We start from the raw sequence: 72089 nt of genomic DNA, 5'->3' as shown, positions 1-72089 counted from the left end.
GGCCCATTTGCCGTTCAGCGGTGCAGTTATATGTTCTAAAGCCTTCTTTGGTGCGTATTAGTTGAAAAAAAGGGTTTATTAGTAAGGTTGAGCAAACCTGAACTGTAAAGTTCGGGTTCGTACCGAACTTTAGGATTTTTGGACTCCGGACCCGAACCCGATTTCAGTAAAAGTTTGGGTTCGGGTTCGGTGTTCGGCGATTTCTTGGAGCTTTTTGAAAACGCCAATCAACAAGCGTTTAACACTGTGCTCTTAGAAGCCATCACAGCAATGCCTACTAATGGCATGGCTGTGATTGGCCAGTGCAGCATGTGACCCAGCCTCTATATAAGCTGGAGTCACGTAGCGCTGCACGTCACTCTGCTGTTACTAGTGTAGGGAGAGGATGCTGCTGCTGTGAGGGAGAGAATAGGAAAGAATCTTTAATCTGAAGTGCTTGTGAATTCAGCGATCTACATAGATTTAGTTCTGTGGGTGCAGTGCACAATCTTTTTACCCTGCCCTGAGCCCAGTGACACAGAAAAATAACTTTTATCTGTCTGTTAGTTAGGTGGGCGGCGGCAATTTTATGCAAGCTCAGTGCACCAGAACTGCAAATGTGCTTTTGTGACATTAAAATCCAAGCTTGAAATACTGCAATAATAAACTGGGTTTAAAAAAAACACCCATTTTTGGCAATATCCTGCATCTGGTGCTTTTGCAGAATTAGTCAGTTTGCAATTTAAGCTAGAAATACAGCTATAATTTTCTGGGTTTTAAAAAATACCCTTTTTTGGCAAAATACTAAATTTTACAGCCCTTGCTGCATTTGTACGTGTGAAATTCAAGCGTTATATACTGCTGTCATATTCTGTTAGCAAAAAAACACCCATTTTGGGCAAAATACTTAATATTGCAGCCTTTGCTGCATCTGTGATTGTTAAAACAAGCTTGAAATACTTCAATAATTTTATGGCTTTTAAAAAACACCCATTTTGGCAATAACCTCCATCTTGGGCCTCTGCCGCATTAGTCAGTGTGCAATTTAAGCTAGAAATACAGCTATAATTTTCTGGGTTTAAAAAAATACCCTTTTTGGGCAAAATACTCAATTTTACAGCCCTTGTTGCATCTGTACGTGTGAAATTCAAGCGTTATATACTGCTGTCATATTCTGTTAGTAAAAAAAAACACCCATTTTGGGCAAAATACTTAATTTGCGGCCTTGTCTTCATCTGTCAGTGAGAATTTCAAGCGTTATATACTGCTGTCATATTCTGTTATTAAAAAAACACCCTTTTTGGGCAAAGTACTTAATATTGCTGCCTTTGCTGCATCTGTTATTGCTAAAACAAGCTTTAAATACTTCAATCATTTTCTGGGTTTTAAAAAACACCATTTTTTTTGCAATATCCTCTGTCTGGGGCCTCTGCCGCATTCTTGGGTTGACATTTTACAATTTTTGCCGTGATTAAACCCCTGCTCTGCATAGGTGACAGGGACTTAAATTTCTAAAATTCGTCTTTAATTGGCCCTTTCATTCGAACCTTCTGCTTTAATAACTTGTCCCACATTTCTGCTTCATCCCAGTGCAGCCATTGACCTCCCTTGGATAAGGTCTCCCTTTCTCATGCTCCCTCTCCGGCGTGGAACCCTGACTCGCCGATAACCGTGATCAACATGGTAGGCTCAGAAAAGAACATCGAAAGTTGATAGAGAAGATATCCAAATGGATCGTGGACGTCACAGGGATCAGGACAGAAGTTATCTAGAGTCAACAAAGCGGCAACAGGGCCTCTCCTGGCTAATGTTTCCAAATCCAAAATAACCCAGTGATATTCCCTATAACTTTTTATAAATCAATAACAGGGCATCTTAAGAGTCCTATATCATTATTTATCATCACTACCTGCCTGAGTCGGGAGTGTGTAATTGCCGCGCGCCCCCTCCTTAACTTGGAAGCTTATGCTTCAATACTTTGTCCCACATTTCCACTCGATTGCATTTAATTTAATCCATTGACCTCCCTTGGATGTGGTATCCCTTTCTCAGGCTCCCTCTCCGGACTGGAACCCTGATTCCCCGCCACCCGTGATCACCATGTTAGGCGCATAAAAGAACATTGAAAGTTGATAGAGAAGATATCTAATTGGATCGTGGACATCACAGGGACATGCAACATGGTGGAGCAGTATGTGTGCACACTCCTACACGTACTGAATGATGGGTCTGCCGCCTTCAACTTCTTGGTCTCCAAATTGGGCACATGGCCTGAGCTTGCCCTTTACGCCTTGGAGGTGCTGGCCTGCCCTGCAGCCAGTGTATTTTCTGAATGTATTTTCTGAATGTGGAGGGGGTTATCACAGGTAATATTTCCCAATCTTTTTGGTTGTACCCCAATTTAAAAAAATTAAAAATAGATTTAAAACCAAAAAAACAGTGTAGGCTACCTCCTCCTCCTCCACCACCACTTCCACCTACACTGCCACATCCACCGCCTCCTCAACCTCCTACTCCATATGGACCTCGTCCTCCTAGATCAAGATTATTATCTTTTATTTTTATGTATCTTATGTTATTTAAAGTCATTTCCCTATCCACATTTGTTTGCAGAGCACTTTGCTGGCATTTGCAGCCCTCTAGCCGTTTCCTTGAAATTTTTACAGCCATTTTAGTGCTCAAAAGTTCTGGTCCCCTTTGACTTCAATGGGGTTCGGGGTCAATTTCGTGTCAAGTTCGGATCCCGAACTCAAACTTTTTTGTGAAGCTCGGCCGAACCCGTCAAACCCGAACATCCAGGTGTCTGCTCAACTCTACTTATTAGCCATTGTGTGGTGAAGTGAGAAAATTACAGCCCTTTTTGGCGTGTTTTAGTGGCAAAACAATATTTATTTGCCATTCAGTGGTGTAGCTATATGCTCTAAAGCACTTTATTGCATGTATTAGTGGCACAAAAATGTGATGTATTGAGAAAATGACTGCCCTTTTTGGCGTGTATTAGCAGTAAAAAAATCTATGTTATTTGCCGTTCAGTGGTGCAGTTATGGGTTCTAAAGCCTTTTGTGGCATGTATAAATGGAAAAAAAAAAAAGCCTATTTGCCGTTCAGCAGTGCAGTTATCCGTTTTAAAGCCCTTTTTGGAGTGTATTAGGGGCAAAAAATATATATATTATTTGCCATTCAGCGGTGCAGTTATATGTTTTAAAGCCTTTTGTGGACTGTATAAGTGGAAAAAAGTAAGGGCCTATTTGCCGTTTAGCGGTGCAGTTATATGTTCTAAAGCCCTTCTTGGCGTGTATTAGTGCCAAAAAAAATATAAATTTGCCGTTCAGCGGTGCAGTTATATGTTCTAAAGCCCTTTTTGGCATGTATTAGTGGCACAAAAAAAGTATTTGCCGTTGTGTGGTGAAGTGAGGAAATTACAGCTCTTTTTGGCGTGTATTAGTGGCAAAATAAATATATATTTGCCATTCAGCGGTGCAGTTATATGTTCTAAAGCCTTTGTGGAGTGTATAAGTGGAAAAAAGTAAGGGCCTATTTGCCCTTCAGCAGTGCAGTTATATGTTCTAAAGCTTTCTTTGGTGTGTATTAGTGGGAAAAAAAGGCTTATTAGCAGTTGTGAGGTGAAGTGAGAAAACAGACTTTTTTGGGGTGTTTCAATTTCCTTTTTATTTATTTATTTGATCAGGCCCAGGCCCTGCACAGGGGAGTGGCAGAGGCCTAAATGTTTCTGGCACAGGTACAGGTCGCAGCAGAGTAAGGGGGCTTGGCAGCAGGAGTCGCATCGAGAGGCCTGAGCTCCATGTGTCATCAAGCAGTTGTGTCTTGACCAGCAACCCAGCGGTTCTTGAATGGTTGACTTGGTCATCCACTTCGTCCCAAGTGACATCAAACACCCCCAGCCAAGAGTCGGTGGGTTCGTCAGACACAACTCTTAGTTGGTATGGCCCGGAAGTAGGCCCTGTGCTCTCACCTGTCCTCAACCTGCCTCTGTCCTTTGCTGTTCCCTCAGCCAGAGAAGTATTATATGCTTTTGGCTCAGCTCCACTATACAGCGAGGACAAGCTACTATACGACAGTCAGCAACTCTTGGCCAGCCAAGATGTGGAGGAGACATCCGCCTCTGCCTCCGGTAGGCGGGCAAGTAGTGATGAGGAGAGTGGAGTGGCAGTTGGTGTAGCGAGCTGACAGACTACTGACCCAGAGACCGTTGAGGAGGATATCAGTGACGTGCAGACAGTACTCGATAATGATGATGTAGCTGATCGCACTTGGGAGCCGGGTGAATTAGAGGCTTCATTAGCATCGGGAGAAGAGAGTTGCAGCTTGCCCATGAGGCAGCAAGTCGCTAGCATGGCTGGGAGTCAGCAGAGTGGCAGCCAGTGGCGTACCACCAAATAGGCAGTTACGCCACTGCTATGGGGCCCGCAGCACAGGGGGGCCCGGAGCACACAGAAGGTCCCGCCCCCTGCAACTTCACTCACTGTAGGCTCAGCTTGAAGGCCCCCCCCCGAACTCTCACTGACTGCGTGCTCCCTAGGACCCAGCCTGGCTGAGCGCTTCCTCCCACCACACATTGGGCCAATAAGCATTTGGAGTGTGCAAAGATCCTGTTGCAGATTTGTTTCAAAAGGCCTCAGTCTTGGTTCAGCCTAATCCAGAGGAACCTTTTGTGGTGGAGGTGGATGCCTCAGAGGATGGCGTGGGGGCCATCCTCTCCCAGGGGTCTTCCAACTTCACAAATCTAAGACTGTGTGCCTTCTTTTCTCGCAAGTCCTCTCCCTCGGAGAAAAATTACGATATTGGAAACCGTGAGTTACTGGCCATTAAGTGGGCATTCGAGGAATAGAGACATTTTTTAGAATGGGCTAAACACCGTGTTACTGTTCCCACAAATCATAAGAATTTTGTGTTTCTTGAGGCGGCCAAACGCCTTAATCCTAGACAAGTTAGGTGGGCCCTGTTTTTTACTCGTTTTAACTTCTCTGTTACTTTCAGACCAGGAAGGAAAAATATTAAATCAGATGCCTTGTCCCGAAGTTTTAATGCCGCCCAACCTCCTGACACCCCTCCTGAACCCATCTTGCCAGCAAGCATCTTTGTGTCAGCGATTTCTTCGGATCTTTCCTCGGAGATTCAACTTGTTCCTCCTTAAAAACCTTCAAATAAGTTGTTCGTTCCCGAGCATTTTAGTTTTCGACTATTGGGTGAGTGTCATGACTCCGTTCTGTGTGGTCACCCAGGCATCGCTGCCACTAAAGAATTACTATTGAGGTCTTTCTGGTGGCCCACTTTATCTAAGGATGTGCGATCTTATGTTTTGGCTTGTGAGGTATGTTCCAGATCTAAAACCCCGAGGTCACATCCCACTGGTGAACTACAACCAATACCCATTCCCTGCAGGCCATGGTCACACATTTCCATGGATCTTTATCTCTGACCTTCCCCCCTCTGAGGGGAGGTCAGTGGTTTGGGTGGTGGTTGACCGTTTTAGCAAGATGGTGCACTTTGTTCCCTTAAGTAAGCTCCCTGATGCGAAAACCTTAGCATCCTTGTTTATTGAACACGTGGTACGCCTGCATGGTGTTCCTGAAATCGTTTCTTATAGGGGCGTTCAGTTTGTTTCTGAATTTTGGAGAGCCTTTTGCCAAAGATGCAACATCACTTTATCCTTTTCATCTGCCTTCCATCCAGAGACTAATGGGCAGACGGAACTGGCAGTGGAGCTTTTTCTAAGGTGTTATGTATCGCACAATCAGCTCTCGTGGGTGAGATACCTCCCGTTGGCAGCGTTTGCCATCAACAATCTGGTTAATTCATCCACAGGGGTATCTCCTTTTTTTTGTAATGGTGGTTTTCATCCTTGTTTTTGCTCTAATTCTTATGTGTTCTCACTCAACCCACAGGCAGATTATTTTACCTCTAGACTGTGCACAGTCTGAGCACAGGTTCAAGCGAACCTGGAAAAGGCCCAGGAGATTCAGCGCAGACAGGCCAACAAGAAACGCTCTAAGGGAGTAAATTTTGTACTCGGCGATAGTGTGGTTCACGACTAAGAATCTTTCTTTGAAACATTGCTCTAGGAAATCCTCTCTGCGTTTCATAGGACCAGATTATATTATTGAGGTTATTAATCCAGTGTCTTTTAGAGCAAAACTGCCTGACTCCCTTCGTATACATAATGTGTTCCATAAATCATTACTCAAGAAATATGTGTCACCAGTGGCTCCTTCCAAAAATCCTCCCCCGCCTGTGGAGTTTAAAGGTCCGGAGGAATTCATCATCTCCAGAATTATTGATGTTAGAAAGGTTAGGAACTCCTTTCAATACCTGGTCCACTGGAAAGGTTTTGGACCTGAAGAGAGGTCCTGGGTTCCTGTGTCTAGGATACATGCCTCCAATTTAATTGCTAACGTTCACCGGGAACACCCTGAGAATCCCTCTCCACGATTGTTGGGTCCAGAGGCCCCTCATGAAGGGGGGGGGGATTTTAACGGGGCGCCGAAGGCGCACTCGGTCTCCCATCAGCCGCAGACCTGCTGCTTAGCTTCAGGAGCGAGGATCTGTGTTTGGCCTCGTTCCCAGGGCGGCTTTGCTAGCTGGGAGGCTCCCTGCTCCTAGGTCTGCCTTGAGCGTCGAGCTGATCACTCGGTGCTCGACTTGTCTGTCTGTCGGTCATGTGACGCTGGCCGCGTCACATGACCCTCACTCCCCACTATAAATACAGGCGGCTTGCTGGCTACCGGTTGCCTGTGATTTTATTCTCTTAGGCTGTGTGTATTGGTAGCTACTCTATTAATTGACCTCTGGAATTTGACCTTGACTGTTTCCTGACCTCCTTTTGCCTGCTCCCTTGGTTTTGACGCTACATCTCGGCTCGTTCTCGGATCTGCCACCTGCCTCTTCCCTTTGTATTGACGTGATCTCCCGGACTGACCTCGGCTAGCTGACCCGCCTTTGCCTTTTCCTTCACAGGGTACCTCTCTCTTGTCCACTTCCTTGTCCATTTGTCTGCCTGCATCTTGCGTACCGTTCTCTGCCTATCTGTCTGGTACCCTCTCTGTTCCTTTCTCCCCTACCCGGCACTTACAGAGGTTAGGGACCGTCGCCCAGTTGCGCCCCGTCATGTAGGGCGGGTGGTGCAAGTAGGCAGGGACAGGGTTGAGGGTGGCAGTCTAGGGGATGCACTTCCTTCTACCTTCATTGTGCCCCCCTGCAGTCTCCTCCTTATGCTGCTGCTGCCACCACCTCCACATTCTGTCATTGTGCCACTCTGTGGCCTCCTAATGCTGCTGCCACCTCCACACTGTCATTGTGCCACCTTGTGGCCTCCTCCTGATGCTGCTGCTGTCACCTCCACACTCTGTCGTTGTGCCATTCTGTGGCCTCCTGATGCTTCTGCTGCCACCTCCACACTGTCATTGTGCTACTCTGTGGCCTCCTCCTGATGCTGCTGCCGCCAGCTCCACACTCTGTCGTTGTGCCACTCTGTGTCCTCTTCCCCTCCTTCTGATGCTGCTGCTGACACCACCTCCACACTCTGTCCTTGTGCCATTCTGTGGCCTCCTGATGCTTCTGCTGCCACCTCCACACTGTCATTGTGCTACTCTGTGGCCTCCTCCTGATGCTGCTGCCGCCAGCTCCACACTCTGTCGGTGTGCCACTCTGTGGCCTCCTGATGCTGCTTCCACCTCACCACTGTCATTGTGCTACTCTGTGGCCTCCTCCTGATGCTGCTGCCATCTCCAGACTCTGTCATTGGGCCACTCTGTGGTCTCCTCATGCTGCTTCCACCTCACCACTATGTCATAGGGACACTCTGTGGACTTCTCATGCTGTTCCCACCCTCCCCACTTCATGACTGGGCCACTATTTTGCCTTTCGGCCTGGCTGACATCATCATTTATTTGACCCTTCTTCTGATCTGTCAGAAGGAAGGAAAAATTAGATCCACAACGGATCCTGTCTATGTAACAGCTGTAAGGCCTGCATGACATGGTCCCTATTTTGCATCAGAATTAGCTTAAGATTTGGTAGCCAAAATCAGGAGTGGGTACAAAACACAGAAGAAATACAAATATTCCATTCACGTGTCATCTCTGTTTTGGATTCACTCCTGTTTTTTTTTGGCTTTAGCAATACTGTTGGATTACTGACCATCAGACTGACTTACAGACAGACAGGTTATAAGGAGTGCACTTCTTCTTGACGCTAACATTGACCTGTAAGGCTGAGTTCACATTTGAGTTATTTGGTCAGTTTTAGCCACGTAAATTCGGCAAACCGGTCCAATCGAATTTTTTAGAAATTCGGTCATCTCCAAATATCACCACTGATAAGACCCACCTCTCTTTTAGGAAAACCCTGATATTTAGGGGAAATATTTCTCGGTGCATTCAGAAATATGGCATAGGTTTAAAATTCCATCTATCTTTTGGGGCTTATTGCACTATTCTTCTATCATTCTGTTTGCAGTACAAGGCTACATAATATGTTGGCACTACAGTATGTAAATGACTTACAATCAGTAATAAATAGGAGAGCGGTGGACCTCAACAGTAGTGTTGAGCGCGAATATTCGAATAGCGGATTTTAATTGTGAATATCGCCACTTCGAGAATTCGTGAATATTTAGAATATAGAATATATATTTTTTTTTTAACACTGTACATATCAGGTGATCATCCCTCCCTTCTTCTAGCTTGTGGGCCAATGAGAAGGCTTTGTCACAGCTTAGCAATGCCCCTAGCAACCAATAGAAAAGTTGTGAATGCCTACCCCTTACTATATAAGAACCTCCCCAGCAGCAATTTTCTAAAGTTTATTGCAGTTATGAAAGAGACAGCAGTGTCATTGCTGTGCTCTATGTTTTGTTGTATTACATTAGACAGTTAACTTTTATATATATATATATATATATATATATATATATATATATATATATATATATATAGATATATAGATATATATATTTCAGATAGTGTAGCTGATGCTGTTCCAGTGCAGGGTGTTAGGCAGTGTGATAGGTTTGGTTGTCCATACATACATACTACAGACATAGTGCTGTGATGTCACAAGTTGCACGTATTGCGAAACAATTTGCACATCATTAATTGCCGAAAATTTGCAAGCGCAAATATATTGAAGCACTCTATCTGCATATAAAGCTATTCTAATATTCTGCCATGCCAACCATTTTCTCCAGTCTCAGGAAACTTATACCAGCTTAAAAAATGTGACCCACGCCTGTATCTCGTGCGCATTACGAGAATATTACATTGATGATTTTCGCAATAAAGAATATAATCTCGAATTCTCGAAAAAATGACAAATATTCTACAAAATATTTGCGAAATATTGCAAATTCGAATATTGCCCCTGCCGGTCATCACTACTGAACAGGTAGATTGGTCATCAATCAAGGTCTGCAAGAAAATTGCCTGTAAACCTTTGGCTCTACGGCCTGGGGATCAGTCAGCATTTAATAGAGACAATTTACATCTGTAGCACAGTGAAGGCTGCATGAGAGGTTCAATGCTTTCCGGATTCCCCTTTCACATTTATAGATTTTTCTGCAGTTATGATGATAATAAAATTGAATATCGCCTCAAGGGTCCTCAAAATAGAAACTATATTTTTTTTACAATTTCAGCAGTAACGGTGGAATAAAGGTAGAAGTGAAATATGTGATTGTGCTTTCCTCTGAGAATCCCAAACATCAAGAGATCTTTTGATCACTTCATATAAATATACAAGTGCAAAAGTATGTGCACCCCCTTGTAATTGTTTATAATTTCAACCAGACCTATTGCTATTGACTCACTAAAATCTACAACCAACTTTACTCCCAACACTTTTGCAAGGAGATTTCAGGGCTGTTTGATTTTACAAACTTATTAGCACTAAGTACTGTATGGTTGAAGTGACTTTGAGTGTAAAGTATCATTCACACGTCACTGTTTTGGTGATTTCCATCAGTGATTGGGAGCCAAAACCAAGATTGGAGCCTCCACAGACATAAGGTATAAGGCAGGGGCGTTGCTAGGGTCTCAAAAGATATGGGGCCCAAGCCCTAATCAATATGGCCCAGTTCTCTAAGTCGTCCACCCTCCTCCCACACACTGCATTTTGCTATACTTGCTATACAGCAGTAGTGATGAGTGGCAGGGGTCATATTCGAATTCGCGATATTTCGCAAATATTTTGTAGAATATTCGTTGAAAATTCGCAAATTCAAATATTTATTATATTCTACTTTTTTTTTTACTCGAAAAATCGGCAAGGTAATGATTGTGTAATATGCAAACTTCCAAAATTTGAATTTTCGGAATCCGAATTTTTTATTGGAAATTTTTCAACTTACAACTATTAGACAAAGAAGATTATAGCACTATAATAGATAAATTGCTCTATATTCGATTTTTTTTTTCGAATATTCGCTATATTGCTATAACTTAGTTTTTTCGAATATTCTTAATATTCTAAAAAGAATATATAGCAATATAGCGAATATTCAAAAAAAACGAATATAGAGCGATTTAGCTAATATATTGCTATAATCTTCTTTGTCTAATAGTTGTCATTTTTTTCTCATCTGAAGTTTAGATTGGAAAAAAATTACAACTGTAAAAAAAATTATAGCACTATATTAGCTAAGTTGCTCTATATTCGATTTTTTTTTTCGAATATTTGCTATATTGCTATAACTTCGTTTTTTCGAATATTCGTAATATTCTAAAACAAGAATATATAGCAATATAGCGAATATTCGAAAAAAAAAACTAATATAGAGCAATTTAGCTAATATAGTGCTATAATCTTTTTTTCTTTTTTTCCAATCTGAACTTCAGATGAGAAAAAAATGACAACTATTAGACAAAGAAGATTATAGCAATATATTAGCTAAATTGCTCTATATTCGTTTTTTTTGAATATTCGCTATATTGCTATATATTCTTGTTTTAGAATATTACGAATATTCGAAAAAATGAAGTTATAGCAATATAGCCGAATATTCGGAAAAAAAAAATCGAATATAGAGCAATTTAGCTAAGATTATAGTGCTATAATCTTCTTTGTCTAATAGTTGTAAGTTGAAAAATTCGCAATAAAAATGTGTATTACGAAAATTCGCATTACGAAAATTCGCAAACAACACTACTACTAAAGTCAAATATACTGCAGCCTTCTCATTGGCCCACAAGCTAGAAGCAGGGAGGGATCATGTGTACTGATTAAAAAAATAAATAAAAGAATATTCGAAATTACGAATATATATCACTATATTCTAAATATTCGCGAATTTTCGAAGTACCTATATTTGCGATAAAAATTTGAAATTCTAATATTCGTGATCAACACTATACAGCAGCACATACCTCTCACATCCAGGGCCTCCCAGGTGACATCTCCTCGGATGTAGATCTTCTCTGTCATAATCTTCTCCATTCGGTCCATACAACTTCTCTCAGCCGCCTTGTCTCTGCAGAGTGTGACAAACAGACATCTTAGCTCCCAACCTGGAGTCCCCACAGTGTTATCCTACTGCTCGCTGTGCCCCCCAATACCCCCAGATACTATCCTGAAGAAAAATGTGTGCCCCCCATAGCAATGCTGCCCCCTACAGTGCCCCCAACCATAATAATGCTTCCCAAGAGAGCCTACATTAGTAGAAGAGCCCTCCAGTATTAATAGTACCCTATTGATAATGCTCCGTGCCTCTCTGTGATCTTTTTACTACAAAATCACGGTGACAACATTATCTCAATGTAATTTTGTAGTAAAAAGGTTGCAGAGAAGCACAGAGCATTATCAATAATGTTAAAGCTCCATGCTTCTGCTGTCCACAGCGGGTCTTGTCTGTCATTCACGCAGCGGATTTCACACACGGCATTCGCTTGTGTGAAACAGCCCTTAGGGATAGATCTGCCCCTTTTCTATGTTTTGAGCCACACCTACTGTAGTTTTGGCTCACAATCATTGATGGAAATCACTGACCAAAACACTGATGTGTGAATGGGGCATAATACTTCCTTACAAACTAATCACTTTGACGATTTCCTTCCCTGCTGGAGCATCCTCAATCACCTGTAGCTGTGACAACAATTAAAGTCAAAATGTCCAAGAGCAACAACTGGCCAGTTATGAAGTTGTGGCCTCAGAGCACAGTGACCAAAACGCATAGGATGTGAAAATCATCTGACCTCAGATTTCCAAATCAGAAACAACCCAAACTCAAGAACTTCTCTGCAGTAGTTTCATGGAATGAGGCATCAATGAGCAGGTTGTTGCAAACAAGGATCATCATGCTCAATACCAAGTGTCAGCTGGAATAATGTAAAGTCATCTCAACTGTAACTGTTGAAACATTGTACGGCAGAGACAACTGTCTGTTCTTTATAGACAGAGCAGCTGGGTGTGTGCTCTTATGGTAGCTGCAATAAATAGGATTTAATTCAAGAGAGAAATGTCAGATTATTTGGTTTTCAGGAAGTGATAAAAACTGGGAGATCTGGGAGTAGCAGTGGGGCTGCATACGGATCCTTACTTGTGTGTATAGTATTTTCTTTTATAGATTTTCTTTTTTCAAAATTGCAAAAACTAATCAATAAGGTTTCAAACAAAAACACAATTACATTCAGCTATCTTAACTGACAGTCAAGAAAAAAGGAGTTTCTTAACATTAAGATGTTATTGAACCCGTACATTTCACCTTTATCCCGTAACCCTAGTGTTCTTAGATATAACTGATCACCACCAGTGACTGTCAGAAATTCACACACCACATTCACCCGGTCAGCAACCTGCATACACCAGAGTTCTTTCTATGAATTATTCTAATACCAAGCTGGCGCTCAACCAGAGACCCCAGATCTTTTCTAACCTAGCTGGTGTACCCATGGCTCCGAAGGTCAATTTGTACAAAGGTAGTGTTTAGTCATGATCGAGGACCCCGATGCTCAGGTGCTCGGGTGTTCTGCCCCGAGCCCTATAGAAGTAAATGGGAGGACCCGAGCATTAAACCAGGAACCCCCTGCTCTGAAGAGGGGAGGGTGTCTGGTTCAGAGGAAAAGGTCAGAAATTGATGGAAACACCACCGAAATGGGTCGGGGACAGCATGGGGAGGATGTCTGGATGCATCTTGGACTACAATGTCGCTGCTGGTAACAATGTTGTCCGAGTTGTACGACACTTTTACAGACTGACCATAAAACTCACAAAACCGAAGATAAAAGCGATTTTAGATGAAAAATTGTTAGGAAACATTCTTTCTTGTATATTTACTTTTGTATAAAGAGCAAGTTCAGACAAAAATGTTCGCGATTTTCAGAAATGGGGCCATGACTAAGAGGGACGACCGATGGTTTTGATTGTGTTGACCGGACTCTTGGACGATGAAACTGAACTCGTTGGAAGAGGAATGGCCGGTGGCATCCGTATTGTACCTGTGGAGGTGAAATTCTTGTACCGGCGCAAGCCGAACCACAGCTGAAACCTTTGTTGCCACAAACGTTTTCATTAATCAACAACTTAAGTTGGAGGTTCGAAGACGATCCCCGGCAGCGTGATTCCCATTTCCCGCCGAGCATTTTCTTGGAAACTAAAGTCTTTGGGTTCTGGGGGGGAGTATGGCTACAAAGCTGAAACTTAAACTAATTGATGGAAGGGCACCACCAGGAGTGGAGCCTGCAGCTTAATTTGACAATGCACGGGAAGCCTCACCCGGCCCGGACAAGGAAAGGATTGACAGATTGATACCTATTTCGCTATTATGTGAGTGGTGGTGCATGGCCGTTTTGAGCGTGTGGATCGAGTCGATTTGTGTGGTTCATTCCGATAACCAAAGACACTCCTCCGTGCTAATTAGTTACGTGACCCCCGGTGATTACGATTGTGTTGACCAGACTATCATCTGATGATAATGAACTTGGAAGAGGAACGGACATTGAGCTGACCGTGTAAAAATGTTTTATTATATATAGATGCTACAGTAACGCCCTTTTTTCCTGCCTAATGCTTATTTATAGTTAACTATGTCCGCTGGTACGTATTATACTTTCCTGTTGGGCCCTTTCTGCAGCAGAGTAGGACGGTGCTATCATGTGACGTGCGCGTCATATGCTTCATTTGCATGTGAATCTACACGCCCACTCTTTGCTCACCTAGTCCATCGTATTCCTCCTACTCTATTCTAATAGACCGGACGGTGCAATCACGTGATGCGCACATCACATATTAAGTTTTGCATACACCTTGCACGGCCTCCCTGCTTTCAATCCTCCCAGCATTCCAAGCCTCGTTTGGGAGTAGTGCTGCCCACCTAGGCTGACATGTGATGTTCAGCCACCAATAAGCATCCCTTGAGTGATATTTAACATGGCGCTCTGCAATACAAGTTAGTGGCGGCTATACTTAAGCTTTGGCCCTACTAGTGGTGAGTGTTTTGAGCCTCTTTGTAGCATCACTTCTCTGTATAGTTTTAATACTTTCCTCATTGCCTCCTTTATTGCTCTAGAGAAGCTTGTGCTCATTCTTCTCCACATGTGTCCTTTTTACCGAACTAGGTGAACTTCTTTTCAGCCTGTCTGCAGCGATGTAGCATGGTACTTGGATCAGATCTGTGCTGATTCCCACCGCATGTCTGGTCTGACTATCATGCTACATCCATCCATTTTTTGTATGGGTCGTTATTTGGATATATATCTTTATTCAGTCTGGCCCCATGTATATGTTTTGTCTATATGCCATGAAGCATGTCATTATGTTTATAGCTCATACAATCGAATTGTGTCTCGCTTTACCAATCATGTCCATTTGAACAGATTTTTGTTATGCTGTAAAATGAAGTTAAAAGAATATTCTATGAACAATATTATATTACTATTTCTTGTATTTTATGTTTTGTCAGCCTGATGAAGGGTGTATGTTAGCCCGAAACGTTGCAAGCAACTGATGTACCACTGTTTCCGGCTGAAATAATATGAAATTAATTACCACTTATTATCATCGTTATCACGGAGCGCTGTCTAAACATTTGTGTGACAACTACACAATAGAACAGGAACACCCCTAAGGGCCATGGCCTTCCCTCAAACCCCTGAAAAGAAAAAAGTTCACTTGAACTAGTTATATGTAGAACTGCATGTCACTCTTCATCTCGGATGTTGTCGATCGATCCAGTCTGAAAAACCAGTGGAAAAACCTGGCTCTATAGCCTTCTTGGATCCTCAGCTTGGATAGGTACAGCATCTCATATTTGATCCCCAATTCACGAAGTCGAGCTTGGACGTTGGTAAATTGCCTGTGTTGTTTCTGCACTTCAGTTGTGAAGTCTGGATAGAAGGAGAACTTGACATTTTCATATTATATGTCCTTTTTCCTGTCTGCTGCTAGAATGGCATTCCGATCTCTATAGTTTAAAATTTTTATAATGAAAGTTCTGGGAACAGAGCCAGGAGGAAGAGTTCTTGTAGGAATCATGTGGACTCTTTCCACGACAAAGCTTGACGATAGCTCTATGGGCCCTAGAAGGGTTTGAATCAGCTGTTCCTCATATAGCTCTGGGGTGGATCCTTCTTTCTTTTCATGTAGTCCCAGAATTCTGACATTATTTCTTCTATTGCGGTTTTCCGCATCTTCCACTCTGGCCTGTAGGGTTTTCACCTGTTGTTGCAAATGTCTGGTAGTTTCAGTGGTAGCAGATGCTGAATAGTGTTGAGTGCGAATATTGTCACTTAGAGAATTTGCAAATATTTAGAATATAGTGCTATATATTCGTAATGACGAATATTTGTTTTTTTTTTGCTTTTTTTTTAAACACAGTACACATCAGGTGATCATCCCTCCCTTCTACTAGCTTGTGAGCCAATGAGAAGGCTTTGTCACAGCTTAGCATCATCCCTAGCAACCAATAGAAAGTTGACTGCCCCTCACTATACAAGTTGCACGTATTGCAAAAATATATGAGCATCATTAATTGCCAAAAATTCTAATGTTCTGCCGTGTTAACCATTTTGTCCAGTCTCAGGAAACTTATACCAGCTTGAAAAATGTAGCATAACTGACCCACGTCGTTATTTTGCATGCATTGCGCGAATAATACATTGCAGATTTTTGCAATCAAGAGTATAATCTCGAATTCTCAAATATGACGAATATTCTACAAAATATTCTCGAAATATTGTGAATTCGAATATTGCCCCTGCCGTTCATCACTAATGCTGAATTCTCTACCTCACTCAGGTGACATATAACCTCATTTGTACGATCTCTCATTTTGTCTATGTCATGGTGTAGACACTTTTAATGTCAATTTGTAAATTATCAATTTTCACGTATAGTGCTGCCTGGCACGCTGCTATAGCGGACATGATCTTATCGGTTTGTGGCTCAGTGTCCATGTGGGCACTCTGTTCTGGGTCCATGTCAGTCTGACTCATATTATCTACCAGCGCTTTCGGTGATGTAGGGGCAGTAGAGGATGCGGTTTTGCGGCCCATAAGTATGTTTCAGATGCGGTATATATTGTAGATGCTTCTTAAAGGGAGTATACTTAGTGACTGCGATATCCTTTGGGGAGGAAGTGCAGGAAGCCCAGAGCAGAGAAAACTGTGATATATTAAGTTGCCCTCTGTGCGGGTTTGATAATTGAAGATCCCACTCTGTAGTTGTATTCAGCGTTTTGCAAGTGGTGCGACTTCAGGGGTAAAAAATATAGGTCTCCAGTGACCAGCAGTAATAAGCAAACAAAGATTCCAAAATGGCGGTACAAATTCCCAGCGGGAGAGGAGGCTGCATATAGTGGCCCAGTAGGGATATTGGTCAAGGCTATTACATTAGGATCTAAATTCCACTGCACCTTTATCAGGACCCGGGGAAACTGAGAACAGGGGGGTCCCCGACCTCCTCCCAGCTTGTCAGAGAGCTGTCACGGAAGGTGTACAGAAAACTAGAAGACACAAAATGAAGATCCGACTGACTGGATCCAAAACTAAGGAAAAAAAGGGAGAGCCCTGCAACAGACCTGGCTCTCTCCCTAACTGCTCAGCCTATGCGAAAATCTCAATGGTAGATGATCGCATATCCTCGTACCACGACTGTATAACACCTGAACACCCTATAATAGTGAGGGGACACGACCACCGGCTCCCTACACTTGATACGGAGAGAGTCAGGGTCACCTGGGATCCAGCAAATAGGAAAACACAAATGAATGAACAAAACGTATCTGTAGAAAACTCAGTAGTAGCATCAGCATGCACACACTCCAGGAAGTAATATAAACCGCAAAGTGATGCAGTATGGGAAGGGATTTAAAGGGATGCAATCAGTGCAACTACATGACAGCTGAGAGAGGCTAATGAGATGAGAAAATGAAAGCAAAACAAAAGGAACCTCAAGGAGGAGGTTCTGAAGGACATCTGTCAGAGCTTCTCAGATGTCTGGTGGTGACAGTACCCCTCCTTCTACGAGTGGACTCTAGACACTCAGAGCCCACCTTTTCAGGATGGGACCTATGGAAAGCCCTGATGAGACGAGTGGCCTTAATGTCCGTCACTGGGACCCACATCCTCTCCTCAGGACCATAACACTCCCAATGAACGAGGTACTGGAGAGAACCGCGGACAACACGAGAATCCACAATCCTAGAGACCTGAAATTCAAGATTACCATCAACCATAATCGGAGGAGGAGGCAAAGACGAGGGTATAATGGGTTAGACATAAGGTTTTAATAACGACTTATGAAAAACATTATGGATCTTCCAAGTCTGAGGAAGATCAAGACGGTAGGCAACAGGATTGATGACGGACAAGATTTTGTAAGGCCCAATAAACTTAGGACCCAACTTCCAGGAGGGAACCTTCAATTTGATATTCTTAGTAGACAACCACACCAGATCATCAACATTCAGGTCCGGACCAGGCACACGTCTCTTATCCGCCACACGCTTATATCTCTCACTCATGCTCTTTAGATTATCCTGAATCTTTTGCCAAATAGATGACAAAGACGAGGAGAATCTGTCCACATCAGGTAAATCAGAAGGCCCCTCTCCAGAGAATGTCCCAAACTGCGGATGAAACCCATATGCACCAAAAAATTGTGACTTATCAGAGAACTCCTGACGACGGTTATTTAAAGCAAACTCAGCAAGGGACAAAAAAGAACACCAATCCTCCTGATTCTCCGCCACAAAACAGCGCAGATATGTCTCCAGATTCTGATTGACGCGCTCTGTCTGACCATTCGACTGCGGGTGGAAAGCAGAAGAGAATGACAACCGAACCCCCAAGCGAGAACAGAAAGCCTTCCAGAATCTGGAAACAAACTGTGTGCCCCTATCAGAGACTATGTCTGAAGGAATACCATGCAATTTGACAATGTGATCAATAAATGCCTGCGCCAGCGTCTTAGCATTGGGCAAGCCAGGAAAAGGAATGAAATGCACCATTTTGCTAAAACGGTCCACCACCACCAGAATCACAGTCTTCCCCGAGGAACGAGGCAGGTCCGTAATGAAGTCCATGGACAGATGTGTCCAAGGATGGGAAGAAATGGGTAACGGAAGGAGAGGACCTGATGGCCATTGTGGCGAAACCAACCTCGCCACGGTGTTTTGGAGGGGGCTGTTTACCAGCCTCCTGCCCTGGGATTATGGTCCCTTAAGTTATTGGGTCTTAAGGCACTTGGGACGGAGCCCTCTGTCCCTGGATTGCATCCTTTGCCTTACTTGCTTGGATGAAGCACATGGTGAGAACAATAGATAGCGGCCATTTTAGCTCAGAGACACTGTTCTGACTTTCCCACACGGTGCTATCTTGCCTGTATTTGGTGCACAGAGACATCATTCAGTAGTTTGAAACTGCCAAACAGGGGACACATTTATTAGTGACTATTTTTGGTATAACTTGTATATTTTCAGTGTAACTGTATCTTCCAAACTACTGAACGGATGTGGGTGAATTTTGGACATGTGGTTCACCCAGATCCCCCAGTTCCGAGGATGTATTGGGTATGGGGTTATTGCATGTTTTGTGGTTCCTGTGATATGTGTGGGGGTGTGCCATTGTGTGTTTAAATGGTGATGTCTGTGCTGTTGTCTCCACATGTGTATTGGCGATCTCCCCTTTGTCCTGAGAGATAATTGGATTGTCTTCGGTCGTCTCCGGGACAGAGGGGAGGAAACCATGATGCATTGTGGGGATATGTTGTATCTGTTCTATATTTGCAAAACTGTAATAAAAACCAGGCTGGGTGTGCCAGCACATCAGATCACTGCTGACCCTCAAGACGGAGCCTTGTCTCGTTATTGGGGGGATTCCCTGTATGCTGTTGGAGACTGATTGCCAGGAGTGTAAGCCGACTGAATGCTTTTCCTGTTCGCCTGCTGACAGCTATTTGCGAGGTTCCAGTTTGGAGTGCTATTTTGTATCCAGTTCGGGAGGTTGGTGTTCTGCAGTAGCTGTGCCTGTCTCTCGGAAAGGGGCATATCGCCTAAACGGATTTTAACCCCTTGTCTGCTGAAACGGGTCCGTTACATTGGTGGCAGCAGTGGGATCGTTCCTACAGCCAGAAGGACAGCTACAGGAGACACCATTTCTTTGGATTCTACAATTTAAGGGCAACGCATGTCCCAGTACAGCGACCCTAAAAGCACCAGGATGGAACCAGCAGTGTTATACGAGGAGGAGGACCTGGATGGCCGGGATGCATTAAGGAAAGGCATCTGGTACCAGGCCCTGGATAATGTACAATACCAGCGAGGTGAGAGTCTCCCCAGTGAAGAGCAGCGGTTGCAGAAGCAAGTGGCCCTGCGGATGCCCTTCCTGGGAGAGCAGCCCCTGGAGGAATGGGTGATAGAACTACAGCACCGGGTATGGCAGGAGCTATGGCTGGAGGATGCCTACCAGGCGCTTTGGTGGTATGTGGCACAGTTTATACCCTGGACAGCTGAGCATGACAAGCCAGAGGGAGAGGAGTTTGATGGTCCTGGCTTGTTATGGGAATCCTTTGCAGAGCCTGACTTCGGGAGCCCTGCACAGTCCAGACTTCAGGACATTTTCTATGAGAGGGAGGCTAGGCATGAGTGGGATGACCCACATGAGGTAGAGCAAGACCTGGCTCACCTAGCAACCCTGGAGTGGGAACTGGAGCAGGACTACCGAGATCTCTTCCACTCCATTGGGAAGGCTCAGCAGGACAGCAAGAAGTCAGACCCAGGTCCAGAGCCCTTCAGCTGGGAGGATATTGTTGATGTTTACTGGGAAGAACCCCAGGTGGCCGGTGGAGATGGGACCGAGGTCTCTCCACCGATCCTGTAGGGAATTGGGAGCCTAGTCTCCATTCCCCAGCGGCAGGCTGAGTTACAGGGGGCAGAGGTAGTTGTTCCTGCCCCCCAGCAGCAGCATGATTTTTTGGGAATTGGGAGCCTAGTCTCCATTCCCCAGCGGCAGGCGGAGTTACAGGGGGCAGAGACAGTCGGTCCTGTCCCCCAGCGGCAGAGTGTCCTACAGGGAATAGAGAGCCCAGTCTCCTTTCCCCAGCAGCAGGACACTGTAGTGGGAGCGGAGGCGGTCGGTCGCCCTCCCCAGCGGCTGGAAGTATGTATGGGAGAGGAGCACGTTACCCCCTCTTCCCAGCGGCAGCTTAACGCACCAGGGGGAGACAGTAAGCCCCACAACTGTGCAGATGGGACCGTGATCTCTGCACTTACAGCACAGGGGGTAGGGACAGTCGGTCCTGTCCCCCAGACAGTCGGTTTCCCCCTCCAACAACCAGACTCCATCCAGGCTTCTTCCGTGGTAACGCTGGCACCAGGGCAGAGTACCGCTGATCCCTGCCCACAAAGCAACCTCCACTCCAAGCCAGGGAGCAACTCAGAGACCGGGAGTACCAGCTACAAATATAATCTTGGTGGATTCACTGGACAGAGACAGGCTACGAAATTCAGCAGGTCCAGTATTGGGTTGTGGGTGGGCTGCCAGACTAACTCAGGTACCGACCAGCGTGAGGTCAGGTATCTGGTTAGTCTTCCCTGGGGGGGGGAGATGTGTGGCGAAACCAACCTCGCCACGGTGTTTTGGAGGGGGCTGTTTACCAGCCTCCTGCCCTGGGATTATGGTCCCTTAAGTTATTGGGTCTTAAGGCACTTGGGACGGAGCCCTCTGTCCCTGGATTGCATCCTTTGCCTTACTTGCTTGGATGAAGCACATGGTGAGAACAATAGATAGCGGCCATTTTAGCTCAGAGACACTGTTCTGACTTTCCCACACGGTGCTATCTTGCCTGTATTTGGTGCACAGAGACATCATTCAGTAGTTTGAAACTGCCAAACAGGGGACACATTTATTAGTGACTATTTTTGGTATAACTTGTATATTTTCAGTGTAACTGTATCTTCCAAACTACTGAACGGATGTGGGTGAATTTTGGACATGTGGTTCACCCAGATCCCCCAGTTCCGAGGATGTATTGGTTATGGGGTTATTGCATGTTTTGTGGTTCCTGTGATATGTTTTATAAAATTGTATGTTATGTGAGGGCACCCAGATAGCTAATATTATTGTATTCGTGTATTCTGAGTGCCATTCACCTAATGATATGCACTCAGACTTGAGCTATCTGGGGATATGTTAAATGTCTGTGTTTGCTGTGGGGGTGTGCCATTGTGTGTTTAAATGGTGATGTCTGTGCTGTTGTCTCCACATGTGTATTGGCGATCCCCCCTTTGTCCTGAGAGATAATTGGATTGTCTTCGGTCGTCTCCGGGACAGAGGGGAGGAAACCATGATGCATTGTGGGGATATGTTGTATCTGTTCTATATTTGCAAAACTGTAATAAAAACCAGGCTGGGTGTGCCAGCACATCAGATCACTGCTGACCCTCAAGACGGAGCCTTGTCTCGTTATTGGGGGGATTCCCTGTATGCTGTTGGAGACTGATTGCCAGGAGTGTAAGCCGACTGAATGCTTTTCCTGTTCGCCTGCTGACAGCTATTTGCGAGGTTCCAGTTTGGAGTGCTATTTTGTATCCAGTTCGGGAGGTTGGTGTTCTGCAGTAGCTGTGCCTGTCTCTCGGAAAGGGGCATATCGCCTAAACGGATTTTAACCCCTTGTCTGCTGAAACGGGTCCATTACAGCCATGAATGAGGGACTTTGGCACGAGCGCAGGTCTCGCAGGCTGCCACAAAACCCTCAACCGACTTACGAAGCGCCGGCCACCAGAATCTCCGAGCGATGAGATCCACTGTGGCTCTTGCCCCCGGGTGCCCAGCAAGGACAGTATCGTGGTGTTCCTTAAAAATCTTGTGTCTTAAAGCGAGAGGCACAAACAACCTCCCAGGAGGACAAAGATCAGGAGCCTCTGACTGGGCTACCTGAACCTCTGCCTCCAATTTAGGATAAAGAGCAGAGACCACCAAACCTTCAGCCAAAATGGGACCCGGGTCTTCAAAATTCCAACCTCCCAGAAAACAACGTGACAGGGCATCCGCCTTCACATTCTTAACCCCAGGGCGGAACGTGACAACAAAATGAAACCTTGAAAAGAACAAAGACCATCTGGCCTGTCTCGGGTTCAGACGCTTGGCTGACTCCAAGTAGGCCAGATTCTTATGGTCAGTAAACACGGTAATAAGGTGTCTGGCTCCCTCTAGCCAATGGCGCCATTCCTCAAAAGCCAACTTGATGGCCAACAACTCCCTATCTCCCACATCGTAATTTCTCTCTGCGGAGGAGAGTTTCTTCGAGAAAAAGGCACATGGTCGCCATTTGCAGGAGAGGGACCCTGAGACAAGACCGCACCCACACCCACCTCAGAAGCATCAACCTCAACTATGAAGGGTAGAGAAATATCAGGTTGTACCAAGATGGGAGCGGAAGCAAAACTCTCCTTGATATTAGAAAAGGCCTTACGCGCCTCTACCGACCAGGAGGAAAAATCTACCCCCTTTCTAGTCATATCAGTGAGTGGTTTAACAACAGAGGAATAATTCAAAATAAACTTCCTGTAATAATTGGCAAAACCCAAAAAACGCATCAGCGCCTTCTGATTCTCAGGAAGCTCCCACTCAAGCACAGCACGGACCTTCTCGGGGTCGATGCGAAAACCAGAAGCGGAGAGAAGAAACCCCAGAAATTGAATTTCTGGAACCGCAAACACACATTTTTCCAGTTTAGCGTACAATTTATTCTCCCGCAGGATGAGCAAGACCTGACGTAAGTGTTCCTTATGAGTTTTGAAATCAGGAGAAAAAATCAAAATGTCATCTAGATACACTAAAACAAATTTACCCATTAAATGATAAAAAATGCTGTTCACAAAATGCTGAAAGACAGCTGGAGCATTCATCAAACCAAAAGGCATAACCAAATTCTCAAAATGGCCCTCAAGGGTATTCAAGGCCGTCTTCCATTTGTCTCCCTCTCTGACCCTGACCAGGTTGTATGCCCCTCTTAGATCCAACTTGGAAAAAACTTTAGCCCCAACAATCTGGTTAAACAGGTCCGGGATCAGAGGAAGCGGATAAGGGTCACGAATTGTGATACTGTTCAGCTCCCTGAAATCCAGACATGGTCTTAAAGAACCATCTTTTTTCTTAACAAAGAAAAAAACTGCGGCAACAGGTGACTTCGAGGGTCGTATGTGTCCCTTTCTCAGACTCTCAGAGATATAAGCACGCATAGCGACCCTTTCAGGTTGGGAGAGATTGTATAAACGAGATTTAGGCAGCTTGGCGCCTGGGGTGAGATTAATAGGGCAATCGTACTCCCTGTGAGGGGGCAAGTCCTGAACACCACTCTTAGAGAACACATCCATAAATTCAGAGAGAAAAGATGGTACAGTCTTAGTAGAAACCTCAGAAACAGATGTCGTGAGGCAATTCTCTCTGCAAAAGTCACTCCAACCATTTATTTGCCTCGCTTGCCAATCAATGGTGGGGTTATGTTTAGTGAGCCAGGGTAGCCCCAACACTAGAGGAGTAGGCAACCCGCTTAGGACAAAACATGACACATCCTCAACATGAGTATCACTCACAATCAAACGGATATTGTGAACTATGCCCTTTAACGATTTCTGAGAAAGTGGAACGGAATCAATAGCAAAAACAGGTATATCCTTTCCCAAAGTGCATACCTGGAAACCATGAATTGTAGCAAATTGATTATCAATGAGATTGAAAGCTGCTCCACTATCTACAAAAATCTCACAAAAAATGTTCTTGCTCTCTAGCGCCACCCTGGCAGGTAGGACAAAACGGGAACTACAAGCAAACAGAAAACCTTAAATTTCCGCATCAACCTTGCCAATAGTAACAGATGGAACGTTTTTAGAGGATTTCTTTCTTTTTGTTACTTTATTACTCTCAAAAAACTGCCTGAATCTCCTAGAGGGACAAACATTTGCCAAATGATTTATACCCCCACAACAGAAACAAACCTTTCTATGAGGGCTGAATCTTCTATTGTCAGAGGCAAGCAAACCCAGCTGCATGGGCTGCTGCTCAGAAGGGATTGAGAGCGACTGAGACCCCTGTGCACTGAATGAGACCGCTGCACTGTCCTGGGACTGCGTATGACAGGAAGGAGTGATCTCTCCTCTCTCTCTAAGACGCCTGTCAATACGAACGGCCCGAGACATGGCAGAGTCCAAGGAGGTAGGTCTCTCATGAAAGGCAAATGCATCTTTCAATCCCTCTGAAAGACCATGGCAAAATTGACTTCGGAGTGCAGCATCATTCCAACCAGTATCAGCTGCCCATCTCCGAAATTCTGAACAGTATATCTCTGCGGACTGTTTACCCTGGCATAAAAGACGTAGTCTAGACTCAGCCAGAGCAATACGATCCGGATCATCATATATCTGACCCCGGGCTAAAAAAAATTCATCCACTGAACGGAGGGGCCGTGCCCCCACCAGCAGCGAAAAGGCCCAGGACTGAGCGTTATCCCTGAGCAGCGAGATGGAGATCCCCACCCTCCGCTCCTCATCACCAGAGGAATGGGGAAGTAGGCGAAAATGGAGTTTGCAAGCCTATCTAAAACGAACAAAATTCTCACTACCCCCGGAGAACGTATCCGGGAGCGAGATCTTAGGCTCAGAACAAACTCCATGAACGCAAGCTGAACCGGTCACCTCAAACTGAGAAAGAGTCTTACGGAGATCTGCTACCTCCAATGAAAGACCCTGCAGGTTTTCAATCAAAAGTGAAACCGGATCTATGCTTGAGACGGTTTGGGCGGTTTATAATGTCACGGAAGGTGTACAGAAAACTAGAAGATCCGACTGACTGGATCCAAAACTAAGGAACAAAAGGGAGAGTCCTGTAACAGATCTGGCTCTCTCCCTAACTGCTCAGCCTATGCGAAAATCTCAATGGTAGATGATCGCATATCCTCGTACCTCGACTGCATAACACCTGAACACCCTATAATAGTGAGGGGACACGACCACCGGCTCCCTACACTTGATACGGAGGGAGTCAGGGTCACCTGGGATCCAGCAAATAGGAAAACACAACACAAATGAATGAACAAAACTTATCTGTAGAAGACTCAGTAGTAGCATCAGCATGCACACACTCCAGGAAGTAATATAAACCACAGTGATGCAGTATGGGAAGGGATTTAAAGGGATGCAATCAGTGCAACTACATGACAGCTGAGAGAGGCTAACGAGATGAGAAAATGAAAGCAAAACAAAAGGAACCTCAAGGAGGAGGTTCTGAAGGACGTCTGTCAGAGTTTCTCAGATGTCTGGTGGTGACAAGAGCTCTCCCTTCCCGGTCACCTGTGCAGGGAAGATGACTACCCGCTATCTCTGAATGCCATTGCAAGGTCTCTCTGTTTTTAAATAGAGCCACCCCTGCAGATGTGTTTCTTCCAGATCTCCAGTGGCGTGGGGGGGGGGACTCAGTGCTAGCAGTGGGGTGCACTCCGCAGTGTTCTAAAGTCTCGCAAGCTCACATCTCCCGGCAGGAAAGATGGCCACCCGCTCTGATGTAAGAGGAAGGAGCGTGGCTCACTGGAGCTGCCGGCGCAGGAGAAGAGCTGCTGGCAGCGTGGCACGGTTTCGGGGCGAGGGCTGAAGTCCTCCTGCTGGTAGTGTGGGTCTCTGTTGGGGTCTTTTTAGTCCGGGAAGCAGCATAATTAAAGGCTGGCAGGGGAGCTTAACTGTAGATGTCCTTACACCATGCTTGGCAGACCAGGCCCCTGTGTGTATAGTATTTAATGTTACTATTCAGCCTTAGCTTAGTCTCCAACAACTGTCATTATACCCCACTCTACTAATAATAATTAGATGACTGCAGATTTTGTCCCAGTCTACGCAAAGCAAAGCATGAAAAAAAACAGATTTAAATAATAGGCTATATTCTGATATGATGATACTTTCCCTTTAAACTGCATCCCATATCATCCATAGCTATAGTTTCATATGTCTTCAGAGTCTTCCCCTGTCTTGCATATTTCCAGACACAGGGAAAGACAGAGCTTCTAAGTGATGGGAAGATAAATTCTCTTTCTTCTCACAGATCTACACCAGAACATCTTAGCTTCTCTGGGGCAGCAGACATTTTACAGGCACCGACTCTTCTACTGAGGTTTATTGTCTTTCTCCCCCTTTATCTGGAGACGATGGAACATAATTGAATGGCAGGATGATGCCCCGAGGAGATCCTCTACTATTAGCAGAAAAATAAAGAACTAGAAAGAGTCGACCGGAGAGCATGAAGAGAAATATGTACTATCCGTAGGGATTTCAGATGAGAGATGCTATAGTATTATGTGCCATAGCTAAACCTATATGACTATCATGTCTTTGCCCCCGGGACACAGATGTTTGTGTTGCTGTAACTGAGCCATTAATGGCCAAATGATTTTGCTCTGAAATGACAAACATGAGAAGCTACTATACCAATATCCTCCAGCCACTGTAATATTTATTCCTTTTATAGAAATGACAAGAGGCTTGGATTGTACTGAGGAGATATAAGGGAGGGAAATGCATAAATACATTACTTAGTTTAATCTTATCAGAATCATTTTCACCCAGAAGAGGTGGATAGTTATTGTAAGGTGTAAATGTAACCAGCATAGTCTAGCCTTGTAAAACTATACTTTAGGAGGGGAGGGTTATCAATGTTTTTATGTCACAATAGTGGCGTAGAAATATCACAGATTATGGTGCATGCCATATTTAAATTTCAACTTTTTGAGCTTCTCAAAGCTTTTTTAAAAGTAATGAGAAAGAGGGCAAGGATTAGCAATATGACATGGCATAAGAAAGTGGTGTAAATTATAGATGAGATCTACTCCAGCTCATAGCTGGCAAAAATCTCCATGTCTGGGGGGGGGGAGCTTGCACCGGATGAAGATGGTCGCATAGCTCTCTGCTCTGTGAGGAGAACCGTCCCTAACGCCAGCTAAAATAAGCTAATAAAGGCAAGAATGGTCAAGATCGGGAACGCTAGACACGGTGACCCTCCTGCTCCCTCCAAGAACCAAGTCTCAAGCGGAGAGATGGAGAAATTTCTCAAAAAAGCTGCCAGCACGATCGCTGCTAAAGAACCTAAGATGGCGCCGACGCCGCAGCCCAAAACTCCGAAGCGCGCTCCTGCAGAGTCAGATGGTGAGAGCGACTCAGAGACCTGCCAACCCGGCACTGAGCTGCCGATCACAAGAAAGTACCTCGACCGTGCTCTAAACAGAGTAATGGAGCCGATTCTTGCGGAACTGTCGGCATGCAGACACGAGGTGAGACATATTGGGGAGCGTGTGGAGTCCTTAGAAACACATCAGGTGGAAATACTGAACCACCAGTCAGCGGTTTCAGATTCCTTTCGCCGCTGCGCCCTATATCTGAATGATCTCCATAACTCACTGGAAGACCAGTAAAACAGGGGGCGCAGAAACAATCTGAGATTTAGAGGAGTGCCGGAATCAGTCCCCCCGGGTGAAATCTCTGCTGCCATCATTGAAATCTGCAGATCCCTGTTGGGCCCTGATCACCCGCAAGAAATCGTCATAGAACGAGCGCACAGAGCCCTGAGACCCAAGCCCAAACCAACCGAACCTCCCAGGGACATCATCTGTAGGTTCCTCAATTTCCAAGTAAAAACTGCCATCCTGGAGTCTGCACGCACACATCGCGATCTGCTATACGAAGATTCCAAGGTCAACATATATCAGGACCTAGCCCCTTCAACTCTGAAGAAACGCAGAGCCCTCAAGCCCCTGACGGATTGGCTCCGGTCCAACAAGGTCCTGTATCGTTGGTCCTATCCCTTTGGCTTATCCTTTTCATATGCGGGCAAGAGGGTTAACATATTATCAATCACAGATCTCATAGCAGTATACGAGTTATTGAATGTGCCTTCTATGCCGATCGAAAATTGGGAACTTTTTCAAGATCTAAACACCCTGCCTGATGTCCCCAAGGTGGTCCCTTTTGAAGTGCTCCATACGCCGAAGTCCTCCCGTTCCAAGAAAAGAGGCCAACATCTTACCCCAAGAAGTCTCTTGCAAGAACATTAAATGGACTCATGTGACCTTCACCTGATCGTTATAGGCTATGATGGTACCTGAAGTCACAACCTTTGTTTCACCTAAAGTCAGGGTTCCATCACTACAATGACTTTAAGAGGTCTATTCTCTAAATGGGCTTCTCCCCCTTTCTTGCCTAATTACGGCCATTCTCGAGGCGTTATACGGTCTCCTAACCGCTCAACAGACCAAATAACCCCCTCCTGAGTATGACATATTCCATTATGTCTGTTTTTTCATTTACCGTTTGCTTAACTAGTTATGTTATGTTCCCCTTCCCTATTTCTATCCCAAGGTATCTGTTTCTTGCACTGACATGGAGTAGGCTCCTCCTCTACACAACTCCTATGACACACAGGACAGTGGACCCACACAAATTTGCTATGCTCTCTTGGGGAAGATCACACCGGCTACAAGGTAATTCCATGTACACCACACTCAATGGCTGACCTTTCGATAGCTTCTTATAATGTCAAGGGCTTTCACTCCCCTTCAAAAAGGAGCCAAATCTTTGCCATTCTAAGAAAAACCGGGGCCGGGGTGATATTCCTACAAGAGACACATTATAGTTTTAATCACTACCCCGACATGCGATTCTCTCACTACTCCAACTGGTATCACTGTGGGGGTAGTTCCTCAGCTTCTAGCGGGGTCAGTATAGGGCTACAAAGGAAGATTCCCTTTAAATTTGTCAGTCAAATCTTAGATCCAGATGGAAGGTATTTGTTACTTAAGGGTACTATAGGGCCACAGACTTACACCTTTATCAACCTATATGCCCCAAACTCCAATCAATCCCGTTGGTTCTCTGATATTTTCCCCTTAGTGGAATCCTTCAAAGAGGGTATAGTGATCGCAGGGGGCGATTTAAATGTGGCTCTCCTACCACAACTTGATGTTTCCACTCACAGGTCATCCCACTCTAACAAGTCCCTAAAAGCAATTAGGAACTCTCTTTGGGAACTACACCTGATTGATGTGTGGCGTTCTCATCACCCCAGTGATTTAGACTTTACGTTCTATTCACCCCTGCATGGTACATACCACAGAATAGATTACCTATTTATATCTAAGGAACACATACATTTATGTCGGGAGTCATCTATAGGCTCTATCCACTTGTCAGACCATTCCCCTGTTGTTATAACAGTTCTGGCCCCTATTGAAACCCCCTCGTGCTTCAACTGGCGCCTAAACGAATCCCTCTTGGGACACCAAGAGTCAATTGAGAAGATATCCAAACACATCACAGAATATTTTTCCCTAAACAAAAGCCCGGAACTCCAGATTAATACTATTTGGGACGCTCACAAACCAGTAATTAGGGGACAGTTCATCAGCATTGGCTCGCACCAAAAGAAAGCTAGAGAAAAAGAAATTGACGAAACTCTAAAAAATATTCAGAGGCTTGAGTCCCTACACAAAATTAGGCCCTCCGACCCTCAATTTTGTGAACTATCAAGATATAGAGCCAAACTCAGATCCCTCCTAACCGCTAGAGCAGCCAAGTATTACATGAGCTCCCAACATACATTTTTTGCGCACGGCGATAAGGCCACCAAATTTGTCATGAATAGGATCAAAGGGATGAGGTCTGCAAACTATGTCCATCAACTTTCCTCACAAGATGGGACTCCTATCTTCTCTGTCACCCAGATTGCTGCCCAATTTCGCTCCTTTTATAATGATCTCTATAATCTTCCCTCAAATATAGATTCGGAAACCCGCTCCTCTGCTATATCCTCCTTTTTGGAGGCTGCTAAACTCCCTAACATTTCTCCAAAACAGAAATTAAGTCTGGAAGTCCCTTTTTCCCTAAATGAGCTTAAAAAAGCAATGAACCAAATGCCGCCAGGAAAAAGTCCAGGCCCTGATGGTCTTCCGTTGGCCTATTACAAAACATTCCATGAACTTCTGCTACCTCACCTCTTAGAAGTCTGTAATCAGACTTTTCGGGGAATCCCTCTCTCAAGAGACATGACTGCGGCCAACATCACTCTCATCCCTAAAGAAGGGAAAGATACTAAATTATGTTCCAATTATAGGCCTATTTCCCTCCTAAACATAGACCTCAAACTCCTGGCCAAGATGTTGGCCAACAGGCTAGCTACCCTTCTCCCTCAACTGATTCATGGAGACCAGGTCGGCTTTATCCGTAATAGGGAAGGCAAAGATAACACCACAAGGGTGATCAATACTCTGTGCCATGCCAAACAAATTTCCTCCCCTTTGCTTTTACTCAGCACGGATGCCGAAAAAGCATTCGATAGGGTCAATTGGTCATATTTAAGGCACGTCTTACGGAATTTTGGCCTACCTGACTCCTTCGCTCAAGCAACCTTTGCGATGTATGAACACGCAACAGCTTCAGTCCTAGTTAATGGCACATTATCTTCTCCATTTTCTATTAGAAATGGAACACGCCAGGGTTGTCCCCTATCACCCCTCCTCTTTATTTTGGCCCTTGAGCCCCTACTTGCAACCATAAGATTGGACCAGGAGGTAGTAGGTCTATGTTTGGGAGGCAGGGAACAGAAATTAGCCGCCTTCGCAGATGACGTCCTGATGATGACGATCAACCCAAAGACTTCCCTACCCCGAATCCAGTCCCACCTAAACGCGTATAGCATCTTGTCAGATTTCAAAATCAATGCCAGTAAATCGTTAGTCCTCTGCCTAGGCGTTCCCCAAGCAACTAAACATCAACTAATGATGGACTCCCCTTTTAATTGGTCTTCTCCCACTATCACTTACCTAGGGGTCAAGATCAGTCCTGAAATATCTGAACTCTTTTCCCTCAATTATACCCCACTAAAACAATCACTTTTTGAAGCTATCGATAACCTAGCCCGAACCAACCCTACGTTGTCCTGGTTTGGTCGCAAAAACCTTCTCTCGTCCTTAATACTTCCCCGACTCACATATTTGCGACAAGTTCTCCCCATTCTGGTCCCCAAGCACTATTACGACTCAATCATGCAAAAGTTCAGATTTTTCATCTGGAGCGGAAGGAAAGCGAGACTATCTTGCGCCCTCCTCACCAAACCCAGACAAGCAGGGGGAATAGGTCTGCCAAACCCTGAAATATACGGGAGAGCCATCCAACTCTCACGTGCACTAGCCTGGTTACGCCCTTATCCACCACCCATAGTGGTACAGATGGAATTAGACATTTTGAACAGCCCAGCCAGAGCGCTCCTTTTAGGTCACAAACTAGTCTTTCCTGACCCCATGTCTCACTACCCAATCCTCAAAGCTACGTTGGAAGCTTGGAAGTGGCTATCTTCCACACATTGCTCTATTCCATTCCCCTCTCCAACTTTATCTGTAACAGATGTCCTAAACACGGCCCCCTCCACACTAAGAGGGGCTACCTCCCCAGGACTCTTGTCCTCCAAGATCCCTATAATCTCCCTAGCTCTCCCAACTGGAAAGTGGATGGATTTGAAAGACATAAATGTCTTGCTAAATCCTCACCCGCAAGATTTTCTCTCAGTTGCTTACATCAGAGCTAACCTGAAACAGCATATCAAAATAGGAGACCTTCTTCGCCCGTGGGTCTGGCTAGAATCTCTGATGTCTCTGTGCTCAATACCCAGAAAACTCATATCACAGATTTACAGCAAACTGTGGCTACCTCCTATGATAGCTAAGCCATCCTTTATCTCAGAATGGGAATTAGACCTAAATACCGTAATTCCGTTTGAATCCCTGCCTAATCTACTGGAATCTCCCCATGGGGCCTCCCGCTGCGTCAGAATTCAGGAAAATGGCTATAAAATCCTAACCAGGTGGTACAACACACCAGATAAAACATCAAGGTACACTAGGTCTGCTTCTGACGCCTGCTGGAGATGCCTTGGGGAGAGAGGGACTTTTCTCCATACCTGGTGGACCTGCCCCCTTATTCATAAATGGTGGAGTGAGGTCTTTTCAGTTGCCAATAAAGTTTGCGACACCTCAATTCTACCATCCCCTCAAATGGCCCTTCTGTCTTTTTCCCAATCTAAGGAGGACGCTAAACCCCCATTTGTATTTACACAGATGTTACTAGCAGCCCGCCTTCTAATCCCTAAATTCTGGCTACGTCCTGTAGTCCCAACCCTGGAACAATGGATCCAAAAAGTTGACCAGATCCATAGGTTTGAGGAACTGTAATCTTGGGAATCACGCACCCACATGTTATTTCTCAAAAAATGGTCCTTATGGTCTAAGTATAGATCTCCCAAACCGTAGTGTACCCTATTGATGACTACTTAGGTTGCAACACATGTCTGTAACTGTTTAGCAACACCAAATAACACGCTGCACACTCCTTACGGGAGGCATCCCAACCTCACATTACAGGCTCAAATGTCTCCACACCAGCTCTACCTGTCTTCTCAGTTCGGTTTCTGTCCTCTCCATATTATGTCTTGCTCTGGACTGATTGTGATGGTCCCATGCGCCAAATAACGGACGGTGCATCACTGCTGTGTTTTGATGTGTGCCTGCTCTGTACTTCATATTATTTTACATTAGCGCGGCCTGCGAGCCTATACCTTGGTATCCTGTTACCTCCTGTTATACTTTGAAATTTACAATAAAAAAAAATAAAAAAAATCTCCATGTCTGGTACATGGAAAGCCAGAAGATGTGCAAAATGTTTGTACCCTTAATGAACCTGTCCTTATCTTTCATACACTGGATTTATTTTTCTAGTCTAGTGAGTGTGAGATTGTGAAACAGCTATTTCTGCATAATGTCTTTACTTAAACTGTCATTTGGCATTCCGGGCACTAGTGGCCACTGTTTTGCAGCTACAGCAGCACACTCTGAGATTTAAATATGCATGATGACTCATGCTGATGACTCATGCTGCTGCCTATGAGTGAACCAGGAAGTGTGTGTTGATCTGGCATGGTGGAAGGATTGTCCTATGAGGGACTGAATCCGATTCCATCCTGGCTTGCAGAGGTCCGGAAGTTAATTGGCACTCAGAAGAAGGAGAGTAGCTGTAATATCCTTTCTGTATCCAGCTCTTTTGAAAGAGAGGTTGTCCCAGGAAGACCAGTCTAGTGTATGGACAGAAGGCCTCACTATCAAGCAAGGCCGCACGGTTGCTGAGAAGTTAGTGGCCATCTCTAGTAGGCTGCATCCTCGGGCCCAGAACAGACACAGGTCAGTACACCTGGTTACTGATTGCAATATATTGTGTGGCGCCTGAAGTTACAGAGACTAGCCTAGGCCTAGCATTAGTTAGTCAGTTAGGATTTTTATCGTTTTTGCTAGGCTGTACTGTACTGGACTGCAGCGCAGTTATTGACTTGCAGGCTCTGCTGCGTTTGCCACCGGCTAGGGGTGTTCTCTGTAGCGGCACAGCACGACTTGCAGGCTCTGCTGTGTCCGCCATCGAATAGGCCTGTCCCTTGGGCAGGGACACGTACTGTGGGTCCGGGATATAGCGTTTCTATGTATGTTTGTATTGCTTTGGTGATACTTATGTTATTACTTGTCGTTTAAGTAAAGTTTTCTGTTCTTGCATATTAAGCTGGTGTCAGTGTTGCTTTCCTTGTCTGTGACTTCGCTGTATTCTGGGGAGCCCACCCCAGTACACGGCTTACAGTAAGCACAAATATCCCTGTTTCTCTCTCTCCTTACTTCTCCTCAAAACAATCAACCAACCTCCCTTCCGGTCTTAAAGGGGTTGTCCGAGTTATGGAAAAAAAATATATATCTGATAGGCAGCAATATATAACTGAGCTAAGCAAGTTTTATGCCAAAAATATATATATTTCCTCATTTCCCTGGTTCTTTTCTGGCCCTTGTTTACATGCAATAAAAACAATCTCTGCCCCTCCCCCTGCTCTGCTAAGGGAGTGTATACAAGATCTGCCCTGAGTGATATGTCTGCCTGCTGGGAGACTCTGCAGCATGTTGTATGTGTAGGACTACAAGTCCCAGCTGTATAATGACACTGCTAAGGGAGTAGATACAAGATCTGCCCTGAGTGCTGGGAGAATCAACAGCAACTTGTAAGTGTAGAACTACAAGTCCCACCCGTATAATGACACTGCTAATACACACAGGATCTTCACCCTACATTCTTGTGCAATGCTCTCTCTAGTCTGTCAGCTCCTGTGCCCAGAATTGTCACTGCCTGCAGCTACCCAGTCTGTGCAGCTGAAGGGGTTAAGAATCTAAGAATCCTAGGAGAGAGCAGGCAGCCTGGCAGTGGGGGGGGGGGGGGGGGGGCGCGTGGCCAGCACAGTGAGGTCTCATTTACAGGCTTGTAAACTAACTTTATCAGAACAGGGAGAGAAGCTGACATCACAGGTCATGTGACCCTCAGTCAAATCTGATAAACCAGGCACTGTAGATAAAGGGAGTTAATTGTAAAGTTATATTTGCCTAGTTAGTAACATAGAAAGAACAAAAAAATTACTCGGACAACCCCTTTAAGTTTTTTTTAAATAGATCAATCATTGGGTCAATTATCATGGATTTAATTTTGTAGAAACGCTCACTCCTGATGATTGCCTATTGCGTTTTAGGCATTTTAGTTCTTCAAAGGGTTTTACATTAGGAGTTTGTCATAACACCTGAAAACAGTATTCAAGTGGATTTTAATGGGTCAAATTGAGTTCAAACAATTCAAATTTGGACTCCATTTGACCTAGTTTATGTTGCTTTTTCAAAGGATACAAGAACATAGTAGACTGTGTTATTCTGTCCAGAAAGGGACAAAGTGCAGTAGGCCCCTGGGGTGCTGATGCAATAGGTTAGGTGTAGTAGTAACCCTGATGAGATGTGTCACAGTGTACTCCCTCAGGCCGTTACTCCTTAGGGATCGGTGCAGTGAAAATGTGATTTAAAGACTCAGGCCAGACGTAAAAGAATAAAAGTCTCTCTTTACTCAGTGCAAAAGATAGCTTGTATTACATCCAGCAGTAGTTTGGACAAAGTGCACTTTCTGTCCCCACATGATAAGATATGGTGGCTGTATAAGTAGCAGTTAAAGGCACCTGATATGCTATTTTATGTTACCGATGACTCTCCCTTGAGCTTCTCGCTAACATCTGTAGGCTACTTGTGGCTATTGGTGTCCACTGTGTAATGCAGGCTTTGAATTGGTCTGGCCTGGTTGTAATCTTGTCGATGGATGTCTCAACCATAGTACCTCAAATACAGCAGGGTCTGTAAAACTGTGGTTTGCTGGTCACCCTGCTGACTATGAATGGTATAGCTTCTAGGAAAGCTGTATATTCGTGTTCTTACAATCTCTCTGGGGTAGTGGTCTCAGGAAAATTGGATCAAGACTAGTCACTAAGACCTTTGGAGTAGTTACAATTGCACGTGTTTCCTTCCACCTCACTGTTCTTGGGGAGTAACAGGGTTGTTAACACTGTCCCTGCCAACCATATCCCACCATGCTGGTGTATAGTACATAACAATGCAAAATATTAATTGCAGATATCCCCAGGTCTGTGGTTCTACAAAAGCAGGTCAAAGATGAATTGCTGAACCTCATTTCATTTTCACTTTATTAAAGTTAATGTACCCATCGTGGTATACGCTGGAATACTGTGTTTGGGTATTTAAACATACACCTCCTAGAGGTGCTAGCAATCACCCAACAAATGAGCAAATGCTCGTTCATCATGTGATCATATCTTCCGGCCATCATCCATACTCATTGTTTCTGGGCAGCAGATTGTCCTATTTGAACAAAGATCTGTGGCCCAGAAACAATCATTGGAGACAAGAGATTGCAGTATAGATCGCTCATCCTCATACAACAGAGATGATTGCTGCATGTAAATGCAGCTTCATCTATTCTGATTAGAGATGAGCGAATCGAAGTTGACGAAGTGGAATTCGATCCGAATTTCAGGAAAAATTCGATTTCCTGACACTTTGTGGTAACAAATTGCATTTTTTCCTAAAATGGCTGCTGCACACATTAGGACATGGAGCAAAGTACTCTGGGAACGAGGGATCACCCACAATGCCATGCATGCAGTCAATCAGCAGCCAGCCAGCCCTGTGATTTTACAGTCATATATATAGCCTCAGCCATTTTGGAATTAGCTATTTTCCAGTGTACTTAGTGCATGGAGAGACATCAGTAGGCGCTCGGGAAAGTGCTAGGAAAGACTTGAAAACTTTTATTTTGCTAAATAGAGTTCAGTAAAAGAGCATTAGAAGTGTAGGGAAATGATAGAAAGGAATTATTCCATAGTATTGAAGCAGAACAGGGCTCAATAGGGGAGTGTACAGCCTGGGTAAAAGGATCAATCCTATTACACCTTGCTGCACTGACTGGGGATCCAAACTGCAATTATACTGCTGCTTTTAGTTTTGCAATAGATTATACCTCTGCAATTTCAACAAACCTTGCTTGTTATTGGGGTGCAAGTGCTATGTGATACAGCCATTAACAGGGTCTTATTAGTCCTTGTGTGGTGCAGTTATATGTTCTAAAGCCTTTTTTGGCGTGTATTATTGGGGGGGGGGGGGAAAGGGCTTATTTGCTGTTGAGCAGTGCAGTTATATGTTCTAAAACCTTTTTTGCCGTGTATAAGTGGGGGGAAAAGTATTATTTGACATTCAGCTGTGCAGTTATATGTTCTAAAGTCCTTTTTGGCATGTATTAGTGACCCCAAAAATATTATTTGCCGTTCAGTGGAGCAGTTATATGTTCTAAAGCCTTTTTTGGCTTATTAGTGGCAAAAAAATTTTTGGGGGCCGTTTAGCGGAGCAGTTATATGTTTTACAGTAAAGCCTTTTATTGGCATGTAAAAGTGGGAAAAAAGGGTTTATTAGTCGTTGTGTGGTGAAGTGAGAAAATGACAGCTCTTTTTGGCGTGTATTAGTGGCAAAAAAGTATTATTTGCCAATCAGCGGTGCAGTGATATATTCTAAAGCCTTTTTTGGGCGTGTATTGGTGGCAAAAATTAGTATTATTTGCCGTTGTGTGGTGAAGTGAGAAAATTACAGCCCTTTTCGGGGTGTATTAATTTCCTTTTAATTTAGTTATTTGATCTAACAGAATGTCAAACAGAGAAGCACAGGCCCTGCACAGGGGAGGGGCAGAGGCCTAAATGTTTCTGGCACAGGCACAGGTAGCAGCAAAGTAAGGGAGCGTGGCAGCAGGGGTCACTTCGAGACGCCTGAGCTCCCGGTGTCATCAAGCAGTCGTATCTTGACCAGCAACCCAGAGGTTCTTGAATGGTTGACTCGGTCATCCACTTCATCCCAAGTGACATCTGACACCCCCGGCCAAGAGTCGGTGGGTTCGTCAGACACAATCCTTACTTGGCATGGCCCGGAAGCAGGCCCTGTGCCCTCACCTGTCCTCAACCTGCCTCTGTCCTTTGCTGTTCTCTCAGCCAGATAAGTATTATATGCTGTGGGCTCATCTCCACTATACTGTACAGCGAGGACGAGCTACTAGAGGACAGTCAGCAGCTATTGCCCAGCCAAGATCTGGAGGAGACATCCACCACTTTCTCCGGTAGGCAGGCAAGTAGTGATGAGGAGAGTGGAGTAGGAGCTGTTGTTGCCAGTGGTCAGGTTCATGGCTCAGAGACCTGGCTCAGAGACCTTGCTCAGTGACGTGCAGACAGTACTCGATGATGTAGCCGATCGCAATTGGGAGCCGGGTGACGAAGGGGCTTCATCATCATCGTGTGATGATGATCATCAGGTGGCAGCTTGCACGTGAGTCAGTGGTGGAGCCATCAAGTCGATAGCATGGTCAGGAGTCAGCAGTGTGGCAGCAGTGGAAGGTCAGGAGCCAAAACGTGCCCAGGGTAGACCTCCCGCTTTGCAGGAGCCTACCTGCCCGGAAAGTAGTGGTGCAGGGGTTCACGGAGGCAGCGGCGGTAGTAGTCAGTCAATGTAGAATGTTGGGGGTAAAATAACCTACTCAGCAGTGTGGCAGTTTTTGTTTAGCCGCCAAAGGAGATAAACATGGCCATTTGCTAAATCTGTGGGCAGAAGGTAAAGCGTGGCAAGGGTGCCAATGTTGACAACACAGCCCTGCATCAACATATGCAGCATCACCATAAAGTGGCCTGGGAGAACCCTGGATTCAATGTGGTGGTCCAGCCTGCCGCAGCTCACCCAGTGGCACACACCCGATTTCAGGCAGTCAAGGCTCCACCACCTCAGCCGAAGAGAACTGTCTGTCCTTTCCATCATCTACCGGTCCCAGTGCTCCTGCTCCTCGTACTTCTACTCCTAGTCAGTCATTCCGCCAGAAATCGATCACCGAAGCGATTGCCAAGATACGACAGTGTGCGTGCACTCATCCAACGGTGCAGAAGCTGAATGTGCTCCTGGCCAAGCTGCTGGTGCTGCAGTCCCTCCCTTTCCAAGTGGTGCACTCTGCACCTTTCAGAAAACTGATGCTTTGTGCCAAGTGGTGGAGAGTCCCAAGCCATCATTTCTTTGCTAAAAAGGCAGTACCAGCTCTGCACAGGAGGTGGGCCAGTCTTTGAGCCTGTCGGTGTCTGCCAAAGTGCATGGCAGCGCCGACGTGTGGAGCTGTAACTACAGTCAAGGACAATATATGTCCTTTATGGCCCACTGGGTAAATGTGGTTCCTGCCCAGCCAAACCAGCAACTTTCTCACGCCGTTGGTCCTGCGACAATGTCCGCCTCTGCCTCCTCATCATCCACCGTGTCCTCAGCCTCCACTGCAGGGACAATTCACAGTGCTCCTCCAGCATATCACATGTGCAGGGCACATGTCACGGCTGAGGATGGGGAAAACCAATCAGCCGTACAGTATCAGAAGGCGGATGGTCAATGCCGGGCCAGGACAGGAATAAGGAAGCAGGTCACCTCCTACACATCCCTAATTCTGACCCTGTCTCCTATCCGTATGAGCCAACCCTGAAGGTAGGAGGGCTCATACTCCCGAACCTGATATTTCTGCTAGCCCTCAGGGTGGCCCTGGACTAGGAGCAGGGTAAGACAACCCGTTCCTCCTAGACACGGAGGAACAGGAGTCTCACTGGCCAAGCCACAAGAAAGGGGAAACATAAACAGACATATGGCAATGACAGGTAAGTGAGACTAGTACCACACTTACCTGCCACAGACACACAACCTGGAACCCATGTGCAAGTGCTGCTATCCACAACCAACACCAAGGACACACCACACAACAGACATCACACAGGAACCCAGTAAACCATATGCTGCAATAACAGATAAGACATAAACTAACACCAGACATAATGTTCATGACCACCAGGGTGGCCCTCACTGGCAGATGGTAAATAACCAGGAGGCTGTCTCCAGCAAGCATGTCTGAAGAACCCCTCAGACTGGTGATATTCACTGAGGCTTTATAGGCCCAAGTAGCCACACCCACAGTGAGACACACCCAGTGCACACACACACACTAGGAAGGAAGTTAACCCTTCCAACACCAGGGAAGGGAAGACATCAACTTAAAGGGGAAGTGCACACAACACATGTAACACCCTGTGCACACCGATAAAAGGCACACCTATAAAGAGAGGTTGCCAGGTGCAACTGCATGCCTATTGCAGCAAGCTGCCTAGCACTGCTCAGGCTGCTCTGCTGCCACATACACAATGTTGCCAGCGGCAATCACAGGTGAGGCAACATACTATAGCCCTCACCTGTGATTGACAACAACACCAAGAACGCAAGCAACTGCATGCGGTTACAGGAGTCACGACCATGACCATGGGTCGTGACAGCACAGCAGTGTCACGCTGTTCTGCACCTCGTTTGCCTGGGCAAATGGAGTTACACTGGGGAGGAACTGCTCTGTGTCCTTTATTAAGAAATAAAATCCTGGCTTTCTCCGCGACAACTCAAAATCGGAACCATGGTGACCGACAATGGGAAGAACATGGTGTCGGCACTGCGTCAAGAAGGGCTGAGCAAAGCGCCCTGCATGGCACATGTTTTCAATCTGGTTGTCAAGCAGTTCCTAATGTCTTCAGCCCATCTGCAAGACATCCTAAAAATGGCCAGAAAACTTTGCATGCACTTCAGCCACTCATACACCACCAAGCACATCCTCCTTGAGCTGCAGAGGTAGAACGGCGTCCGACTATACCACTCGGAAAGGCCATAAACGATTTCTTGATGATCCAAGGGGACAGGAATACTCCCCTGTGTAACTTCGATGTCAGCCAATGGCAGCTTAGGCGTGACACCTTCCTTTTGCTCAGGCCCTTTCAGGATGCCAGGACTACGGGATGAACAAAGTCATTCCACTGCTTTATATCTTGGAACAGATGCTTATAAATCTGGCTGGTCAGGGGACTGAAGACATGGTGCCTACATCTCATGGCCACATTAGCCCTGTGGGGCTGAACTGGAGGAGGAGGAGGACATTAGAGCACAAGCAATGTATAGCGAAATGGGTGGTTTTTCTACACATGTGACAGGAGAGGAAGAGCAGGAGCAGCCGGAGGAGCGAGAAGGAGATGAGGAAGATGAAGCAGATGATCCAGGCACCCTGTGGTAGTATGCAGTGGAGATGGAGGCAGGGAGTCCCTCCTAGTCACCTGCGCAAACGGCCCGCTGCATGCTCACTTGCTTGGGTAGTCACAGACGAATTGTCAGCATTCAGCAGAGGGATGACTTCTGGCTCTCCACCTTGTTGGGCCCTCGCTACCGGTCCAAAATGGGGGCCTTCCTTACACCCGCTGAGAGGGAGGACAAACTGAACTACTATAGAGACATTCTAAGTAGTGAGTTGGCCACTGCTTATCTGAGCCATCATCCATCCTCTCGCAGGTCTGACCAGGGGGGCCCTCTGCGCTCTCGTTCCACTGTTATGGCTGCTGTGGCAGAGAGGGGGGGTAGGAACAGTACCAGCTCCCTCAGCAGCAGCTTCAGTCTAGAGTCGATGATGAGCAGCTTTCTTAACCCGCCTAGTGAAGAAACCACTGATCAGCAGCAGCAGCTCGACCTGTAGCAGAACCTGAACCAGCAGTTGGTGGCATACTTAGACAGCACCCTGCCACCCCACATTAAATATCCGCTGGACTACTGGGCAGCCAAACTGTATTTGTGGCCGCAACTGGCCGAGTTTGCCCTGAAAAAGCTGTTCTGCCCGGCCAGTAGTGTGGCATCAGAGCAGGTGTTTAGTGCGGCGGGGGCCATAGTTACCCCAAGAAGAACTTGCCTGTCCACCCAAAATGTGGAGAGACTGAACTTTGTCAAGATGAATCAGGCGTGGATCAGCCAGGATTTCCACCCACCAATGCCTGATGCATCAGACTAGATCATCCATGCTGCCTCACCCAAAACTTGACAAAAGAGACCGGTTTCTTCTGGCTGCCTGCCTCAGCTACTATTCTGATGCTGCCACACATCTGATGCCAAGTGCTCCTTCTTAGGCTACTTTCACACTTGCGGCAGAGTGATCCGGCAAGCAGTTCCGTCGCCAGAACTGCCTGCCGGATCTGTCAAAATGTATGCCAACTGATGGCATTTGTAAGACTGATCTGGATCCTGATCAGTCTTAAAAATGCCTGATCAGTCAAAAAAAATGCATTGAAATGCCAGATCCGTCTTTTTGGTGTCTTGCGGAAAAACGGATCCGGCATTTATTTTTTAACCTTTTTTTAGGTCTGCGCATGCGAAGACCGGAAGGATGGATCCAGCATTCCAGTATTTTGAATGCCGGATCCGGCACTAATACATTCCTATGGAAAAAATGCCGGATCCGGCATTCAGGCAAGTCTTCAGTTTTTTGGGCCAGAGATAAAACCGTAGCATGCTGCAGTTTTATCTTTGTCCTGATCAGTCAAAAAGACTGAACTAAAGATATCCTGATGCATCCTGAACGGAATGCTCTCCATTCAGAATGCATGGGGATAAAACTGATCAGTTCTTTTCAGGTATAGAGCCCCTAGGACGGAACTCTATATCAGAAAATAAAAATGCAAGTGTGAAAGTACCCTTACACCCACCATCGTCAGCGGGTACTGTTATTTCCACCCCACTCTGTCACCGGGTCACTTTGTGTTCTCCTGATGCTGCTGCCACCTCACCACTTAGGTCTCCTCATGCTGCTGCTGCCTCCTCCACAATATGTCACCTTGCCAGTCTCTTGGCCGTCTCATGCTGCTGCTGCCACCTCCACACTCTGTCATTGTGCCACTCTGTGGTCTCCTCATGCTACTGCCACCTCCACACTCTGTCATTGTGCCACTCTGTGGCCTCCTCATGCTGCTGCCACCTCCAAACTATGTCACCTTGCCAGTCTGTGGCCTCCTCATGCTGCTGCTAACTCAACACTATGTCACCTTGCCAGTCTGTGGCCTCCTTATGCTGCTGCCACCTCTACACTATGTCACATTGTCACTCTGTGGTCTCTTCATGCTGCTGCTATTTCAACACTATGTCACTGGGCCACGCTATGGCCTCCTCATGCTCCTGTTGCTTCCACCTCCACACTATGTCACCTTGCCACTCTGTGGTCTCCTCATGCTGCTGCTAAATCAACACTGTGTCAATGGGCCACTCTGTGGCCTCATCATGCTGATGATGCCGCCACCTCCACACTATGTCACCTTGCCACTCTGTGGCCTCCTCATGCTGCTGATAAATCAACAATATGTAACTGGTTCACATCATCATATATTTGACCCTTTTTATGATCTTTCAGAAGGAAGAAAAAATGAGATGCACAACGGATCCTGTCTGTGTAGAAGCTGTAAGGCCTGTATAGTCCCATCAGAATTGGCTTATGATTTGGTAGCCAAAAGCAGGAGTGGGTACAAAACACAGAAGACATGCAAATATTCCATTCACGTGTCATCTCTGTTTTGGATCCACTCCTGTTTTGTTTTTTGGCTTTAGCAATACTGAATTAATGGAGTAATGGATTACTGACCAAATGCTGACTGAGTGAGGGCAGATGCTTAACAGACAGAAACCATTTTGGGGGGGGGGTTATTGTTCTGACGGATCAGAGGGAGTGAAAAATAATCAGTGACGTCAACACAAACTTACTGCTGACACCCTGTCCACTCTGTCAGGGCTATATTTGTATACGCGTTTAATAAAACAGGTTCTGTAGACATCTATGTGGAATCAGCTGACGACAGTGTCAATAGGATCTTGGGCCTCTGCACGATTCTTTATACCTGGCGCTAACATTGATCTGTAAGGCCTCATGCACAAGACTGTTGCGTGTTTTGCGGTCCGCAAACCACGGATACGCAAAACATGGATGGCGTCTGTGTGTGTTCAGTAATTTGCAGAACGGCACGGACAGCCTTTAATATAACTGCCTATTCTTGTCCACAAAGCGCGGACAAGAATAGGACATGTAATTTTTTTTTGTGGACCACAGAACGGAGAAACGGGTGCGGACAGCACACGGAGTGCTGTCCGCATCTTTTGCGGCCCCATTGAAGTGAATGGATCCGCATCCGAGCCACTAAAACTGCGGCTCGGATGCGGACCAAGACAATGGCCGTGTGCATGAGCCCTAAGGCTGAGTTCACACTAAGTTATTTTGTCCGCTTTGGTACCCATAACTGCCCAAATACAGTCAGGTCCATAAATATTGGGACAGACACAATTCAAAAATTTTTGGCTCTATACACCACCACAATGGATTTGAAATTAAACAGATTTGCTTTAACTGCAGACTGTCAGCTTTAATTTGAGGGTATTTACATCCAAATCAGGTGAACGGTGTAGTAATTACAACAGTTTGCATATGTGCCTCCCACTTGTTAAGGGACCAAAAGTAATGGGACAGAATAATAATCATAAATCAAACTTTCACTTTTTAATACTTGGTTGCAAATCCTTTGCAGTCAATTACAGCCTGAAGTCTGAAATGCATAGACATCACCAGACGCTGGGTTTCATCCCTGGTGATGCTCTGCCAAGTCTCTACTGCAACTGTCTTCAGTTCCTGCTTGTTCTTGAGGCATTTTCCCTTCAGTTTGGTCTTCAGCAAGTGAAACACATGCTCAATCGGATTCAGGTCAGGTGATTGACTTGCCCATCACATAACATTCCACTTCTTTCCCTTAAAAAAACTCTTTGGTTGCTTTTGCAGTATGCTTTGGGTCATTGTCAATCTGTACTGTGAAGCGCCGTCCAATGAGTTCTGAAGCATTTGGCTGAATATGAGCAGATAATATTGCCCAAAACACTTCAGAATTCATCCTGCTGCTTTTGTCAGCAGTCACATCATCAATAAATACAAGAGAACCAGTTCCATTGGCAGCCATACATGCCCACGCCATGACACTACCACCACCATGCTTCACTGATAAGGTGGTATGCTTAGGATCATGAGCAGTTCCTTTCCTTCTCCATACTCTTCTCTTCCCATCACTCTGGTTCTTGTGCTGAACCCTCTGTATTCACTATGGTGAAGTATTATCTTGATTGTTGACTTTGACACACATAAACCTACCTCCTGGAGAGTGTTCTTGATCTGGCCAACTGCTGTGAAGGGTGTTTTCTTCACCAGGGAAAGAATGATTTGGTCATCCATCACAGTTGTTTTCTGTAGTCTTCCGGGTATTTTGGTGTTGCTGAGCTCACCGATGCGTTCCTTCTTTTTAAGAATGTTCCAAACAGTTGTTTTGGCCATGCCTTATGTTTTTGCGATCTCTCTGATGGGTTTGTTTTGTTTTTTCAGCCTAATGATGGCTTGCTTCACTAATAGTGACAGCTCTTTGGATCTCATCTTGAGAGTTGACAGCAACAGATTCCAAATGCAAATAGAACACTTGAAATGAACTCTGGACCTTTTGTCTACTCATTGTAATTGGGATAATAAGGGAATAACACACACCTGACCATGGAAGAGCTGAGAAGCCAATTGTCCGATTACTTTTGTTCACTTAAGAAGTGGGAGGCACATATGCAAACTGTTGTAATTCCTACACTGTTCACATGATTTGGATGTAAATACTCTCAAATTAAAGCTGACAGTCAGCAGTTAAAGCACATCTTGTTTGTTTCATTTCAAATCCATTGTGGTTGTATATAGAGCCAAAAATGTTAGAATTGTGTTGATGTCCCAATATTTATGGACCTGACTGTAAGTGAAGTGTGGCGTGATTCAAAGAGTGGAGCCTGTCATCTGCTTGTTATAATGACTCACAGTATTGTTTCACTACCACAGCAGACTCCATATGCATGTTACTGCAAGGCACGGTGTTCTACACCGCTATACAGGCTCTCTGCAGATAGGAAATAGCTATATTTAACACGATTCACCGCAAATATATTCTGATCAAATCTTTTCCGAAAATTTGGTGAACCGGCCAAATCAATTTTTTTTTGAAATTCGCTCATCTCTAATTCCGATTATCAGACAATTATCGGGAGCAAATAGTTATTCCCAATAATTGCTTAAATAATCATAAAGTGTAAAAGGACCATTATACAGTCCTTTACTCCCTCCCATGCTCCTTTATTATTCTTTCCCCATTCATTCCCACTCTCTTCTGACCGCCCCCACTCTTCTATTATTTCTCAAGCATCCTCCCTCTTTTCCTACTCACCTTCTTTTGATTTACCCCACCTTCTTTCTCTCCCTTTATTCTTTCCTTCTCTTTCTTCCCTTTCTTCCTCCCCCAAACTTCCTCTTTTGAAGCGAATGCGTCTGAGCTGCGATAGCAAGCACAGACGTTATATAATGTATGGCTCTATGCTTGGTGAGCAAACAGCTAATCGGCAGGGGTTCAGAGTGTCTGACACTCTCCAATCAGAGGGTAGGTCATTAGTAAAAAGCTCTCGGAAAACCCCTTTAAGGCCTCATGCACACGACCGTATGTATTTTGGGGTCTGCACACCGCGGATCCACAAAATACAGATACCACCGTGTGCATCCCACAATTTCCGCTAGCCTCATTGTTAAAATGTCTATTTTTGTCAGCAAAACATACAAGAATCGGACATGTTCTGTTTCTTTGCTGGACTGACACATGAACATACGGATGCGAACAGCAAACGGTGTGCTATCTACATTTCTTTTCCAGCCCCATTGAAATTAATGGGTCCAGAATCCACATCCACTCGGCAAGAATGTGAATTATTTCTCAATTCCTGCCCTCCGTTCCACCTTTCCAGCTTTTTCCTTTCTACACTCCATTTCTTCCCTCTCACCCATCTACCCATCCCTCGTCCTACCCTCCATCATTCCCCTCTTCTCTTCCCTTTCACCTATCGTGATCACTGTAATTAACACATTATTAATCCTAACGAAGAACCTGTTAATAAATTATTTGAAAAGTATATAGCCAAATAGGTCCAAGAGGAAAGTGGAAATACGAGACGAAAGAGGAAAGTGGAACTAAATAGGCCATCATCCATTAAATGGGCACATCAAAAAATAACATAAATGGCTTAAATATATATTTTTTATTTAGTTATTTTTTATTCAAAATATATAGAAATATGATAACTTACTTTTTATATAATTTTTTCATGCTCTGTATTTTGGCTATAAATTGCATTACTTCTTGATATCCAGAACAGTATACTGTAAGTGCTCATCCTGCCTCCTTCCCATCTGCGCAGTGCGTTTTTCATCTCTCCAGCGATAATGGCGTTCAAATGGAGAAAGCCATTAAGCGATAAGATCACACCCTAAGCATAATTTGTAAGGGATGACTATCCATCTCACGTCTGAAATAGATCAATATCAGGGAAGAGCATATTATTGGTGGGGAAAAAATAATAAAAATATAAGATTTGAAGTGCAGAGCAGATAACCCGCCCCAAGAGGGTTGTGGAGACCGGGAATCAGCTGAAATTCTAAATGACTTTTTCATGTAATATTTAAGAATTCCATTCACTGTTGTACATTTCAAGGTTCGGAGAAGCTTGATAACAGTTTTGTGCGTTGTCATAGAAACGCAGACATTTTCTCACTAAGACAAGAGTCTATGGGGATCGAGATTTACACAGCCAGGAAGTCTGAGGTGGACAGAAATATTTTTACTTGCCTACTTTGACCTTTTTGAGAAATTAATTGACTAAAAATGCTCTGAATTCAACACTCAATGTCAATAATAATGTATCAGACTTTTATCCTTCACTAGTTCTGAACAGGACCTCAAAGAGGTGGGGCTAATCCATATTTGCATAAAAATGGGTACACATACATTTATCTAAGCGGTCACCCTGGTGTTTAGAGTGTTCAGGAACTTGAGAGACTCCATGGCACCACTTGCATCACTCCCAATCTTTACTACCACTCGCCTGTGACCTCATGGTGCCATGTGCTTGTGACAATTGCATGAATTCTTACCATTTTGCAATTTTTCTGATTGCCACCCCACTATTTGTGACATTGAGGATATATGTAAGGCAAAGTAATGCTGCACTCTTGAGCCATAAACATCATTAAGCGATTCATATTTCCTGTGACAATCTAAATAGTAACAACAGAAGTCATTTTGGCTTTAGGACGACTTAACTGCACTTCTCTTCATTCTCAGTCCTAATGTTAGCCCGTTAAAAATGTCAAATTCCTGACCGGAATGTCACCATGGAATAAAAATGGTTCAGCACCTGCTCTATGGAAAGAGGTGGGGGAGGAGGGGGCTGTGCAGGAAAGTTGCTGTGTTCAATGCTGTAAAAACCCAACATAAAACCTGTCTTGTTTCCAGAGTCAAGAAAGTGACAAAGAGTAACCAGTAAATAAAGCTGGAAGCAAAATCCAGCTAAAAGAGCAGAAAATGGATTAAATCAGGAATACATATATTTAGAGGTAAATCATGTTAGCAATAACACCTGCGAAGCTCATTAAACCAGCAAAACCACACCAATTTGCAGAAAAACTATATGCATAGTTTGCCACAAGATTTTCAGCCACTTGGTAAAAACGCAGCACAACCAGACTTTAAAATCTATAGTGCATTATATAATGTACCATAGACACAGCATTTTTTAACAATGTTTTTTCCGTTCCGTCTGGTATTTTTCTCTTGGGCATCTCTGCAGTTGTTGAAAAAGCCAGTAAAAACGCCTGTTTAAAATGTTACAAAAAATGCTAAAAGTTGCAAAAAAAAGGTAAAAAAAAGTAAACAGTGTTTTTCACAGACATAAGTACATAAAAGGGAATTTACTAAAGTTGGTGCAGAAAAGCTACACATTTTGGCGCAAGTGCTGTTTTATGACTTTTCTCTCTCTTCTGACATCATTACCACTTTTATAAAGTGGGCGAGGCGAGGACCATAGGCAGGGTGTGGATGGACTTTCATGGTCCATCACAGTTACTAATATGTGCAACAGAAACTGCGACACATTAGGGTTCCACCATACGGTCAGGTTTTCTCCATTTATGATCCACTCCTGATTTATCTTCCAAAACTCTATACAGAAACCTGACTGCTTTACACCAGAAATAAGCCCCAAATCCTTGCTGGTGTAGATTTCATTTTCTGGTGCAAGGAGCTCCTAAACATTATTATAACTAGTGTAAGAAACACCAATACTCTTCCTAGGGTTTATTTACCAAGTCATTTTTCTGCAGTCAATGCTGTTCACAAAAATAGGGTAGTTTCTCTGCAAGCATAATAAATCCCAGGCAAAAAATAAATCATACATACACTACGTGCAGAATTATTAGGCAAATGAGTATTTTGACCACATCATCCTCTTTATGCATGTTGTCTTACTCCAAGCTGTATAGGCTTGAAAGCCTACTACCAATTAAGCATATTAGGTGATGTGCATCTCTGTAATGAGAAGGGGTGTGGTCTAATGACATCAACACCCTATATCAGGTGTGCATAATTATTAGGCAACTTCCTTTCCTTTGGCAAAATGGGTCAAAAGGGGTCAAAAGAAGGACTTGACAGGCTCAGAAAAGTCAAAAATAGTGAGATATCTTGCAGAGGGATGCAGCACTCTTAAAATTGCAAAGCTTCTGAAGCGTGATCATCGAACAATCAAGCGTTTCATTCAAAATAGTCAACAGGGTCGCAAGAAGCGTGTGGAAAAACCAAGGCGCAAAATAACTGCCCATGAACTGAGAAAAGTCAAGCGTGCAGCTGCCAAGATGCCACTTGCCACCAGTTTGGCCATATTTCAGAGCTGCAACATCACTGGAGTGCCCAAAAGCACAAGGTGTGCAATACTCAGAGACATGGCCAAGGTAAGAAAGGCTGAAAGACGACCACCACTGAACAAGACACACAAGCTGAAACGTCAAGACTGGGCCAAGAAATATCTCAAGACTGATTTTTCTAAGGTTTTATGGACTGATGAAATGAGAGTGAGTCTTGATGGCCCAGATGGCTGGATTGGTAAAGGGCAGAGAGCTCCAGTCCGACTCAGACGCCAGCAAGGTGGAGGTGGAGTACTGGTTTGGGCTGGTATCATCAAAGATGAGCTTGTGGGGCCTTTTTGGGTTGAGGATGGAGTCAAGCTCAACTCCCAGTCCTACTGCCAGTTTCTGGAAGACACCTTCTTCAAGCAGTGGTACAGGAAGAAGTCTGCAAGGTAAGAAAAACATGATTTTCATGCAGGACAATGCTCCATCACACGCGTTTAAGTACTCCACAACGTGGCTGGCAAGAAAGGGTATAAAAGAAGAAAATCTAATGACATGGCCTCCTTGTTCACCTGATCTGAACCCCATTGAGAACCTGTGGTCCATCATCAAATGTGAGATTTACAAGGAGGGAAAACAGTACACCTCTCTGAACAGTGTCCGGGAGGCTGTGGTTGCTGCTGCACGCAATGTTGATGGTGAACAGATCAAAACACTGACAGAATCCATGGATGGCAGGCTTTTGAGTGTCCTTGCAAAGAAAGGTGGCTATATTGGTCACTGATTTGTTTTTGTTTTGTTTTTGAATGTCAGAAATGTATATTTGTGAATGTTGAGATTTTATATTGGTTTCACTGGTAAAAATAAATAATTGAAATGGGTATATATTTGTTTTTTGTTAAGTTGCCTAATAATTATGTACAGTAATAGTCAACTGCACACACAGATATCCCCCTAAAATAGCTAAAACTAAAAACAAACTAAAAACTACTTCCAAAAATATTCAGCTTTGATATTAATGAGTTTTTGGGGTTCATTGAGAACATGGTTGTTGTTCAATAATAAAATTAATCCTCAAAAATACAACTTGCCTAACAATTCTGCACTCCCTGTATGCCCATTTATGTGCTATAAACAAATCTCCTATCATGCAAAAATACTCTTAATTTGACTGCAATGTGTGAATAGTCCATATGATTTTGTAGCTATTTTTGCTTAAACTAAGCTCACAGCAATTACCAGAATTATTCAACAGTTCTAGAAAAAATCATAGATCAATAGTTCCTGTATTACATTATGCATTGTGTGTTTTGAAAGGTTTACTTTGGGGGATGTTTTAGGTTTTACTTTGTAATGATTTTACGTAATGTCTAATTTCTCATTTGTTTGTTACTTTGTGTAAGCCTTACAGGAGTTGTCTCACTTCAGCAAATGACATTTATCATGTAGAGAAAGTTAATACAAGGCACTAGTGTTGAGCAATATGTGACATTCAGTGTAATTTGTTTGCCGCTGGTGACAGCGACATTACTTGCGCTACATCTCCTAAATATCTGTGACAATGAGTGTAATTTATTTGCGCATACACTTACAAAACCTACGCTACTGTACGTGTGACATACTTTCAAGCATATATACCATTTAGTACGGGACAGGAAGTTGCTGTGCTGCTGATGATGCATGCAGAGGTCGTGGCCCTGGGGGCGGTGAAACTGTGCCTGCTGCCAGAGCACAAGAAACACACTCATCTACGATACCTAGCTTCTGGTCCCAGTTTTCAGGGCGGCACAGGACACCACTCTCGAAGTAAAAACAGTGGGACTAGTTGGTCAGTTGGATTTTAGCAGATAATGGTTCCAGTCGGTTAAGTACCACACTGTCTTCCACAAAGGCCAGTCTCAGTGGCCAAGAGTCTGTTCAACAGAATCCTCACCCTGATTCTTCTTCCTCCCACCATGGAGAGTCTTGGCAAACAAGTGATCCCACATTCGGATATACCGAGGAGCTGTTTTCATCACCATTCCTTGATTTGGGCCTCTGACCAAGCCCGTTTGAAGGCCCAAACTCCCAAACTTTTGAGCAGCCACAGTCAGAAGAAGATGACGGTGGGGAACGGCAATTAGTGTCTTAAGAAGTTGATGATGAGGATGAGACACAGTTATCAATAAGTGAGGTTGTTGTTAGGTCAACAAGTCAGGAGGATGACCAGAGTGAGGAAGTGGAAGAGGAGGTGGTGGGCGATGAAATCACTGACCCTACCTGGGAAGGTGGCAAGCCGAGCGAGGACAGCAGTACAGAGGGGGAGGGATCCGCAGCACTGCAACAGGCTGGAAGAGGCATTGGGGTGGCAAAAGGGAGAAGGCAGGGAACACCAAACAGACCGGCAACTGTTCCCCGTCTGGCGCTTTTTTAAAGGAAAGTGCGGACGATAAAAGAATTGTCATTTGCAACCTGTGCCATACCAAAATGAGCAGGGGTGTGAACACTAGCAACCTCACCACCACCAACATGATCCGCCACATGGCATCAAAGCACCCTAATAGGTGGTCCAAATGCCTGGGTAAACAATCAGTGTCTGCAAGTCAAACCACTACCTCCTCTTCCCCTGTGTTACGTGCTGGCCAATCTCCTGTCCAAGACACAGGCCCGGATGCCTCCCGCTCTGAACCTAGACCTTCGCAAGAACCATCAGCTAGCACATCCACTTCTGTGTCCCAGTGCAGCATACAGATGTCCATACCCCAGGCCTTTAAACGAAAGCAAAATACCCAGCCACCCACCCACAGTCCATAACACTAAATGCGCACATTTCCAAATTGCCGGCCCTGGAAATGTTGCATTTAGGCTTGTGGATACTAAGGCTTTCCGCAGCCTGATGGCGGCGGCTGTCCCTCGTTACTCAGTCCCCAGCCACCCAGTGTGCCATTCCCGCCTTACACCAGCATGTGGCCCGCACAACATTACCTGTGCCATGACCAACGCAGTTATTGGTAAGGCCCTGACACATGGACACTGGGTGAACGATGTGGAGGCCGGAAGTGAGTCGTACCCTGGGATCGCACAGGTGCTACCGACGCCAAGGATTGCGGGCCCTACTTCAATCAGGATTTCCGCCACCACCTACATTAGTGGTTGAAACCTTCCTTTCTTCTCCTCCTCCTCCACTTCCACCTCTAAATTCTCATCTTGCAGCAACAGTCAGCCATCAGCACTGCAGTGGGGAAGTGGCAACAGGCCGCTCTGAAACTTTTTTCTTAGGTGACAAACAGCACACTGCAGAGCTGTGGCAGGGTTTAAGGGACCAGACTGAGCTATGCTCGCCACTCAACCTACAATCAGGCATGGTTGTGTCTGATAATGGCCGTAACTTGGTGGTGGCTTTTGAGCTAGGCAAGCTCACACATATCATGCCTAGCCCACTTCTTCAACTTAGTGGTTCAGCAGTTTCTCAAAACCCACCCCAATTTACCTGAGCTACTGGTGAAGGTGCGCAGCGTGTGTGCCCATTTCCGAAAGTCATCTACAGCTTCCGCCTGTCTGGCAACGCTGTAGCAGTGCTTGCAATTGCCAGCTCACCGACTGTTGTGCGACGTGAGAACACGCTGGAACTCTACGTTCCACATGTTGGCCAGGCTTTGTGAGCAGCAGAGGGCAGTAGTGGAATACCAGCTGCTACATGGTCGTCGCCTTTCCAGTCAGCTTCCGCTCTTCACAAGCGACGAGTGGGCATGGATGTCTGACCTCGGTGAGGTTTTACGCAACATTGAGGAATCAACACAGATGGTGAGCGGCGATGCCGCTATTATCACCTTAGCCATCCCACTTCTGTGTCTACTGAAGCGCTCGCTGCTCACAATGACAGCGGACACTTTGTATTTGGAAGAGGTGGAAATGGGGTAGACAGTACACAGGTTGATATCCAGACCACCCTCAGTTTGTCTTCTCAGCACAAATTGGATGATGATGAGAAGGAGGAACAGGAGATGGTTGACTCCGCTACAGAGGGTAGTACCCATAGCAGGTTTATTCCATCTGTTCAGCGTGGATGGGCTGAAGAGGAGGAAGGGGATGAAGAGATTGAGAGTAATCCTCCTGATGAGGACAGCAAAGTCTTGTCTGTTGGGACTATGGCACACATGGCTGACTTTATGTTATGCTACCTTTCCCGTGACCCTCGCGTTATACGCATTTTGGCCAACACCGCTTACAGGTTGTTCACCCTTCTTGACCCCCGCTACAGAGAGTACTTCTCATCTCTCATTCCAGTGGTGGAGAGGATTAGCAAAGTAGTGCAATTCCAGAAGTTCCTTGTGGAAAAATTGCTCCAAAAATTTCCAGCTGACAACACTGGTGGCAGAGTACGTAGTTCCTTGGGCAACCGAAGAGGGGAGACGAGGGGAACACACAGCCGTTCCAACAGATGCAGGGCAACACTCTCTAAAGCCTGGGACAGTTTTATGACACCCAGCCAGCACCCTCGCCCTGATGCGCGGCCTAGTGTCACAAGGAGGAAAAAGTTTTGGAAGATGGTAAAGGATTACGTAGCAGACCGTGTCAGCATCCTCAGTGATCCCTCTGTGCCTTACAACTATTGGGTGTCCAAGCTGGACATGTGGTATGAACTGGCTCTCTACGCATTGGAAGCGCTGGCCTGCCCTGCCGCCAGCGTTTTGTTAGAGTGTGTATTTACTGCTGCTGTGGGCATAATAACTGATAAGCGCATCAGCCTGTCAACTGAAAATAATGACCGGTTGACTCTTTTATAAAAACGAACAAGGCCTGGATTGCCCCTGACTTCTCTACTCCATCAGAGGAAATCGGCTGAACATAAAGGCACTTTGAATGTGGCTTTTATGGTGTATTGAATACCCTGTATTCCCATGCACCCCTTCCTTTTCTCGTCCTCCTCCTCCTCCTCCATCATATCAACATAATTATTAGGCTGCCCTCGCTCCTAATGTTTTAGAGGGATAGCTCAACAGCAGACTCTCACCTCTAATGTTTTAGAGGTTCACCAGAAGACCCTCGTCCATAATGTTTAAGATGGTCAGGTCAGCAGCAGGCACTCACCCCTAATGTTTTAGAGGCTCAGCTCAGCAGCAGAGCAACACCCCTTATGTTTTAGATGGTCAGATCAGCAGCAGGACCTCGTCCCTAAAGTTTTAGAGGATCAACTCAGCAGCAGACCCTCACCTGTAATGTTTTAGATGGTCAGATCAGCATTAGACACTCACCCCTAATGTTATGGGGGTCTGTAAGAGGTATATGGTGTTATATTACCCAGTAAGTTTTTTCTGTATGTAATGTTTTCCATGTTTGTCTAAACCCTTTCCCTAGCAGCATTATTATCATTATTATTACTTATTATTAAAGCGCCATTCATTCCATAGCGCTGTACATATAAGGGGTGCACATACATAATACAGACAATTGCACTAATCATAAACAAGATAAGTTACAAATTGATACAGAAGGAGAGAGGGCCCTGCCTGTGAGGGCTAACAATCTACATGGTATGGGAGAAGGACACAGTAGGTGCAGGTTAAGTTGGTCATGGCGGTATAGAGGCAGCAGGGTCGCTGGTTGTAAGCTTGTCTGAAGAGGTGGGTTTTCAGGTTTCTTTTGAAGGATTCCACTGTAGGTGAGAGTCTGATATGTTGGGGTAGCAAATTCCAGAGTATGGGAGATGCACGGGAGAAATCTTGGAGTCGATTGTGGGAAGAGGCAATAAGTGGAGAGGAGAGAAGGAGGTCTTGTGAGGATCGGAGAGTACGTGTGGGGTTGTATCGGGAAAGTAGATCAGAGATGTAGGGAGGGGACAGGTTATGGACGGCCTTGTATGTATTTGTTAGTACTTTGAAGTGAATTTGTTGGGCAATGGAGAGCCAGTGAAGGGATTGGCAGAGAGGAGAGGCAGAAGAGTAATAGGGTGAGAGGTGGATTAGTCAGCCATCAGAGTTGAGGATAGATTGGAGGGGTGCGAGTGCGCTAGATGGAAGGCCACAGAGGAGAATGTTGCAGTAGTCTAGGGGGGAGATAATGAGGGCATGTTACAAGCATTTTTGCAGATTCAAAGTTAAGGAAAGCATGGATGCGGGAGATGTTTTTCAGTTGGAGGCAGTAGGTGGTGGAAAGGGCTTGGATGTGCGGTCGGAAGGAAAGGGCAGACTCCAAGGTCACTCCAAAGCAGCGGGCTTTGTTGACTGGGGAGAGTGTGCAGCCATTGATCATGATAGATAGGTCTGTTGGAGGGGGGTTGAACAAGATGGGGGAAAAATTATGAATTCTGTCTTATCCATGTTAAGTTTTAGAAAGTGAGAGGCGAAGAAGGATGATATAGAAGATAGACATTGTGGGATTCTTGATAGTAAGGTGGCGATGTCTGGACCAGAGAGGTAGATTTGTGTGTCGTCAGCGTAGGAGTGATACTGAAAGCCATGGGATTCTATGAGCTGTCTCAGGCCAAAAGTGTAGATAGAGAAGAGCAGGGATCCTAGGACAGAGCCTTGCGGGACACCAACAGAGAGGGAATGAGACGAGGAGGTGGTGCCAGAGTGGGAGACAATAAACGTCCGGTCTGTGAGGTATGATGTGATCCAGGAGAGAGCCAGGTCAGTGATGCCAAGAGATGAGAGAGTTTGCAAACAGAAGGGAGTGGTCAACAGTGTCGAAGGCAGAGGACAGTTCAAGGAGAAGGAGGACAGAGTATTGTTTCTTGGTTTTGGCTGCCAGTAGGTCATTGGTGACTTTGGTAACGGCAGTCAAGTGGTGGGGTCGGAAGCCAGATTGTAGGCGGTTAAAGAGGGAGCAGGAGGAGAGGTGTGAGGACAATTCTGAATGGACATGTTTTTCAAGTAGCTTTGAGGCATACGGAAGAAGTGATATGGGGTGATTACTGGACAAGGAAGATGGTAGCATGTTTAAAAGCATAAGGGAAGACACCAGAGTTTAGTGATAGGTTGAAGAGATTAGTTAAGGCTGGGATAAACACTGTGGTGAGGTTAGGGATGAGGTGGGATGGGATTGGGTCAAGTGCACAGGTGGTCAGATAAGATTTGGAGAGTAGAGTGGAGAGTTTTTCTTCTGTAATGGTGGAGAAGCGGGTTTTGGGAGAAGAGGACTGAGCAGTTGTGTAGAGGGTCTGTGGGGACTGTGTAGTAAAGCTTTCTCTGATGTTGACTCTTTTATTTGAAATATTTGGCAAAGTCCTCAGCTGAGAAGAGAGGAGAGGGTGGGGGCGCTGGGGGACGGAGAAGGGAGTTAAAAGTGCTAAAAAGTTGTTTAGGGCTGTGGGCCAGGGAACATATGAGAGATGAAAAGTAGGCCTGTTTTGCATCAGCGAGTGAAGATTTTAATATGAGAAGAGATTGCTTGTGTGCGGTGAAATGATCTTTAGAATAGGATTTCTTCCATCGCCGCTCAGCAGCCCTGGAAGCTTGTCTGAGTTTTTTGGTCAGGTTGGTGTGCCAGGGTTGTCTGTTGATTTTTCGGGTTTTGTTGTGTGTGAGGGGGGCAACAGTGTCCAGAGTTGTACTTATTGTGGTGTTATATAGGGTGGTAGCAGCTTCTGGGTCTTGGAGGGAACAGATGGTAGAGAGTGGGAGAAGAGAGTCAGAAAGCAAGCAAAAGTCAAGATGTTTGATGTTCCTGCGGGGGTGTGCTAGTGTGTGGATCGGGGGAGCTGCAGAAGAGACCAGTAAAGAGAAGGTGAGTAGGTTGTGGTCGGATAGGGGGAGAGGCGAATTAGAAAGGTTAGATAGGGAGCAGAGGCAGGTAAAGATCAGATCCAGAGTGTGACCATCTCTGTGGGTGGGAGCTGAAGACCACTGTGATAGGCCGAAGGAGGAAGAGAGTGACAGGAGTTTAGAGGCGGCCGAGTGGCATGTGTCAATATGGTTGTTGAAGTCACCCATGATGATAGTGGGGATGTCGGCAGAAAGAATATGTAGTAGCCAGGTGCTAAAGTGGTCCAGAAAGATGGTGGCTGGGCCTGGAGGGCGGTAAATGACGGCTACTTGAAGGTTGGAGGGAGAGTAGATGCGAACAGAGTGTACTTCAAATGAGGTGAGCGTAATGGAGGGTGGCAGTGGAGTTGGGCTGTAGGAGCAGGTGTCTGACAGGAGAAGACCAACTCCTCCACCATGTTTGCAGCCGGCGCGGGGGGTGAGAGTGAATTGAAATCCACTATAAGAGAGTGCAGCAGGGGAGGAGGTGTCTGAGGGTGTCAGCCATGTTTCTGTGAGACCCAGAAAGGAAAGGTTTTGAGAGATGAAAAGTTTGTGAATGTACGACAGTTTGTTACAGACAGAGCGCGCATTCCATAATGCTCCTGCAAGAGGAACCAAAGGAGCAGGGGTCAGAGGAATGGTTATTAGGTTTAAGGGGTTGCAGAAATTTGTAGAAGGAGATTTGTATTAGGTAGAGGGGATAGTGGGGATTTGCTGAGAGGGGGGGCTGGATTTGGAGAGATATCACCAGCAGTAAGGAGAAGCAGAGCAAGTGTTGATAGATGAGAATAAGAGAGGGCATGAGGTGTCTGTGTCTGTTTGGGAAGGAAGTGTTTTATGTTGGCAAACAGGTTTGTGCAAGCGGTCAGATGAGAAGGTAAGATGTAGGAAGAGATGAATAGTTCCTTGCTGTGTGAATGGATGTGGGGGTATTTCAGGAGGTTGTGGAGAAGTAGGTAGAGTAAGAGGAAAAATGTAAACATTGTTAGCATTGACTATGTCTGTAGTTACCTGTGGTCCAATTCTGGTATAATTCAGTCTGTGCACTTAAGAGTTGTACTTGAGAGACGTTGCATTTGGAAAGACCAAGGTCTGAAAAGACCTAGGACCTTAGATTTATACCACTCAGTGTTCAATCAGGTGTGACCAAGAGGGGAGGGGGCTACATTTGGCCTAATCAAGGAGGACCAGATACAGGGGTGAAATCGTCAATGTAAACAAATACTCAATAAATTCAGCAGGGAAAGAGACATTAATGCTTCAGAAAAGACATACCAGCATTGTACATGTACAGCGCTGGAGCGAGTCATGGCCGTCAGGTCTCCGCTGTTTCAATAATGCCAATCACGGTCATTAAAGCCTTTAGATGTCATTATCACGTGTGATCATGGCATCTAATGGGTGAAAAAACAGGAAGCTCGCTCTCTGTGGCCAATGAGAATGCTGGTAATTGGTGTTAATATGCTAGGTCTCTCTGAAGCTGCAATTCTGCAGGTGACAGGCCAACATAAGAAATTAGCAATTCTGCTCTCATCATGGGTCTAAAAGACCCATAAGGCTTCTGAATAAAAAAAATATAAAAATAATGGGCTTTGTAGGCTCAAATACGAGCTTCAAAACCATAAAAAAAGTTTTAAAAAACGGTAAAAAAAATCTTACATTTTTTTAAAAAGTATAAACGTTTAAATCTCCCCTCTTTCCGTAGAATAAAAAAAAATACATTAATAAAAAATATAAACATCATGGGTATCACCACATCCGAAAAAGCTCATACTATTAAAATATAAAAATACGGCAAATGGTGCAATGGAAAAAAGGGTAAAAATGGCCAATTTGACATTTTTGTCATCTCTTCTCTATCCAATTTTTTTTATAAAATGTGATAAAAAAGTCACACACACTCCAAATATGGTGGTGTAAAAAAAAAGTGCAACGTTTTAATGAATTTTTACTTTTACACTATTTAGACACATATATATATATATATATATATATATATATATGTGGTATTGTTGTAATCGTACTGACCCAGAGAATAAAGGGCACAGGTCAGTTTTGCTACAAAGGGAATGCTGTGGGAACAAAAAACTTAAAACTGTGGAGGAATTTCTTTTTCCAATTCCACCTCATTTGGAATTGTTTTCCTGCTTCCCACTATATTGCATGCCATATTAAATAGTGGCATTGGAAAGTACAACTTCTCCCACCAAAAATAAGCCCTCATACAGCGATGTGAATGGAAAAATAAAAAAGTTATGGCTCAAGGAAGAGAGGGAAGAAAAATGAAAACGCAAAAATGACAAAACCTCTGGTATCGTAAGGGTTAAATAATAGCACTGGAGGCTCGAGTCATTGCGCAGATCTGCAATTTCTGGACAAAAAAATACATAAGGTTATGTGCATGAGGCTTAACCACTAAAACCATCTCCGCATATAAAATTGGGGGCTCATTCGGGATCCAAAACCCACAACCTCTTGCTTTACTAATCTTCTCTAAATCAGCTCACCTTTTCTTTACCCAGTTCTTGTCTTTTTTTTCACTTCCTTCCCCATCTTCCATTGTTCTATTCCTACCCCACTCAGACACCCCGATGCCATAAGCTATGTGGCCAGTGCAAATTAGATTACTGATATATTTACTATATGTATTTAGTGATGAGCAGCATAGGCAATATTCGTTTTCGCTTTATTTCGTGAATTTTTGGCCTAATATTCGCCATAAATTAGCAAATTCTAGAATTTGGGATTCATAGCAGACTCCAGTCATTATTTTCTTGATTGCATGCAATACAGGCGTGGCTTACTTTTGCTATATTTTTCAAGCTGCTAGAAGTTTCCTGAGACTGGAAAAAATGCACAGTATAGTAATTCCTATCACACTACCTAACACCTATCAGCTACACCATATCACTATCTATCCTACACTGACTATCTCCCACTAACTATCTGTATTATATATATATGAGCTAACTAACTATCTAATGTAATTGAATAAGGATCCAGGTGACTCAGCAAAGCACAGAGCACAGCAATGGCACCGCTCTCTCTCTCTCTTTTAAAAACTGCAAATAACAGTGAAAAAAAAAACTATATAAAGGGGTAGGCAACTTTCCTATTGGTTGCTAGGGATGTTGCTAAGCCCAGACAAAGATATTGCAGCCTTCTCATTGGCCCACAAGCAAGAAGCAGTGAGGATACTGATGAAAAAAAATCTAGAATATTCACCATTACGAAGATATAGCACAATATTCTACATCTTCACGAATTCTCAAAGTGACAATATTTGCAATAAAAAATTGCGATTAGAACATTCCCGATTAACACTATATATATTGAGCAAACTGTGGCCCATCTGCCACAAGGAGGAGCCCTCAGCAGATGAGCCAGTAAACTAGATTCGCTTCTCTTGGGTCTAGAACAGCAAAATGAATATATGGTTTGTTTAGGAACTCTCTCTCTCTGTTCTTCCCAAATTAAAGGGCATCTGTCAGCAGATTTGTACCTATGAAACTGGCTGACCTGTTACATGTGCACTTGGCAGCTGAAGGCATCTGTGTTGGTACCATGTTCATATGTGCCTGCATTGCTGAGAAAAATTAGGTTTTAATACATTCCTTAGCCGTGCGGGCACTTATGAACATGGGACCAACACAGATGCCTTCAGCTGCCAAGCGCACATGTAACAGGTCAGCCAGTGTCATAGGTACAAATCTATTGACAGATGCCCTTTAAAAAGCCTTGGGCAGGTGAGCTGATATTCCCTGCCAATACTGTAAACTGATTATATGTTATTACATATTTGTCATATATTGATACAGAATTTCTGTACCATCGATACATTATAAGATTCCTCTCTGCTTGATGCGCCCTTTGCAATGATTCCATTGTTCCCGGGAAGAGTCTCTGTGGGAGATTCTATGGATTCAATATAAAAATAACTTCCATTAAGTGCAATTTACATTTGAATAATGCTATTTGCTAATAGCGGTTACAGGAAAATAGAGCCATTCAGAGCAGCTGCTTCTTTATGAACTCGGCGGGTGAATCATTCCCCGCCTGGAACACGGAGCACATTCCCCTGAGAGAACCTCTAAGACTACAGAGCAGAGAGGACAGCAGCAAAGGTGACTTCTCCACACGCAGCATCAAATGTTAAAGAAAAAGAATTGGAGAGCAATTCCTTTTCTTTCTGAATTTTGATTAGCATCATACCGTCTACTCCAGTCACATCCGAAGCTGCATCAACAATTTCCGTAGTTGCCATTTTTTATATGGAGCATGAGCGCTAAACACTCAACCCTATATTAGACCTACCTAGTGTGGAGCAAAGTATAAAAAAATTAGATTTGGCTGCTTCGCCAAATTGTACAAAAAACTTCAATTCGTGGCAAATTCCTTTGTTGCAAAGGGCATTTCTTTGTAAGCATTGGGTGTAATGACAGGAAGCGGCGATTACGCAGCTCCCCGTCAATGTATCTCTCAGATGCCACATTCATAGCTGATTGCTGCATCTGATAGCAATATTACAATGTAAAATATAAATTCACGTCATACTTACCATTTGCTCGCGGCAGGCTAGCCGCTGCCATCTATATTGAAGATCTGGGGTGAAATCTCGCACGGCACTTGATGACGTCATACGTCACAACACATGGGATTTCATGCGAGATTTTCAATCAAGATGGCGTCTGGCCCGTCACGAGCAAATGGATGAGGTAAGTATGATTTTTATTTTTTTTCACCATTTCATGGAAAATCAATTTGCTTCCACGATACACAAGGAAATTCGGCTTTGCGGCAAAACGAATTTTCCTTGAAATTCACTAGACCTACCTATAGTGGGGCTGATCATCGCTAACGAGCATTCGTAGGAATGCTTGTTACCAAGGATCTGCCTGCGTCCATCGCACAATTACAATTTTTGAGCAGGTTAATTGATTGGCGACAGCAGATCGTGCCGTCTAATCATGATCTGCTGCAGACAAATAATGTATGTGGACGAGTGATGGCATTAGTGATCGTTCCTCCCTATACTGTAGAGGAGATCACTGCATGCAATAGCAACTGTTTCCTCCACCGATGAGCAGGTGACGTCTGCCTCATCTGCTGGTGTAATACCAGCCTTAAAAGGGTTGTCTCATCTCAAAACTGAGAATAATCCACCTCATCTCATAACAGCTATCAGTAAAAAGAGGACAGTCCTTCACAGTGGTTCAGGTTTTTTCACTGACCTATTGACTTGAAAAGGCAAATGCTGCGTGAAAAATGCAAGGCAATGCATGTACTGTGTTTAATTTCTGTGGGTTATTTCTTGTATGAAAAATATAAAATATAGAATATGCTGCATTTGTTACGCAGAGCAATCTTGTGTGAGACAAAAACGCCAATATGCATAAACCCATTGAGGGGCATTTATCAATGTATTTAGACCGCTGTTGTGGCAAAAGAAAGTTTGTGACATAGTTTGCAAAATTTTTAGATTCTCGTCACTTTTCTAAAGTGGTGAGAAAAGGGGGCAGCACTTAGCAGGAGGGGGCAGAGTCCTAGAGATGTCTTTAATTTATTAATAGGCATTTGATTCTTAATATTTAGGAATATTATAATAGTTAGGTACATCTTTAACCAGTGCACAGGGGATCACGAGTGGTGTATGCCAACGCCAGTCATGAAAAATGTCCACCACTGACTTAATGAGTCAGTCTATGAAACTCATATGTGTATAACCAGTATTCAAGACTATACACACCATAGAGACATCGGCTATGGGCCCCTGAGAAACAGGGGTGGACAGGCCAAAGACCCTACTGGTAAACTTCGGAATGGGCCAATGCCCAGAGGGGCATCCTCACACCCAACTTCTAGGTACACAACGGTCTGGCAATTCTAGCATTAATTAATATGGAATGCATCAGGAACCTATGTATCCAGCCAGTGGCAGCAGATGCCCTCTTGAATTGTTGTTGCAAACTGTGCAGAGGTGATCTGGTCTACATCAGAGCAGATGTCACTGGATGTAATACTGTAGGTACATGGTACTGTATTCTCCTGTATGTTTGGTAGCATTGAAAGACAAGGTAGCTTGCTGAAGGTGGGGCAGGCATCCTCCTCAGCCCCCTCCTCCATTTCTTAATTAGAGACAACTAGAGGAGAAAGAGAACAGAACATGGCAGCTGGTGTTGGCTCCAACAGTGGGGCACCTTCTGGAGTGGTATTTTGTGCTGCACTGTGGTACTTGGTTCTTCTGGAGAGTATTTTGTAATCCACAATGGTATTAGTGGGGTTTTTTCTGGCACAGCTCAGCCTATTTCACTTTAACGGAGTCCAGTGGCAATTTTAGATACAAGTACAGTAGATATGTGTGGCACTGTTTCTGGAACAAAGCAGCCATGTTTTTCAAACATCTCTTCATCTACAAGCTCTTCCCCTTCAAGGTCCAATCATCAGGACATCTTTGTGGAAGAAATGCTTTTGAATTGGTGGCTGATAACAGATAACACCAGCTTCTGCTACCTGAAGCTAAAGCATATTTTTCAGTGTATTGGTTGAGGTGGCCTTTCCTTTTCTTTCAATGATTTGTTATAATTGAAACTCTCAGCGTTATGACCCTTGATGTCTGGGAGCGGCTCGCTAAAACTTAGCTGTCACCACCACATAAACCTCTATTATTGGCTGCAGGTATCATATATTTCACAGGATTAAATCCTCCAGAACTGTGTTATCCTTGACAAGTCCCCGTGCAAATCGCACTCGCGAATTGCGCAAATCCTAAGGTAGCTTTCACCTATCAACCAAGGTTTCCTGGGATTATTTCAGTTTAAATATACTTCTGATATCACTTGAGAAAATGACTGATGGCGAGATCGTAAAGCATTACTGAACTCTGCGGCCATGACACAGAAGTCTGCAAAAACAGGAACAAATTCTGATTTACACATGACTGTGAATAAGAAATGAATGACGACACTTCTTACTTTATTTTAATGAGTCACAAATACCAGCAAATTCTGTGACACAAATGGCAATGCTGTGGCTACACTAAAATGCTGCTATAATACTCCCTCCCCCCCTTTTACAAGAATGCAACTACCATAATACTTCACTCTATGTACAATAATTTAACTACTATAATACCACCCCTATACACAAGAAAATAACTACTATAATACTGCTCCTATGCAACAGAATATAACAACTATAGTGGTTAGCACTGATGCCTTGCAGACCAAGGACATGTTTATAGGGTTTGTATGTTCTCCTTCTGTTTGTGTGGGTTTCCTCCATTAGCATCCCTAAGTGTGTAAAATAAATAATACTGCCCCTATGTACAAGAATATAACTACTCTATAACTGTCACCTATGTACAAAAATATAACTACTATAACACTGCCTCCTACGTACAAGAATATAACTACTATAATACTGCTTGCATATACAAGACTACTATTTATTTTATGCACTTATATAGCGCTAACGCTAACATATTCCACAGCACTTTACAGACATTATCATGGGGCTTACAATCTAAGTTCCCTGTCATTATGTCTTTGGGAGGAAACCAGCGACATAGCAACAGCGAGCAGGAAGAGAAAGGGAGATGGCACATGCGCAGTGTACGCACCTACCCTTCAAACAGCTGATCAGCAGGGTCCCGGGTGTTGGACCCCCTCTGATCTGATATTAATGACCAGTGATGGCTCCAGGTTCATGTGGGCCCTTGGGCGATAAAGTCTGTGTGCCCCCCTAGTCAGTGATAACTCTCTGAGTACAGATAATATAGTAGATATCAACTGCAGTCCTATGTAACAGCACAGATAATAGTGATGGCTATCTGAGTACAGAAAATGTAGTAGTGTTACCTGCAGTCATATGTAAAACCACAGATAACTCTAGTGCTGATAATGTGGTAGTGTTACCTGCAGTCCTAAGTAAAAACCACAGATAACACTAGTGCTGATAATGTGGTAGTGTTACCTGCAGTCCTATGTAAAAACCACAGATAACACTAGTGTAGATCATGTGGTAGTGTTACCCAAGTCCTTAGTGTGCCTCCCTGTGTCTCTACCATGGACTCTATGCTGGTGGTGCTGCCTCCTCTTCCATCGTCTTCTTGCTCCGCACAGAACGTCCTGATGCAGCTGTGTCAAGGCATAGGAACACTGTAGACATGGTGATGGTGACACACAGGGACAGACACACACACAGGGAGAGACACACAGGGACAGACACACACACACGCAGGAACAGACATGCACACAGGGACACATAAACACAAGGACACACACTGGGACGGTCAAATACACACAGGGAAAGATACACACACATGGACACACATACACACAGGGACAGACAGACATATACAGGGACAGACAGACACACACAGGGCAGACACACACAGGGACAGACAGAAACACAAACTTGGACAGACACACACTCAGGGACAGACACACACACAGGGACAGACACACACACGGACAGACACACACGCACACACACAGGAACAGACACACACACACAGGGACAGACACATACATATAGACACACACACACACACACAGGGACAGACACACACACACACAGTGACAGACACATACATATGGACAGACTCCTGTGCGATGGTGAGATCGTCAACCAACTTCTATCTAATGTGTGACCACCTTTAGGGGACATTAAAAGGGAACTCCACCTTTAGTTATGCTCCAACCTTTTGTTACCTTCTAATATGACTCCCACTGATTCCCAGTACTGAGGGGACATGGACTGGAGTTAAAAAAGGAATTATCAACATGTACCAGAAGGTGGTTTAAACTGTAACCCATTTGGCACTGGCTAGACTGCAAATGGAGTCTAAGCAATGCCTTAGACACACACACACACACACACAGGGACAGACACACACAGCTAGGCTAGACGTCAGGTTTTAGGCCGGACAGTCCGGTTTTCATGCTCCCTGTCCTCTGTCTGGTGCAGGGCCTGGATGGACACAGGGATGTCCACCCTTTCAGTAGCTCCTGAGGAGAGGTCATCAATATTAAAAGCCCAGACAACCTCTATAATTTCAGCTTTACTGTATTTTGAGTTTGGGAAATTATTTCAGATATCAGTAGAAATATTTAGGTGATATTCTTTCTTCATGACATTGTATAAATGTCTGCATGTAATAAATATTAGTGATGATTTTGTATCTGGATGGAATCTGCTGCTCACCCTGCTTTGCGTACTAACAAAAGCGGTAGATGGTTGGTAATTATGGTGCAGGGTATAGATGGAGACAATAGATCACTGCAAATGGTGCACCACAACTGACAATACAAGGCTAAACCCTCACGCTGATGTTAATAAATGAGATTTTAGCCAATATATTCCAGTCAGGAGAATAGGTAGAAAAACGACTGGCACTCACTATGTGGTACACATCAAACGTACTATTTATTAACTGCCCACTCAGCAATGGAGTAATAGCAGCAACACATACAATTTAAAACAACACTAAAAATATACAATAAAATACCCCCTAAAAGAAATAAAAATAGATGCCCTGGTTGTATAGATGTATAAGTACAAAAAACGCAATTATCAAAAATAGGACCTCCTAGGATGGATGGATACCAACAATATTGAATAGCGATGTGTGTCCTAACTGTTCCTGTTGAGGATGATGTCTCTTAAATGGCAAGCTTATTAATCTCCTATTCAATGTCCACAGTCTGTGTGTTCACTTGTTCCGGATCCAAAAGGACAACCACAAGTTACAATGGCTATAAGTATTGATGCTGCTGGGGGATATCACTCCCCTGTATATAATGCTTACTTCAGCAGTCCTTTGGCCCGTTGGAATCACGGCCTTGACATAAAATCTGTTAGAGGTAAATGTCGCTTACCCTCAGATGAGTGTTGCAGACAGTCCGGTTTGTCCACTCGCTGCACCGCTCACTTTCAGCGTCCTGGGCGGATTTACAGCAGTCAGGCTTGATCACTCGCTGCACCGCTCACTCTCGGCGTCCACGCACTCTGATATTGGACACGTGGTATCTCAGAGGTATCGCGGGACTTGGAAATTCACTTCCGATATTCCTGTGAGAAGGTGCTTTCGGTAAAATGCAAAGGTGGAGCGCTCCACTTATGAAAGATGATTTAGATCTTTATCTTCATATCCGGAATATTGCTGTAGACAGGGATATAACGCTAAACGCGTTTCGAAGACTTCCGTCCTCTTCCTCAGTAGCTATATCCCTGTTCAAACATCATCCCCTTTTATATCGTCACAGGCAATCCACAAAATCTGGGCTGGAATCTTATTTGTATGGTGTGGTTTCTTCATGCGTTTTTGGTGCGGTTTTAAAAAACGCACATGCGTTTTGTATTGAATTTAAACCGCCACTTCTTAATTAGTCCTTATGACCCAAAACACAATAATACTACAATATAGAAATATAAAAATAATCTACAAATTCTAAAAATAGATTAAAAATGCAAAATATAAAATATAAGAAGTACATATTCATTGATCAACAGATGGGAACAAGATAATAGTTCATAAAAAAGACTTTAATATATAAAAGGACATCATCCTATATGTCTTATATTTTGATGAAATGTAGTCTTGATAGATGATATAGGAAACATATATTCCGGTCAGGAACATATCGTAGCCCGCGCACCCCGCCAAGGTATCTCACTGTAGCGCGGGACCTACTGCTAACCTACCTGTAGTGTGTAAACACTGTCCGATAAGTGCCAAGGTCCGAGTCACAGCCAAACTCCCACATACCTCAAAAGTAAGATCACTAACACCTATGGCAGGCCTAGTGACACAGGCTATCAGGTGCACTAGAATGTTACCAATGATAAGCGTCCACACATTCAATACTTCAAGAAAAATCACAGAAAAGAGTGGCCTTACTGGGAGAAAATGCTCAAACCCCAAATACTGTTGCTAGTGTTGAGCAAGCATGCTCGGCCGAACACTGCGTGTGCTCGAGCCAGTGTATTTAAATCTAATTTAACCTCTATTTCTATGCAGAAGATCGCTGTACAGTGTGAGTTTGCTGCTTAGGAGTCCCTGCTCTGACTCCATAAATAACTATGTCCATATATGGAGTCAGTGCTTGGGGACACCCCAGTGTATTTATCTAATTTAGCCTATATTTCAGAAAAGTTTCTGCCAGGATTTGAACTCACAACCTTTTATATTAGAGGCAAGACACATAACCACTCAGCTATAATAGCTGCATAGCCAATAAAAAAAAAGAAAAGACTTCTGCTGTACGGTACTGTACTTCTACTGAGACATATACAGTAGAAGTCTCATATTATTATTATTTGCGACTGGCAATGCAGCTATACAGTGTAGTGGTTAAACTTCTGGGCTATGAGTTCAAAACCCTTCACAAACTTTTTCAGAAATAGAGGTTAAATTAGATTTATATATTTTATATGTTTTTTAGCAATTGTAAAAAATGCATGGCACAAAATAAATGTGTCATTCTAATATCCCCAAAACGCATATGGTTTACACCAGGCATCCTCAAACTATGGTCCTCCAGCTGTTGTAAAACTACAACTCCCACCATGCCCTGCTGTAGGCTGATACCTGTAGGCTGTTCGGGCATGCTGGGAGTTGTAGTTTTGCAAAAGCTGGAGGGCCGCAGTTTGAGGATGCCTGGTTTACACCTTGCACCGGCATGCTGGGACAGAAGTTTTCCTGAATTTTAAAGCAAAGGTGGCTGTGTCAAAGACCGGCAACCATTGGAGAAAGCTCTGACGATAAGAAGCTTCAACAAGTGCACAATCAGCTGATGACACGAAGCTACAACAAGCGCGTAGTCAGTTGATATCCGGTTAATTGCGAATTTCCAAGCCCGCACAAAGACAAAAGGACATCGACTAGATTGAGGTAACACTAACACAGTTGCAACAATAGGTGGGATGCCACCTCGGTACATTACCACACTGTGCCTCTTGATCCCCTCTGTCTTTTTTAAGGACTTGTGACATTCACTCATGTGCTGCTGAAAGTCAGCAGCAACACCATAAGGAACCACGATTATTTATGAATACGATTATTTAAGAATCCGTTCATTTAAGAGTGTTATCCGGATATACAAGAGGATTATTACCTTTCAAAGATCTAACACATGGATTGCGGTTGTCCACATTCTGGACTTTGATTACCGATGTACTGTGCCTTTTCATTGTTGCTATTATCCGCATTTTTGCACTTTGATGAGCACCTATTGCTGCCACCCATGTGATTTATTCATATGTGATTTTTATGCTGTTATATTTATGAATTATTGCTACCACCTATGTGACCTACTCATATGTGATTTTTATGCTGCTCTACTCATGAATAGAGTTGAGCGAACACCTGGATGTTCGGGTTCGAGAAGTTCGGCCGAACATCCCGGAAATGTTCGGGTTCGGGATCCGAACCCGATCCGAACTTCGTCCCGAACCCGAACCCCATTGAAGTCAATGGGGACCCGAACTTTTCGGCACTAAAAAGGCTGTAAAACAGCCCAGGAAAGAGCTAGAGGGCTGCAAAAGGCAGCAACATGTAGGTAAATCCCCTGCAAACAAATGTGGATAGGGAAATGAATTAAAATAAAAATTAAATAAATAAAAATTAACCAAAATCAATTGGAGAGAGGTTCCATAGCAGAGAATCTGGCTTCCCGTCACCCACCACTGGAACAGTCCATTCTCAGATATTTAGGCCCCGGCACCCAGGCAGAGGAGAGAGGTCCCGTAACAGAGAATCTGTCTTCATGTCAGCAGAGAATTAGTCTGCATGTCATAGCAGAGAATGAGGCTTCACGTCAGCCACCACTGCAACAGTCCATTGGCATATATTTAGGCCCAGCACCCAGGCAGAGGAGGGAGGTCCCGTAACAGAGAATCTGTCTTCATGTCAGCAGAGAATTAGTCTGCATGTCATAGCAGAGAATGAGGCTTCACGTCAGCCACCACTGCAACAGTCCATTGGCATATATTTAGGCCCAGCACACACACAGGCAGAGGAGAGAGGTCCCGTAACAGAGAATCTGGCTTCATGTCAGCAGAGAATCAGTCTGCATGTCATAGCAGAGAATGAGGCTTCACGTCAGCCACCACTGCAACAGTCCATTGGCATATATTTAGGCCCAGCACACACACAGGCAGAGGAGAGAGGTCCCGTAACAGAGAATCTGGCTTCATGTCAGCAGAGAATCAGTCTGCATGTCATAGCAGAGAATGAGGCTTCACGTCAGCCACCACTGCAACAGTCCATTGGCATATATTTAGGCCCAGCACACACACAGGCAGAGGAGAGAGGTCCCGTAACAGAGGATCTGGCTTCATGTCAGCAGAGAATCAGTCTGCATGTCATAGCAGAGAATCAGGCTTCACGTCAGCCACCACTGCAACAGTCCATTGTCATAAATTTAGGCCCAGCACCCAGGCAGAGGAGAGAGGTCCCGTAACAGACAATCTGGCTTCATGTCAGCAGAGAATTAGTCTGCATGTCATAGCAGAGAATGAGGCTTCACGTCAGCCACCACTGCAACAGTCCATTGGCATATATTTAGGCCTAGCACACAGGCAGAGGAGAGAGGTCCCGTAACAGACAATCTGGCTTCATGTCAGCAGAGAATCAGTCTGCATGTCATAGCAGAGAATGAGGCTTCACGTCACCCACCACTGCAACAGTCCATTGGCATATATTTAGGCCTAGCACACAGGCAGAGCAGAGAGGTCCCGTAACAGACAATCTGGCTTCATGACAGCAGAGAATCAGTCTGCATGTCATAGCAGAGAATGAGGCTTCACGTCACCCACCACTGCAACAGTCCATTGGCATATATTTAGGCCTAGCACACAGGCAGAGCAGAGAGGTCCCGTAACAGACGATCTGGCTTCATGTCAGCAGAGAATCAGTCTGCATGTCATAGCAGAGAATGAGGCTTCACGTCAGCCACCACTGCAACAGTCCATTGGCATATATTTAGGCCTAGCACACAGGCAGAGGAGAGAGGTCCCGTAACAGACAATCTGGCTTCATGTCAGCAGAGAATTAGTCTGCATGTCATAGCAGAGAATGAGGCTTCACGTCAGCCACCACTGCAACAGTCCATTGGCATATATTTAGGCCCAGCACCCAGGCAGAGGAGGGAGGTCCCGTAACAGAGAATCTGTCTTCATGTCAGCAGAGAATTAGTCTGCATGTCATAGCAGAGAATGAGGCTTCACGTCAGCCACCACTGCAACAGTCCATTGGCATATATTTAGGCCCAGCACACACACAGGCAGAGGAGAGAGGTCCCGTAACAGACAATCTGGCTTCATGTCAGCAGAGAATTAGTCTGCATGTCATAGCAGAGAATGAGGCTTCACGTCAGCCACCACTGCAACAGTCCATTGGCATATATTTAGGCCCAGCACACACACAGGCAGAGGAGAGAGGTCCCGTAACAGAGAATCTGTCTTCATGTCAGCAGAGAATTAGTCTGCATGTCATAGCAGAGAATCAGGCTTCACGTCACCCACCACTGCAACAGTCCATTGGCATATATTTAGGCCCAGCACCCAGGCAGAGGAGGGAGGTCCCGTAACAGAGAATCTGTCTTCATGTCAGCAGAGAATTAGTCTGCATGTCATAGCAGAGAATGAGGCTTCACGTCACCCACCACTGCAACAGTCCATTGGCATATATTTAGGCCTAGCACACAGGCAGAGGAGAGGTTCATTCAACTTTGGGTAGCCTCGCAATATAATGGTAAAATGAAAATAAAAATAGGATTGAATGAGGAAGTGCCCTGGAGTCCAATAATATATGG

This window comes from Bufo gargarizans, chromosome 6, assembly GCF_014858855.1.
Source record: "Bufo gargarizans isolate SCDJY-AF-19 chromosome 6, ASM1485885v1, whole genome shotgun sequence".
NCBI lineage: Eukaryota > Metazoa > Chordata > Amphibia > Anura > Bufonidae > Bufo > Bufo gargarizans.
Note: the sequence above shows the minus strand (reverse complement) of the source record.